The sequence below is a fragment of the Chionomys nivalis genome, chromosome 3, assembly GCF_950005125.1.
Source record: "Chionomys nivalis chromosome 3, mChiNiv1.1, whole genome shotgun sequence".
Lineage (NCBI taxonomy): Eukaryota > Metazoa > Chordata > Mammalia > Rodentia > Cricetidae > Chionomys > Chionomys nivalis.
In genome coordinates this window covers 11048750-11109697 of record NC_080088.1, presented here as the reverse complement: position 1 = coordinate 11109697, position 60948 = coordinate 11048750, and the positions used below count along the sequence as shown (strand labels likewise).

The 60948-nt window shown below is 41.2% G+C and overlaps 2 protein-coding genes across 9 annotated transcripts; one reads left to right on the top strand and one right to left on the bottom strand.

The window, feature by feature from the left end:
• The first annotated feature begins 3238 nt into the window (after positions 1-3238).
• Positions 3239-40773, top strand: Usp16 (ubiquitin specific peptidase 16). 8 transcript variants are annotated; one of them, XM_057766122.1, is made up of 18 exons: positions 3239-3370; positions 14114-14237; positions 16945-17120; positions 19683-19786; positions 21587-21690; positions 24321-24505; positions 24996-25091; positions 26393-26523; positions 26973-27060; positions 27964-28042; positions 29574-29665; positions 30175-30231; positions 31856-32029; positions 33848-34526; positions 35897-35991; positions 36858-36944; positions 40134-40290; positions 40394-40773. In XM_057766122.1, exons 2-18 carry the CDS (start codon positions 14177-14179, stop codon positions 40516-40518), a joined length of 2490 nt encoding a protein of 829 aa, XP_057622105.1. In that variant the 5' UTR covers positions 3239-3370; positions 14114-14176; the 3' UTR covers positions 40519-40773. The 8 variants fall into 8 exon arrangements, with proteins under 8 accessions (XP_057622105.1, XP_057622103.1, XP_057622104.1 ...); XM_057766120.1 differs by having other exon boundaries at positions 35879-35991; XM_057766121.1 differs by having other exon boundaries at positions 24318-24505.
• Positions 40774-41278: 505 nt separating this feature from the next.
• Cct8 (chaperonin containing TCP1 subunit 8) lies at positions 41279-52007 on the bottom strand. The gene is made up of 15 exons (XM_057766126.1): positions 51870-52007; positions 50063-50153; positions 49456-49535; positions 48020-48169; positions 47151-47331; positions 46987-47048; positions 45670-45807; positions 44587-44765; positions 43577-43643; positions 43402-43489; positions 43204-43319; positions 42798-42869; positions 42394-42558; positions 42002-42121; positions 41279-41489 (listed from the first exon to the last, which is right to left on the bottom strand). The coding sequence occupies exons 1-15, from the start codon at positions 51927-51929 to the stop codon at positions 41412-41414; spliced, it is 1647 nt and encodes a 548-aa protein (XP_057622109.1). The 5' UTR covers positions 51930-52007; the 3' UTR covers positions 41279-41411.
• Between the last annotated feature and the right edge of the window lie 8941 nt (positions 52008-60948).

Genomic DNA, 60948 nt, shown 5'->3' with positions numbered 1-60948 from the left:
TATTTATATTTCTACTTTCACTTCTGTTTCTTCAGTTTTATGTAGTAGGGAGCTGCGGGCCTGCTTTTCGTCCTGCCCGGCTCCTGCACGGCTAGCTTTACACCAGAAATAACAACACACAGATTGTATTCATTTAAACACTGCTTGGCCCATTTCTGTTCATGTATGTAGCACCCCAAGGTGCGCTTACCGGGAAGATTCTAGCCTACGTCCATCCTGGGTCAGAGCTTCATCGTGTCTACTCTGGAGAGGAGAGCATGGCGTCTGTCTCTCAGAGGAGCTGCCTTGCATCTGAGCTCACTTCCTCTTCCTCCCAGCATTCTATTCTGTTTACTCCACCCACCTAAGGGGTAGCCTATCAAATGGGCCAAGGCAGTTTGTTTATTGACAAATGACCTTCCTGCATCAGTTTTATGTTTTAATTTTATTTATTTTTTGATTGTGTACTTGGATGGCATGGATGTGTACCATGGCTCGAGTTTGGAAGTCAGAATACAAATTGAAGGAGTTGGTTCTTTCCTGAATTTTAGACTCAGGTCATCAGGCTTAGCAAGAAGTTCTATAACCCTCTGAGCCATCTTGGAGCCCCAGCATAATACTGTAAAGATTTGTCAGTGTTGTGTGCTTTTTTTTTTCTATTTTTGTTTTTAAATGGTGCTATAGATCCAATTCAGGACCTTGTACACGCTGAACAAATGCTCTCCCACCTAGCCACAATTCCATTCGTTTTCTATTTTATTTTATTTATTTATTTATTTTTTTGTGGTTTTCGAGACAGGGTTTCTCTGTGGTTTTGGAGCCTGTCCTGGAACTAGCTCTTGTAGACCAGGCTGGTCTCGAACTCACAGAGATCCGCCTGCCTCTGCCTCCCGAGTGCTGGGATTAAAGGCGTGCGCCACCACCGCCCGGCTTTTTTGTTTGTTTTTGAGACAAGGTTTCTCTGTGTAGCTTTGGAGCCTATCCCAGAACTCTCTGTAGACCAGGCTGACTTCGAACTTACAGAGATCTGCCTGCTTTTGTCTCCCGAGTGCTCATATTAAAGCATGCTCCACCACCACCCAGTTTATGTGAATATTCTTATACAGCATTTTGTTGAAATGTATAATAAATATGTTTCCTCAATATTTAAGAAACACTTAATATGTTAAATACTTCTAGATACTAGAATTATAAACAAATATGTATATCCTTCCCCATATCCCATATGTATGTGTACGTATATACATACACTTCATCTGTATATATCCTCCATTTATACATGGAAACATACAAACAAATGGGTCGAAATGAAGGTTAATTGGCAGAGATAGAAAATAAGATATGAGGGGCTAGAGAGATGGCTCAGACGTTAAGAGCACTGACTGCTCTACCAAAGGTCCTGAGTTCAGTTCCCAGCAACCACATGGTGGCTCACAGCCATCTGTAATGGGGTCTGGTGCAGATTAAGGCTTCTGCTTGTAGTTGAAGAATAAGTTCCACGAAAACAGAAACAAAGGGCCGGGCGGTGGGGGCACAAGGGAGGCAGAGGCAGGATACCCCATTCCGTCTGAGGATTTATGGAGACAGGATCTTGCCCACTTTGGTCCGAGTATTCAGTAGAGTTAAAAAAAAGTCTCTCTAGTGGCTGGCTGCTCTGCTTCTCTGATCTTTCAGCTTTTACCTCTTAATATCTGACTCTGGGTTTTTATTATTAAGATCAATTAGAATTCACGCTACAGATGACTAATGTTTAAATATTTCACTTATAATCTGTTAGGTCTCAAGAAGTTCATATATCCAGAAATGAGTTACAGATGAACTATAGAAGAATTTCTGATAGATAAAAGCCAGCAGCATCCTTTGGAAATGTAAGGTTTTTCCCTCCCCAAAAGGATTCATTTCCCTTACCTCTGGCCGAAGGGACATATGATTCTCTATTACCACTCACTTTTCGGTTGCAAGCATATCAAAGTACATGTTAACCTCCAGGTGCTCCCTCAACCCCCACTGATAAGTAGCTATTATACATTTCAAAGCCCCCACACCAGCCTCCTGTCCCTTCTCACCTCAGACTCCCGACTCTTGGCTCCGGTACCCCTGCCCCTGCCTACTCTGGCTACGTTTTATCTTGCTATCCCCACTATTCTCTCCTACCCTCCTGCTTCTCCGGTCCTGCCCAGGTCCAGCCTACTTCTTTTTAATCTCTGCTCTAGAATCTTCAGATTTTCTCCCTTTTATTCCCAATAAAACCTCCCCCTAATGGATCAGCGGTTTCCTTACCTGCCCTTGCATACACAATCAACTGTTCTTTTCTCGGGTTCTGCTACCGACACCGCATGTAATAGCCCCACTGGTTATAGTCTATTGAGGTCTGTTTAATTCGTGTTATAGAAGGCGTGGCACAAAGTGCACATTTACTATTTCTCATCAACGAACAGTAAGTATTCCAAGAGTTTATTTACATCCCGACATTCCCTCCAATTCCTTTCAGTTTTGGTTTATGATACAAGGTGAAGGCTGAGTTCAGAAAGGTCATTAAGTTTGAGGACTGTCCTGGCTTCTTAGAAATGTCTTGTATCAAATAATAATAACAATAAAGATGGTGGTGATGATAATAATCACTCTTAAACCTCAGGAGATGGCTTAGTGGGGAAAAGGTATTTGCCACCATACCTGAGGTCACCCTGGAAGTTACACAGTAGCGCAGAACCAACTCCAGAAAGTTGTCCTTTGACCGGCAGGCAGGCACTCATACTCAAAAGAAATACAATTTTTTTATTTGCTAATTTTTACTTTTTTGTGTTTTCAAGGCAGGGTTTTTCTGTGTCCTTTTTCTCTGTGGATCAGGTGGCCTGTAGCTCAGAGATCGTCTCTGCCTTTGTCTCCTGAGTTCTGGGGTTAGAGCTGTGTGCCACAACGCCGGGCAAATACATACAGTCTTAAAAAAGATTCACTATTGCTGATCACCTTTTTAATTTGTTCAGCCTGCGGAAAGGCTATTTCAAGGCAATTTACGAGCTCAATTTTAGAAGCGCATAGGACAGAATTAAGGGAAATGAGGCTTCTGCATGTTGCTCTCAGCCACTCTGCAGAAGCAACGCATTTAAGAGAAGAAACCATGCACCTGACACCGCCCTCTAAGAGGATTTAAACCACCCCTCAGTCGATCAACCTCAGCCTCGACGGGCAGTCCGCGCAGGCTCGGAGCCGGGGCGTCGGAAACGCTCCCCCAGGCCGAGCCATTTCCCACAAGGCCGCGTTCCGGAAGCCGCCGGTCCTGTAGCGTGACTGGCTCGGTGGGGTAGCTCCCTCTTCGTCACCAGGAGGAAGCGGAGCTGGCAGCCGGCTCCCGGCCCGTCGCCGAAGGCAGTTATGGGCGCCGTGCTCCCGGGTGAGTACCGGCGGCCGCCGCTCGCCCGGCCTGCCCGCCCCGCCGCCCTCCGCTCCAGTCGGCCGACGCCGCGGCGCCTTGGGCTGCGGGTGCTGTCAGTCCCCGGGGGCGGCGGGGGACTCGCGGGGCCCGCGTCCCCGGCCTGTGCGGCCAGCCTGCCCCGTGGTCACCGAGCAGTTGGAGGGGCCGGCGGGCGCCGGGAAGGGGGCTGGCTGGGCGGCTGGCGTGCGAGCTCCGGCCAGCGCCCGGTGACAGCATGCGGATTGGAAGCGCACCCGGCTCTGTCACCTGTGGGTGACAGCCGACGTCCAAACGCGAGAGCCACGTTTCGGGGAGACCTGCTGACAAGGTTCTCCACACGCCTTTGCCGCGGCGCCGCACAGGCAGAGGAAGACCGGGAGGGCAGGGGAGGAGAGCAGCCGGCTTAACAGAGGGGACAGGAGGAGTTTTGATTTCAGCGTGGCATGGAGTCGCGAGCGAGTAAATGGGTCCAAGAGGCCCATTCTTATCTGAAAACTCATCCGACAGAACATTCATGTCTTATAGCACCCCTTCCCACGACCCTTCAGTTGCCCTCATAGCTGTCAGAATTTTACTGTGTGCCCTTCAGTAGCATCGACTGACTCCTCGGGTGTGGCGGAGCAAATGAATGTAGACAGATTATAGAGATATATACAGCTTTAATAAGGAAATAGACTTACAGGACCACAGGTTCCCGCGGCGGAGCAAAAGACAAAAAGGGCTGCTGGGCTCACGCCCGGCAGATTTATCCGTAAACATTAGCCCGAGGCGAACACGCCCCCAATGGGTGGGGCTATGTCCCTACATCTCCCCCTTTTGTCTAAATAAGATAGAACCAAACCAAATACAACTATATACAATAATAACAAATAATAAATATAACAAACAATATTGAGAACAAAACTTTTGCTAAACATTCTATCTCAAGGAGTCTAAATAACATAGAGAGTAACTACAATTATATAATCTTCAACTCCGTCAAAGATCTGAGAAGGGAATAAAGATTACTTAACAATCGAGAGATATCCAAAATGTGCAACAATTGACAGAGACAACTGACTACCTGGGCAATCACCCAAAGTCTCGTTTGCAATGTTGAGTCAACCAACTTTGGCTAAGGCCTAACATAACTGGCATACCATTATTAAAGGCAAGGAACTTTCTTAGGACTATCCTACCCTGTCTTGGCAAGATAAGACAATCCTGTTTCATCCACTTAGGGATATTCTGTATCTTTGTCAGAAGTTGAGGTATGGGCTTTTCTTAACCCAAAGGCCAGTTCTGCCAAGAAGACAAACTCCCAGTGGAGTGTCTTTGGTGCTCAACGTTCTCTCGGGAGTAGAGTGGTGTTGCCAGGAGTAATTGTGTCTCTTTGGCATAGAAATTTTAGGTTAGATTAAAGGCCATTTTCTACAGCTCTTCGAAGAGGCTGAAGATCATACTATCTATACTAAATATAATCTCTATGTAACTAAAAGACCTGATAAACTTAAAAATAAATATGACAAACATATAATTCTCAATACCTATCTAACTTTGAAGACTAAAAGAATAAACAACTGTGCAATATATGAAGACAATGATCTTCAACTGTAAACAATGTCATAGTATCAGAGGTAGAAATGTACAATGTAATATGGTAGAAGTATCAATACAATATAGACAAAGTTATAAGCATACTCATACAAAAATAGAGGTAGGAACACTCACATTCAATATTCAACATATCAGTATACAAGAAACAGTACCAGTACAATTTTCTATAAACAGTAATTCACAAATACCAATCATCCCAAAAAACCAGTTAATCCCCCTTCTTCTTCCTCTTCTCTCTTTTTTTTTTTTTTTTTTTTTTTCAAAAAATTATCACCCCATCCCCTCAACCCTAAACCAACCACTAAAAGATGTCCCCAACCCTGAGGGCAAACTCTGTTGGGAGAGGGGACGTCGTCCTCTAAGATTGCTTCTAGCTGACATGGGGGCGACGTTCTTCTTAGGGGGTCCTGTGAAAGCAAATGATGGTAAAATTCCCAAATTAACCTTTGACCTAAGAAAATTGTAACTAGTCTCAGAGCATTTTGAGAAGGTCCGACCAGAGTGTTGTCAAAAATGTGCACCATTCGAAATTGTCTCTTGTAGTTGGTACCAAAAAACAGGTCTAATATTAGCGCTTTTTTTAAAAAAAAAATCATGACGTCATAAAAACCAGATGGAGTTGATGTTGTGGGGCCCCATCTTCATCCTGGAAACTTCAAAGATTACTGTAGGAAAATTTGTTGCTTGTTATGGGAAATTTAAACATTAACAACAAGGACATATACTGACATATAAAGAAAGACACAGATATGAGGAAAAGCAAAGAAAGTTTAAGACATATATATATATATATATAAATTAATACTTACAGAACAAGTCCCTCCATCAGTAATTAAATATTAGGGGTACCTTAAATTCTTTGAAGATGGGTATTTTCCTGTGGAGATAAGAAGAGAACCCTGCCCCCAACCTATTTGTATTACTTACCATCAGTATGATTGCCATCCATGTGATTGAATTGTTATTTATCTTTCCCAACTGGCTTCTCTTCATCAAAACGAACCTTTATCAATTTTGTTGGAATCCACAATTTTTCCTCACCTGTGGAGACAAGAGCAAATCCCCTTCCCCAACGCAGCACATCTCCTGGCTTCCATTGTGAGGTCAGCACATCCTTGAAATAAACTGGTTGATTTAGTTCAGTAGACTTTTCCATTATCCAATGTCTTTCTGCAGCCGATGTTCCCTTCTCATTAGCGTTGAGGAAATTCAAGGTTAACAAAGCATTATGTAACCTATTTCTGGGGGTGTTTTCCACCTCTTTCTGTTTGTTCAACATATCCTTTATAGTTCGATTTGATCTTTCTATGACTGCTTGACCTGTAGGATTGTATGGTATACCTGTAACATGCTTGATATTGTAATAATCAAAAAACCGTTTCATTTTTCTAGAGACATAAGCAGGACCATTATCTGTCTTTATTTGTGTAGGTATACCCATAATAGCCATGACTTCTAATAAATGAGTGATAACTGAATCAGCTTTTTCTGAACTTAAAGCCGTTGCCCACTGAAAGCCTGAATACGTGTCAATGGTGTGATGAACATATTTTAATTTGCCAAATTCTGCAAAGTGGAACACATCCATCTGCCAGATTTCATTCCTTTGGGTGCCCTTTGGATTAGCCCCTGCAGGCAGTGGCGTTTGGTTATAGAAAGAGCAAGTAGGGCATTTCTTTACAATCTCCCTAGCTTGTTGCCATGTAATAGAAAACTCTTTCTTCAAACCTTTGCTATTAACATGATGTTTTTTATGAAATTCAGAGGCTTGTAGCACACTACCAATCAATAATTGATCAATTTCTGCATTACCTTGTGCTAGAGGACCTGGCAGACCCGTATGGGATCGGATGTGTGTTATGTACATAGGGCAAAGCCTGTTCCTAATCAAATCTTGCACCTGGATAAACAAAGAGGTTAGTTCTGTATCATCAGGTATAAATTCAGCAGTTTCAATATGTAAAATAACTCTTTCTGCATATTGTGAATCAGTAACTATATTAATAGGTTCTTTAAAATCCCTTAGCACCATAAGAATGGCATATAATTCTGCCTTCTGGACAGAATCATAAGGACTTTGTTCCACCTTACCCAAGTCTTCTGATTTGTAACCTGCCTTCCCTGATTTATTGGCATCAGTATAGAACGTACGGGCTCCAGTTATTGGAGTATCACGGACGATTCGAGGAAGAATCCAAGAAGTTCTCTTTATGAAGTTAAGCCTCTTGCTTTTTGGATAGTTGTTATTAATGTCTCCCAAGAAATTAGCACAAGCTCTTTGCCATGGTTCATTATCTTCCCATAATTTCTTTAGTTCATCAGCAGTGAAAGGCACTATAATTTCTGCTGGGTCTATGCCTGCTAGTTGACGAAGTCTCAACTTGCCTTTTATAATTAACTCAGAGACTTTTTCTACATAAGTTTTCAGTTTCTTACTTGGTTTATGTGGTAAAAAGATCCATTCCAAGATAATATCATCTCTCTGCATTAAAATTCCTGTAGGGGAAATTTTTGATGGTAGTATGACGAGAATACAGTCGAGCTCTGGATTTACCCTGTCCACATGCGCCTGTTGTAATTTTTCCTCAATCATTGTCAGTTCCTTTTCTGCTTCAGCTGTTAATTCTCTGGGACTGTTTAAATCTTTGTCACCATCCAAGGTTTTGTTCAAATGAATTATTAGATCAGGTGTTATCCCAATAGCTGGCCGTAGACTGGAAATGTCCCCTAATAGTCTTTGAAAGTCATTAAGAGTCCGTAGGCGATCTCTCCGAATTTGTGCCTTTTGTGTCTTAATTTTTTGTAAACCTATTTTATAACCTAAATAATTAACAGAATCTCCCTTCTGAATCTTTTCAGGAGCAATTTGCAATCCCCATTTTGGTAAAAGTATTTTTATTTCTTCAAACAGTCTGTTCAAGGTATCCATGTTTGAATCGGATAACAAAATGTCGTCCATGTAGTGATATACTATCGATTTGGGAAATTTCTTGCGTATTATTTGCAATGGTTGATTCACAAAATATTGGCACAGGGAGGGGCTATTTAACATACCCTGGGGGAGGACGGTCCAGTGGTACCTCCTCGAAGGTTGAGAATTATTATAAGTAGGCACTGTGAAGGCAAATTTTTCTCTATCTTCTTTTTGTAAAGGTATAGTGAAAAAACAATCCTTTAAATCAATAACTATGAGAGGCCATCCTTTTGGCAATAAAGAGGGCAAAGGAATTCCAGATTGCAGAGGGCCCATAGGTTGAATAACCTTGTTGATGGCCCTGAGATCTGTCACCATTCTCCATTTACCTGATTTTTTCTTAACCACAAATACAGGAGAATTCCAAGGGCTGGTAGATTCTTCTATATGTCCAGCATCTAATTGCTCTTGTACCAACTGTTCTAAAGCCTGTAACTTTTCCTCAGCTAAAGGCCATTGCTTTGTCCATATTGGTTTCTCAGTCAACCATTTTAAAGGCAAGGCTGTTGGTATCTCTGAAGGGACATCAATTGCTTGTTCTTGTACAGCCCGAATGGCCGGTTTTCTCCGTTTGTAATATCTTTTAATATTATCCCCAGAAATATAGGCTCTAGAAGTAGCAGGAATGTTAATTTGGGTATTCCATTGTTGTAATAGGTCACGACCCCATAAATTCATTGCAATATTGGCTACATATGGCCTTAATTTTCCTATTTGTCCCTCTGGACCTATACATTCAACCCATCTCGTGCTCTGCCTTACTCGAGATAGGGTTCCAATTCCCAGGAGCTGAACATTTACATTCTGAAGAGGCCAATATGGATGCCAAGATTCTGGGGTAATGATACTTACATCCGCACCTGTGTCCAGCAGGCCAGTAATAAAAATGCCATTTACACACACTCTCAGCTTTGGTCTTTGGTCATTTATAGAAGTTTGCCAAAACACACGGAACTCATCTTTCTGATCATTATTTCTTGTAACAGTAGGCATGGGGCTTTCTAATTGTCCTGACGAGTCACGTTCTCTGTAGTAACTGGAAATGACTGAACCATGTTTGCCATGGGGGCCTGTGAGGCCCCCCCTCTCACGTTTCCCGTCTGTATCAGGTTGCCTTGTCTATCTCTTGTAGACCTGCACTCGTTCGTCCAGTGTCTGCCCTTTCCACATCTTCTACATAAACCTGAAGGCTGAGTCCTCCTATTTCTGTTATTTCTAGAAGATGCATTATTATTATTCCTGAAAATCCGTTGTCTACAATTCCTTTTCATATGACCCATTTTGCCACAATTAAAACATTTGGTATTCTGATGTCTCCTTTTACCATTGGAAATTGCTTCTTCTACCCATGCTTCAGTGCCATAGTCAAATGTATCAACATCTAGTGTATGCAAGACCCATTCTTCTAATGGCGCTGATCTGAGCTTTAAAGGTCCCAAAATCCTTTTGCATTCCACATTTGCATTTTCATAAGCCAAAGTCTCGATCATTATACGTCTTGCTTCTGGGTCAGATATCCCTATTTGTACAGCTTTAGTTATTCTTTGTAAAAAGTCAGTAAAAGGTTCTCTCTGACCCTGTTTAACTCTGACAAATGATTCCATCCTCTGTCCTGGGTCTTGCACCCTGTCCCAAGCCCTTAAGGCTGCTGTAGTACACACGGAGAGTATGTTTTCATCCAAATTAGCTTGTTCCTGAGGCTCAGAAAATAGCCCCTCTCCCAAAATTTGATCTATGGAAATCTCAGTTCCCTTTGCTCTTTCTTGCTGTTCTAAAAGTCTAGCCTCTTGCCTGAATAAGCATTTCCATTTTAATTGCGTTCCACTCTCAAGGACAGCAGAGCTCAGCTGAAACCAGTCAGAGGGCGTGACCTTATTCGTGGTGGCCCAAGACCTTAGCATCTCTTTAACAAAAGAGGCATTCATTCCAAAAGTCATTATAGCCTGTTTAATTTCTTTGAGATCATTCATACGGACAGGTTCCCATGTATCTTCCTTGATGAACCTAGGGTTTCTGGAACCAACTACTTTCTCAGTTGTTACAACTGGAAAGGCAGGTAGAACTGTAGGTAGAGCTTTGTGGGAATTGTCCCGGAGGGATTTACCCACAGATTTAGTTAAAATATGCTTTTCTACCTCTTGCTCTTCTTCCTCAGAATTTAGAAATTCCTCAATCATTTCAATTCTATTCACCATTGCCTTCTTTAATGTCTGAATCTCCTGTCCAGAATTATGTTCTAAAGCCTTCATTGAGGATTCTAAAGTATGAAGTTTGTCCATTAGAGATAATGTCTCATCTTTGGACATAAGTTTTATAGCATATACCGTGCCTTCTTGTACAGATAATCTTTCTGTCAATCTGTCATAAGCTTTAGACAAAATCCGATTGTCACATTCAGCAGTTTTGATTCTCTCAGTTAATGTTTCTGTTCCTACTGAAAGGGACTGTAGCTTACGATCCAAATCAGCTGTTCCTTCTTCCATAGTAATGAATTTCTCCTTAATATCAGCCGTTAATATTTCAGTTCCTACTGAAAGGGACTGAAGCTTACAACTCAAATCAGCTGTTCCCTCTTCCATAGTAATGAATTTCTCCTTAACATCAGCCTGTACCTCTTCTAAATTTTTTTCAGTTTGTCGAGTTGTGTTAAACAAAGATCTGTTCTCTGCCTGGAGAACTTCAAACTGATTTTTGAGAAGATTGTTGTCATTCTCAATTGTTTTTAAGCGTTTTTCAGTTTGTCGAGTTGTGTTAAACAAAGATCTGTTCTCTGTCTGGAGAACTTCAAACTGATTTTTGAGAAGATTGTTGTCATTCTCAATTATTTTTAAGCGTTCAACCTCATCTCGTAAAGACTTTATCATATTTCTATTATCAAACCATACAGTACCAAGGAAAACTACGAATCCCAGAAAGATCCATATCTGTGGGCTGACAGACGCTTCTTGTAAAATCTCCCACATGGTACAACTGAAAAGGCTGTTAAAGTCTTGAATGGTAATGTTTTCAGACATTTTTCTTATTTATAAAAGAAAATTATGTACCTGTAATGAAGTATTCCTGCCAGTGGTGGCTAAAGAAATGCACCTGAGTCCACGTGGTCTAAGCCAGAGCCGGTCTGAAACAATTAACTCAAAACAAAAATTATTGTATTGCCTGTTAAGGGAAGGGGTTGGCGGCTTTTTTTTTTTTTTTTTTTCAAAAGCGCAGGTGCTTCCCTTAAATCAGGCAGTGAGGGTTTGGAAGAAGCAGGGAGCTATTAACTGCTCTGTGGGGGTTGCTGCTCTGCGACCGTAGTGGCCTGGAGTGGGGGAAGGGAAAGCGAGCAGGGAGCACGCTGTAAATCGCCTTCCTGAGCTCAGGCAACTAGCCGGGAAAGGTGGAGCTTGCGCCCCCCCTGTGCCGGGTCGGGGGCAAGATAGCCCGACGTTGGGACGCCAAATGTGGCGGAGCAAATGAATGTAGACAGATTATAGAGATATATACAGCTTTAATAAGGAAATAGACTTACAGGACCACAGGTTCCCGCGGCGGAGCAAAAGACAAAAAGGGCTGCTGGGCTCACGCCCGGCAGATTTATCCGTAAACATTAGCCCGAGGCGAACACGCCCCCAATGGGTGGGGCTATGTCCCTACACTCGGGTCCACTCCTTGCCCTAATTAAAATTTGCCTTTCAGGTTTTCCCTTTGCTGACTCAAAGGAAAGGCAGGCAGTCCTTCAACCAGATTTTCTGGTGCGGTTTTCACAACTGTAGGCTTTTGACTTAATTGTCTACCTGCGTCCTTCCCACCTGCAGTTGTGCCTTCTCTTTTCAAGCGCTCTTCGTGTTTGGTCGTATGTGTGCCTGTTTTTTGAGACAGCCTCACTCGGTGTGTAACTCTGGCTGCCCTGGAACTTTCTAACCGCCAGCTTTGCCGTAGCAGTGCTGGGTTTAGAGGAGTGTGCCGTCGTGCCCAGGCTCCGGTGCTGTGATGTATTAACGCAGGAAGTTTTTCTTGAGGACCCACTATGTACTGACAGTCTGTCGCAGGCATAGAAATACTGCCCAGAATCAGTTCTTTCTCCTAAAGTTCCAGATTGCAAAGAGAAAAACAGCATGTTTAGATTGTAGATTTGAAGATTTGAAAAGCCATTTACTGCAGTAGAGAAACAGGTAAAGGAACAAAGGATAATGCATTTTTTGAAGATGAATCCTTATCTAATGTAGTACAGATTAGAGGGGGGTTAGATTGGAGGTGAGAACTTGGATACTATTTATTTTTCTAAAATAGGATTGTACTTTTACAGCCCTACATGCTTTTTGCTCCTTTATTATGTGTTTATATTTATGGCAGAGTCTCATCAATCCCAGCGTGGCGTCAGACTCAGTATGTACTAATTGAGGATGACTCTGAATTCTTGACACCCCTGTCTGCACCTTCTGAATACCGGGATCACTGGTGCCCCACTCTGCCTGGCTTGTGTGGTGCTGCAGCCTGAGCCAGAGCCCTGTTTGGCAGGCGAGCATCCTGCGTGGTGCTGGAGCTGAGACAGCGGTGTGTGGCAAGTGTGCATTCGGCACTGAGCTACATCTTTAGCTCCCATCCCCCCCAATTTTTTTTTAAATTTATTTTATTTTACATTTTAGGTGATCCTTGGTAAAGGGAGGGTACCAGCTTAGACCAGTGGCTGCCTACCATTTGCCCAGCATGCACAAGGCTTAGATTTATAGCCAGCACTGGGAAGGACAGAAAACTAGGTGAGGATTTCCCTTGGACAGGATGGTTGTTTCACTTAGCTGTTGCTCTTTTTTATATCCAGGTGTCTTGAATGTCTTTAATCACACTATCTCCTCAAGGACTGAAGGATGGTGATGAAAGTTAAGGTTACAATGAACTGAAAGTAGGCCCAAGTTGTAGTTTGTGGTAGAACACCTATAAAAAAGAACTAAGAGGAAGCATTTTCTACAGACAGTACTTACCGTTTGTGCAGTCAAACTTTTAGTAAACGTTTCAGGTTAAAACAGCTGTTTAGGGGCTGGAGAGATGGCTCAGAGGTTAAGGTTAACTTCAGAGGTCCTGAGTTCAATTCCCAGCAACCACATGGTGGCTCACAACCATCTATGAGATCTGGTGCCCTCTTCTGGCGGGCAGGCATACATGCAGACAGAACATTGTATACATAATAAATAAATAAATTTTAAAAAATTTTAAAAAAGCTGTTTACAGTGCTCATTGAGTTTTTAACCATAATAAATGACTCTGAAGCATATAAAACACAGCTCAAAATCAGTATATCAAGATAGACTTGTAAGTTCTTTTAACACTCTTGATATTTTCTAATTTTGAGATTTTAGCTAAAAGGGCAAAGGTTTAATATGTGGTTGGATTAGCCATAGACTTCCAAACTGGGCTTGTCAGTGACATGATTTCAATAGGCAGTCAATTCTCATCCATACCCAGAAGACAGGCTAGTAAAGAGAATTTTGTTTGTTTTTAAGTTACCTTGCAAAACTTCAAACTCAGTGGATAATTTTCAGAACAATATTTATGTAATGAGGAGTTGAATACCTTTTAATGTTAGGCATTGAAGCATTTTAAGATAGGTCTAAGAAGATTGGGACCTTTGACCTTAATATTTTTTTGTTAAAAAAAATCCCTTAGTCACTTCTCCATGGTCTGAACAACAGGATGATACTGTATATTCTATGCACTTAAGAGTTATTATTAGCTTAGCTAGGTGGTGGTGGTACATGCCTTTAATTCCAGGAGGCAGAGTCAGGTAGATCTCTCGAGTTTGAGGACAGCCTGGTCTATAGAGCAAGTTCCAGGACAGCCAGGGCTACACACAGAAACCCTGTCACACAAAACAAAAACAAAAACAAAATTATTAAAAGTTTGATGGTAGTGCCTTACCCTCTCTGAGGAGTGAATGGGGGTTGGAGTGGGGGATTAGGTGGAAGGGATGGGAGGAGGGGAGGGAGTGGGAACTGGGATTGGTATGTAAAATGAAAAATGATAGTTTTTTTGAATATATATATATATATATATATATATATATATATATGTTTGATGGCGTATCCATGGTGTTCCTGACTTGTAAGATGCGATAGGCGTGCAAAGCATTGAATGTGGCTTCTAACCATAGAAATCTTTCTTTTGTTTTTGTCAAGCCGGGCTTATCTTGTTCTCTAGATTGTAATTTTGTGTCAGTGAGCCATCCATGAAGTGCCAACATGGGAAAGAAACGAACAAAAGGGAAAAATGTTCCAGCTAAGTCTTGCTCAGAATCTGCAGGTATATTTTACCTTTTGTTGTTAAAGCCTGTTACTATACCTAAATGAATTTTCTGTTAGATTTATTTTTATGTATACTGTGTAGGCAGAGTTTCTCTGTGTCTCTGTAGCTCTCCCAAATAATCATTCAGAGACTTATTAAATATAAATGCTCGGCCAATAACTCAGACTTCTTACTAACTAACTAATTAACTAAAAACCCATATTTCTTATCTGCATTGTGCCACATTGCTCAATACCTTTTCTCAGTATGACAAATTCTTCTCCTCCTCTCCTCGTCTTCTCCCGACTCTGAGAGACTCCTCTCCTTCGCTCCTGCAAATCTTGCCTAACCTCTACCTGTCCAGCTATTGGCCAGTCAACTTTTCCTTAACCCAGTTACAGTAACACATATTCACACAGTGCAAAGGAATATTCCACAGTACTGGGTGCTTTTCCTTGAATGGATATCTGCACTGTGTGCATGCAGTGCTCTCAGAGGCCAGAAGAGGGCATCATATTCCCTCAAACCCAGGCCTCTTAGAAGGAGTAGCCATTGCTCTTCTGATCATCTCTCCAGCCCCCTAGGTGATTTGTTAGGTGATGTATATATTATTATGTAATCAGGGTTTTGCTCTTTATTTTAAATTTTTACTTTTGTTATATGTACTGCCTGCTTGTAGTCTGTGCATCATGTGTGTACAGTGCTTGAAAAGGCCAGAAGAGGGTGTCAGAGCCTCTGGAATTGGAGATAGTGGATGTCATGTTTGTAAAGGCCAGAAGAGGGTGTCAGAGCCTCTGGAATTGGAGATAGTGGATGCCATGTTTGGTGCTGGGATTGGAACCAGAGGCCTTTGGAAGGGCAACATGTATTCTGAACCACTGACCCGTCTTTCCAACCCTATTTACTTCTTTTAAGAAAATTTTAATTTTATGTGTATGGGTCTTTTTACTGTGTGTATGCTTTATGCATCATATCTGGGGAGTGCCTGTGGAGGGCAAAAGAGAGCACTGGATGCTGGGAAGCTGGAGTTAGACATGTTTATGAGGCATCATGTGACTGCTGGGGTTGGAAACACAGGTCCTCTAGACAGGGTTTCTCTGTGTAACAGTCCTGGCTGTCCTGGAACTTGCTTCGTAGACCAGGCTGGCCTCAAACTCACTGAGGTCTGCCTGCCTCTGCCTCCCAAGTGCTGGGATTAAAGGAGCATGCCACCACTGCCCAGCTTGCTTGATTAGTTTCTAAGACTCTAGTTTCCATCAAACAATGCAAACCCTTCATCCTGAAGCCCTTCATTGACTTGTCCTAACTTGATTTCCATTCATAAGCCGGCTGTCAGTTTTGTATTGTGTATGACTTCACCATTTAGGGAGATAGCATACATTTTTTTTTTACATACTTTTATATGGGAATTAGTCTTTTTCAGTTTGCCTTATTTATTCATTTACTTGAGATGGGGTCTTTTTATATAGTTTTTGCTGGCCTAGAATTCTACGTATAGACTAGACTGGTCTAAACTTACCAGAACTCTACTTGACTCTGTCTCTTCAGTGCTGGAGTTAAAAGGTGTGCACCCCCAGCCTGGTTGCTTTTCACTATTTGAGGACATAGTTTTCAGTGTGGGGTATGAGGTGAAAAGACCTGACTCCAGATTCTGGCATAGTCATTCAGTAGTTACTTGCTCTTACATACTTAATTTTCTCATTTGTCATTAGTGTCTTCCTTCTAGGTAATTATGAGGATTAAATGAGATGAGTATATGTAAAACAGTTTATAGGATATATTTAACCAGTGTCAGAGACTTTGATTACCGTAACATCCTTTAGTACTTGACCTTATCTACCTCTTTGAATTTTTGTGTCATTAGACTTTCCTTTTGTGTCAGATAGTCAGTTTGGGAAATTGTAATGCTTGCCTTATGTTTCTGCTCCTGATGGAATGAGCTGCCCCAGAAGGAAGAGGCATGACTTGGTTACTTTTAGGTTCTCAGAGAACTAGGCTACTGTCTGGTCTGTAATGGGATGTTACAGTATGAGTGAAGAACCTCTTTTCTTGTCCTTCAAAATTTAAAACAAAAATATGAAAATAACCAGATAAATGGAAATGAATTTACAGATGTGATTATATTTAGGGCATCACAGCAAAATTTCTGTCCTTGAGCGATGGCTCAATTGGTTCAGAGTGCCTGCTGTTCAGTCATAAGGACTGGAGTTTGGATTGCAGCACCTACAGAACAAACCAGGGCTCCCACAGATGCTCCAAGAGATCAGCACTCCCCTGGCCTCTGGGCTCGCTCTGCATGCACACCCTCCTGTGCACAGTCACACACATACACAGAAATAAAAATAAGTCCCAGAAAATCCATTTCAAATTTGTTAAAACTTTTTCTCAGGAGACTTTGGGTGTAGCTCAGGGGTAGTGTCTGTCCACTGTGTGAGGCCCCAGCCCTTCCCGTGTATCACAAAGGAGAAAGGAGATAGGAAAGTGCCGCTCATCCTTGTCATAGTGGTTCCCTTGGGAACATAGAGCTCAGCTGATAGCGCCCCCCTGACTTAGCGCCACTGCCACTACTCACCGTCCTGTAATAGTCAAATGTCAGGGCGGTGAGTGCTCTGAGAGTCTGAAGCTCAGCTGTAGAGTAAATTTAATGTTGAAATTTGTATACATTCAGTATTAACAAGAAGGCTAGTTTGATCTTATGTATTGCTCTCCCCCGCTTTTTCCATAGAAACAATGTGCAGACACCTTAGAAAAGGGTTGGAACAAGGTAATTTGAAGAAAGCTTTAGTGAATGTGGAGTGGAATATCTGCCAAGACTGTAAGACTGACAATAAAGTGAAAGATAAGCCCGAGGAAGAAGCGGAAGACCCTTCAGTTTGGCTGTGTCTTAAATGTGGCCACCAGGTACGCTTGAATTCTAATAAACGTGAGACTGTAGGAAGCACTGAGTTTGCTTTAGTAGGGCTTATGTAAAGACAGTCTGGTGGGCTGATGGCAGGCAGTGGGCACAGGTTGTGATCTCAGGCCAGCTGAATCTGAGACTAAACTTTTTCCTATGTTGGTATTTTGGGAGGGTTCTTTCAGGTACCGTGGTTGTAACAGTGAGGGAGCATAGGCAGAGAGGGATTAAGAAACAGTCGCAGGAGGGCATTTGCACGTTGCAGAGAGACTGACTGTTGGGATGTGTCCTTGTAGAGGAGAGGGGCTAGGCCTTTGTGCCCATGCAGAACGGGCCCTGGTCCTGGAGAGAAATCATAGTCTTCATCGCAGCAGCTCTTTGGACCTTCTCTTCAGGAACACCAGCTCTCCAGTAACAACAAGGAGACTGCCGGGCGACGGTGGCGCACGCCTTTAATCCCAGCACTCGGGAGGCAGCGGCAGGCGGATCTCTGTGAGTTCGAGACCAGCCTGGTCTACAGAGCTAGTTCCAGGACAGGCTCCAAAGCCACAGAGAAACCCTGTCTCGAAAAAAAAAAAAAAAAACCCCCCCAAAAAAAACAAAACGAAAAACAAGGAGACTTATTAATTATAAAAGCTCGACCACAGCTTAGGCTTGTTACTAACTAGCTCTTACAACTTAAATTAACCCATTTCTATTAATCTACATATTGTCATATGGCTCATGGCTTTCCCTGTCCTCCAGCTTGCTCCCTCTGCATCTCGGGGTGACCTCTACCTTTCTTCTTCCCAGCGTCCTCTCTGCCCTGAAAATCCTGCCTAGTTATTGACCATTTAGCTTTTTATCTGATCTCTCAGAATTACATTTCTTCACAGTGTACAAAAAGATTATTCCACAACACAGCTCCCTTCCTTCCATTGAGGATAACTCTGGGGTGGGTGGGTTGGGTTGCTACCATCATCAAACTACATTTCAGGCTTCTAGAGAATGAGTACCTTGGTCTTATGGCCTGATCAGGAATTTGGTAGGTACTTCTCTGTAAACAGACTGTTACTTTTGTTTCCTGGCTGCCCAGACCCAAATTATCACACAGAAACTATATTAATTACAGCACTGTTTGGTTGATGGCTCAGACATATTTCTAGCTAGCTCCTACATCTTAAATTAACCCATTTCTATTAGTCTATGTATTGCCACGTGGCCGTGGTGTTACCTCATTTTCTACATGTCTTGTTTCTTCAGTGACTGGCTGGCACCTGACTTGACATTGCCTTCTTTTTCTGTGTCTCTGCTTGGATTTTCCACCCAACTTTACTGCTTAGTCATTGGCCAAAACAACTATATTCATTAGCCAGTAAAAGCAACACATATACAGAAGGACACCCCACATCACGTCTCGGTGTCTACTATGTATCATCCTGAATTATAGATAGTGGGTGATACGGTCATGTATTAAAGTTCAGACCCTTGGTTATCTGAGACAGGGACTTGATATGTAGCTCTGGCTAGCCTGGAACTCACTTTCCTGGAAATTACTATGCAGGCCAGACTTGCCTTGAACTCACAGATCCACCAGCCTTGGCCTCTTCAGTGCTAAGGTAAAAGGCCACGCTCAACTGATGGCAAGTCTATGTTAGGAAACTGGACTCCTGGTCAGTCATACCATGAAAACTACAAGATGAGACAGACAACCAATTATTTTAATTTTTGTTTGTTTGTTTTTGTTTTTTCAAGACAAGGTTTCTCTGTGTAGCCCTGGCTATCCTGGGACTTGAACTGTATAGATAACTTGCCTTTGCCTCCCAAGTGCTGGTATCAAAGATGTGCACCTGACTTTTGCTCCATTTTTTAAAATAAAAATATTTTTAAAATAAGAAATTAAGATTTTATTTATTTGTTTATTTATTTGTGTATGTTTTTCGGGACAAGGTTTCTCTGTGTAGCTTTGGAGCTTGTTCTGACACTCGCTCTGTAGACCAGGCTAGCCACAAACTCACAGAGATCTACCAGCCTCTGCCTCCCAAGTGCTGGGATTAAAGGCATGCACCACCACGCCTGGTATATTTTATTTTTTAAAACATTTATTTATTGCATATACAGTGTTCTAGAAGCCTGCATGTATGCTTGCAGGCCAGATGTGGGCACCAGATCTCATTATAGATGATTGTAAGCTACCGTGCCATTGTTGGGAATTGAACTCAGGACCTCTGGAAGAGCAGCCAGTGCTCTTAACCACTGAACCATCTCTCCAGCCCTACTTTTTTTTTAAACATATTTATTTATTTTGTGTGCATGTGTGTGTGGGTGAGTGACGGGTAGATCATGCCCTGGTGTGCCAGTGGAGGTCTGAAGACAGCTGAAAGGATTACTTCTTCCCTCAGGTCCTGAGGAATCAAATCCGGGTCTTGCCCATTGAGCTGTCTTCACTAGCCTCTAACACTTTATTAAGATCATGAGAATGACAAAAGTTCTTGAAGTGCTTCTTACTTTGTAACTGTAATCCCCGTGGGCTATATGTCAGTTTGGTGAGCTCTGTGGCTTTGAGTTTTATGATCGTTACTCCCTAGGGCTGTGGCAGAGATTCTCAGGAGCAGCATGCCTTGAAGCACTACTCGACACCAAGATCTGAGCCTCACTATCTGGTGCTTAGTTTGGACAACTGGAGTGTCTGGTGAGCTTCAACCCCTGTGCTGATTGACTAAAGATTATTCAAAATACTGGAGAATGGAACTTTGGGAAATATTAAAAGCAGAAAAAAGTAAACTGGTATTCATTTGTCTCTTAGTACTGCACAGACACAAAAATAAGTGCATAGAAGACACAGGGATTATTACCCCTTTAAAGATAGGGACAGCAAGAACAAATTTCAAATAAATGAGAATATAGTAAAACGATAATTTCCACAAATCCATTGTCAGACCATTGTGTTGTATTTCCAAAATTGTAATATTATTAAAACATTTTTATTTCATTGAAAACTATCTTTACAGCATGTATTCACTGAATCTCATTTGTCACTTGTAAAATGCATTAATTTTGTTGTCATAAGTCTGTAGTTTAAATAATCCATACAAGTGACTGTGTGTAAGTCACTTATGTCAAGGTCAAATAGCATCTTTGTTGCTCACCACTTACAGCATTGAGACAGTCTCTCTCACTGAAGGGGAAGGTTGTTGGTTGGTTGGTTGGTTCATTGGTTGGTTTGACTGGCTAGCTAGGGACAATCCTGGAGTTACAGGCTGGTACAGGCATACAGGGAATCAAAGCCAGATCCTCAGGCTGTGTAGCAAGTGCCCTTATTACACTGAGCCATCTCCCCAGACCAGAAAAGATTTAATGGACCGAGAGTGCAGCTCAGCTGCAGGGCACTTACCCAGCATGCATGAGATCTTGTGTTCCATTCCTAGAACCTCATATGGAGAGAATAAAAACAAAAAACACCTTTCAATTTTAATGATGTGCCCTGAATTTTGAATTTCCATGATACTGATGTGTAGTGCCATTGTAGTAAATTTAATTACTAAATCAGTCTTAAAATATACCTAGTTGTATTAAAGAGAGCATGTTTTTCTTTTTAACTATGTCTGTGTAGATTTGGCTCATAAGTGCAGGTACCTGCAGAGTTTAGAAGTTAAAGGCTTCCCAGAGCTGGAATTGTAGGTGGTTGTGAGCTGGCCAGCAAGGGTGCTGGGAACCAAACTCAGCTCTTCTGGAAAAGCAGTGCATACTCATAACTATTGAGCTGTTTCTCCAGCTCTCAGTCTTGTATCTTCAGTTTCTCGCTCTAATTCTTAGGTTATCATGTTCATGATGTGTTTGTGTCATGTGTGTGTACATATGTGAGCACTCTTGTGCAGGCTCAGGCTTGCCACAGTGCATGTGTCAAGAATCAGTTCTCGCATCCATTGGGTTCTGGGGATTGAGTTCTGTTGTGGAAAGAGCGGCGGGGCTGTGTCCCGCCACCTGGCTAGCTTTACCCGAAATAATTACACGGAAACTGTATTCTTTTAAACACTGCTTGATCCATTAGTTTTAACCTCTTATTGGCTAATTCTCACATATTGATCTAACCCATTTCTAATATTCTGTGTAGCACCACGAGCTGGCTTACCAGGGAAGATCTTAACCTGCGTCTGTCTGGAGTGGGAGAATCATGGCGACTGCCTGACTCTGCTTCTTTCTCCCAGCATTCTGTTCTGTCTACTCCGCCCACCTAAGGGTTGGCCTATCAAATGGGCCAAAGCAGTTTCTTTATTAATTAACCAAGCAACAGATTAGAAAGAGATCACTCCCACATCAAGAGTTCAAGTTTTCAGGATTTTGAGGCAAGCCCTTTTATCCACTGAGCCATTGCCAGCCCTACTTTCATTATTTTTAGTAGAATAGTTAAACATCTTTGGTTCTCCTGAGTAAATCATTTGTCTCTTCCTCTTATAGTTGTCCATTTGTCAATTTTCTTCTCTGGTTGTAGGTGCTACAAGTGTGACGAGGAAGTCAAATACTGTAGTTCAAACCGGCTGGGCCAAGTGGTCGATTTTGTTAGAAAACAAGCTGGCACTACAACTCGAAAACAAGGTGAAAGTCTGTTTCCTAATGCATACGGTGATGGTGATTTGTGTAGCTGCTTTTATTTACTCATTTGTTCCTTTATTTTTTATTTATTATTATTATTATTATTTTTGAGACAGGGTTTCTCTTTGTAGTCCTGGCTGTCCTGGAACTTGCAATGTAGACCAGGCTGGCCTTGATTCTTTTGTCTCTGCCTTTCAAGTACTGGGATTAAAGATGCACCCCAGTGCAGCCAGCCATTCATTTACTTTTTGAGATCACATCTTTCTGTAGATAAAGCTGTCCTTGAGTTTGTGAGGCACCTGCCTCAGCCTTCTGTTTACTGGGGTTTCTGGGATTACTGCTGCATGGCTCCACACCGGTTAATTTGTTACCTTATTGCACATAGCAGATAATATTAACTATGATGTGTTTTAAACTGAAAAGCTATTTTGTTATAATTAAATAGGATGTAAAAATGATCTATTCATAAGTGATTAAAAGGCCGGACTAAGGTCCTCCAAGGTCAAAGGAAGTAGACACTGCTCTCAAACTCTGACCCAGAACTTACTACAGACTGTGTGTGTGTGTGTGTGTATAAAGGAATCATAATTTTTTTTCTAGTTTTCTTCTACTGAAAGTTTTTTTATTCAATATATTCTGATTACCATTTTCCCTCTCCCAATCCCTAACCCATCTCAGATTCTCTTCACATTTCCTCCCATCCAAATCTACATCCTTTCTCTCTCCTTAGAAAACAAACAGGAATGTAGATGATGATGATAAAATAATAAGGTAAAACACAAACAAGTTGGAAAAGGACAAAACAAACATAAGGAAAACATACAAAGGAAAATCATAAGAACACATATAGATGCAGAAACACATACGTTCACAGAAATCTCATAGAAACACAAAACTAGAAATCATAATAGATACTCAAGGGACTGTAATGGGAAAAACAAGCCTTGATAATAGCATTAGGAAACAGAGAACCTTCCAATGATGCCACTGAATTCATTGTGTTGGTTAGGTACTGCTGGCATGCTAGAGAGGTGGTTCAGCGGTTAAGAGCATTGACTGTTCTTCTAGAGGTCCTGAGTTCAATTTCCATGGTAGCTGACCACCACCTGTAATGAGATCTGGTGCCCTCTTCTGGTCTGCAGGGATACATACAGGCAGAACACTGTATATATAATAAATAAATGAATCTTAAAAAAAAAATGGTTTCCGGGTAAGGCTTGATTTTTCATTTTTTGAGTGGTTATCAATTAGTGACAGCTTCTGGGTTAGGGATGGGGTCATGTCTACTTCCACTCTCAGTACTGGGACCCCATCTGGTAAAGACCCCTGCAGGCCCCGTGTTCTGGAATCTCAGGAGATTGTGGTGGCTTCTGAGACCCTATGAGGTTGGCCACTTTGGATCCCTGGATCCCAGGTAGAAAGTGTTTCTAGGTATTTGGAGTGGGCTGGAAGGGGATGGTGCTCAGAGGGTCCACAGGAGGAAGGAAAGCTGAGTAGTCCTCTGGGAATGGGCACAGAGGAAGGAGAGGCCAGAGCAGATGGTCTGCTACAAAGCTGGGGGTAAAGACTGGGAAACTGGAGTTGGAAGACAGGAAGGAGAGTAGATCACCTACCCGATCCCCTGGCTGTCTACAGACAGGCCTTTGGCTTTCCAGGAAGGGCCTCCTGCTGTAAATCAGACTGAGACAAAGGGATGGTTTGAGGGAGGGGGCTGTCGGAGATCTACCCAGACCCCTGGGAATGGGCCCAGAGATGGTCTGCTACAAAACTGGGGATAAGATTTGGGGATTGGAATTGGAGGGTAGGAAGGAGAGTGAAGATTGCCTACCTCATTTCTTGGCCGGTGTGGGAAGCAGGTTTCCAGGGAATGCTATAGACTTAATTTTACTGTATTTAGTGATACGTTTTGTAATAGAAGATTTTCAGTCTATCAGTAAATAACATGAACACACACATACATTGGTTTTTAGGCAGAGGTTGTGTTTTGTATTGGGGAATGGTCTCTTGTACACTAACTAGCCTGAACTTACCTAGGTCTACCTGCCTCTGCCTCCCAAGTGCTGGGATTGAAGGCATGTGCCACCATGTCGGGCTAGAGGTAACTGACCTTACATGTATTCAAGAATGACACTGTGCTTTTCACTTGGCAGCAGCTTCCCTTCTAATTGACGTCCCTAGCTCTCTGTGGCATTTTCTAAAGTCAGCTTCTTAGATATTTCTGAGAAGTAAATGAATTGGCATGGTGTACAGCATTTGCTTTAAGTTTATTTTTTAGATACTTGTGTTGACAAATATCTTTTTTAAGCCAGAGTTGTTTATTCATGTCAGAATTTAATTTTGGTTAGTAGAATTCATTTAAACATATTGTGTTTGCATTCTTGTTTTATGTATAAAGAATATTTATGTAATAAGGGATGATTTTATACCAAAACATGTGCCACTCTTACACTTGTCAAACCAGCTTCTATCCACAGATCTGCTCGTTTATCACTTCTGTGAGTTTACCACTACTTACTAAATATCAGTCAAATCGGTGCCAATAATCGATACTAGCTAAAATAAAAAATTCTAGTACAATGGCATGTGCATATTCTATACTTTGCCATGTCTTCTTTTTCTCCCCCTTAAAGCAGAGAAAGATAATGGACACATTGAACTTGAAAATAAAAAGTTGGAAAAAGAGAGTAAAAATGAACAAGAGCGAGAGAAATCGGAAAACATGGTTAAAGAAAATGTTCCAGTGGACTCTGCTTCCCAGATAACCATGAAAGGACTCAGTAATTTGGGAAATACTTGTTTCTTCAATGCTGTTATGCAGGTGACAGAGTTCTTTCTCTTCTTCCCTCAGGCTCTGAAACTTAAGAGTTGAGTTGTATTCCCCTCCCCCCCCATTAATTCTGCATATTCAAAGTAACACGTGTTTATTGCATGTAATAAACTCTGGTAGCACTGGTGATAGAATGGCATTTTAAGCAGTCGTGGCCCCTGCTTTCATGAGTCATGAGTTTGGATCAGGAAAACACAGGGCAGCCTGGTACAGAAAGAAATATATTGTCAGAATGGTAGTGAGTGGTGACGAGACCGTTGGGATGTGGGGCAGGTATCTTCGTCTCAGTCTTAGCAGGAGATCGAGTCTGTGAACTGTGGAGAGCGGGCAGAAGAGCCTGTTGTAGTGGCTCCTTGCCTAGGTAGAGAGATAATAAAGAGTCAGTGTTGGTTGTGTTCTGTTTTGGTAGAACAAACTCTTCAATGTTTGAATGACTTGATTATATAATCAATCGCCCTTTTATTTCTACCCTGCACTGTAGAATTTGTCCCAAACACCAGTGCTTAGAGAACTACTAAAAGAAGTGAAAATGTCTGGAACAATTGTGAAAATAGAGCCACCCGACCTGGCACTTACGGTACGTATTTGATTCAATGGAACTTTATAACTTTTATTTTTGAGACAAGATCTCACTTTGTAGCTCTGTCTTGGAATTTGTTCTGTAGACCAAGCTGGCCTTGAACTCAGAGAGATCCATCTGCCTCTGCTTCTGAGTGCTGGGATTAAAGGCTGCACGACCACCAGCCATTTCTAACTCATTTTAAGAAAAGTTCTTGCTACTGGCCTGACAGTCCCTTTGTATCTGACCTAAAATCTTTGTATCTGACCTAAAATCTGACCTGAAGTCTTGGCAGGCCTTCTGTCTTAGCCTTCCATGTTATGGGGTTGGAGGTGTGTGTATACCATCATGCTAAGCCAGATTTTTTACAATAATTGATCTGGGATGATGTCTCTGTGACAGGCTTCCTGCCAAGCCTGAGGACCTGAGTCCAGTCATTGGGACTGAGAATTCACTCCCCAGATGTTTTTTTCTGACTTCCACACTTGTCACAGCACAGCATGTGTGTGTACTTCTATGCATGAAATAAATACATGTCAATAAATAAATAAAATTGTTTTATCTTCTTTGTAAATGTCCATATTCCAAGTTGTTTTGAGGAATTGAAACTCATTCTGCCTTTTCTCCTTGGTTTTATTTCAATCTAAGATAAACAATTTAGAACTAATAGCTGTTACAAGGATCTTATGTTTGCTTGTTGTGAGCTTACCATGTTTCTTTTGTTTTGTGCGTGTGTGTGTTTTCTACTCTGTTTTGGGAATGTTGATAATTGTGAAGCCCAGGCCTGTACTGGGTTGCTTTTTGTTTGTTTGTTTTTGTTTTTGTTTTTTGACATTTTCAATGAGACCTAAGTGCTATGTAGTCAAATAAATTTTACCTTCTTCATTGTTGTTAGATGCATTTTGCCTTTGCTTTCTTAATTAATAGGTATTAAGTTCCTATCCACTTAAAACTAAGATAAAGCTCAATTTTCCTTTAAAATTTTTTTATTATCATTTGTGTGAGGTGCATGTGTGTGTGTGTGGTATGCCATGGTGGGTGTGTGGAGTCAGAGACTTCATGGAGTGGATTCCTAACCTTCCATCTTCGTGCACGTTCTGGGGATTGAACTCAGGGTGTTAGGCATGCCCAATAAGTACTTTAATCACTGAGCCTTTTTGTTTGCTCAGAGCTGAATTTTTGAACAGGAAGTTTATCTCTTGGTTTATATTTTGGATGTTTACATTGGGCAGCTCCATCAATATTAATTGGCTTGATACATTTTGGGAAAGCAAATGATCGTAATGTTTGAGTGAAATAATTTTTATTCCTACTTTTAGGAACCTTTAGAAGTAAACCTCGAGCCTCCAGGACCTCTTACTTTAGCTATGAGCCAGTTTCTTAATGAGATGCAAGAGAACAAAAAGCGAATTGTAACGCCTAAAGAGCTCTTTTCTCAGGTCTGTAAAAAGTGAGTATCTACTTGGCTGTGCTTTCAGTGAATCAATAAGATGCTGAGAAAACAGTTTCAGAACCAAGTGAGCAAACACATATTTCATTCCAAGTTAAAGAAGCATGCTTCATGTGGTAATTAAATCTGCCTTGGGTGTTCTTATAGTAGACATGTTTTTTTTTAATATGATTTATTTAACTTTATTTCATGTGCGTTGGTGTGAAGGTGTCAGATCCCCTGGGACTGGAGTTACAGACAGTTTTGAGTTGCCATGTGGGTGTTGGAATTGAACCCGGATCCTCTGAAAGAGGAGCCAGTGCTCTTAACCTCTGAGCCATCTCTCCAGCCCCAGTAGACACAAATTTTGAGAAAACTCTAAGACACTTTTACTTGGGATGAAACTTTAAAATGAGCTTTGTAAAGTAGTAGAGTCATCAGTGCTTTTCTTTCTTCTGTTTTGTCTTCAGAGCAACACGTTTTACAGGGTGCCAGCAACAAGACAGCCAGGAGCTACTTCGCTACTTACTGGATGGCATGAGAGCGGAAGAACACCAAGTTAGCATACTCTGAGAATCCTGTGTTGTAATTTCATGGGCTCACCTGCCATTTCCTGCCAGTCACAGAGGCCACTGTGCTTTTAAATAAACACTTACCTACCAGGTTTTCCAGCCAATATGCTTCTTCATTAGAATAAGTGAAGAGGATTAAAATGGTTCTCTTAATGGAGATGTTTTCGTTTACTCGGTGCTTGCAGCGATGCGGTCTTTAAAGGCTCGCTCGTTACACTAAACCCCACCTGGAGAGACGCAGAACACTCGGAAGTCCTTGTTGCAGCACATTCTCACTTTGCTAAGAGTCTGGGGACAGTTTTTATAACTGAAAACTTTTGTTAATTACCAGTATATGTAATGCATTTTGGAAGTATGAATTTAATTAATTGCACTAGTAACAGTAATAATTCTTTAATTCTGTACTTATTCCCAGGCACCGCTCTGTTTCATATGAATTATCTTACTGAGTTCTTGAGCCAGCCTATGAGGTAGATTATTTTCTTACCCCATAGGCTGGTGGAGAGATGTTTCATCTTAGTTCAAATCACTCGGTAATGACAGAGCAGGACGGTGTGTTAGAGCTGGTTCTTGTAGCTGTGGTGTGGCCTCACTAGAACTGTCAGTGTCTTCCTGAGGTGGTGGCATGTTTCATAAAGCAGTGTTGAGTAGGTTGAAGGTCTCAAAATGCTGACACCATACCTGTATTCAAAAGTTTGCTTTATAGGCTTAATAGGCATAATTTTTCTTAGCTCCTTGAATTAATTTTGATTTATTTGAATTAATTTGTGATTATCTTAGTAAATTTGGGGAGCTACATCTCGGTCCTTTCTTGAATTTATTACATATTTTCTAAGAAAAATAACTTTAAAATTTAATAGTATATATATATTCATTTTGTTACTTTTAGAGAGTGAGTAAAGGAATTCTTAAAGCATTTGGTAATTCTACTGAAAAATTGGATGAAGAAGTAAAAAATAAAGTTAAAGGTAATGTCTGACTTTTTGAACTAAAACACTATAGTTGAATTCTTCTGTACCATAGGACAAGATTACTGGCACATATGTTTGAAACCCTGAATTATTTTAAACAGTTTATCCATGTCACTATGAGTTTTAAAAATTAATTGGTTGCCGGGCGGTGGTGGCGCACGCCTTTAATCCCAGCACTTGGGAGGCAGAGGCAGGCGGATCTCTGTGAGTTCGAGACCAGCCTGGTCTACAAGAGCTAGTTCCAGGACAGGCTCCAAAACCACAGAGAAACCCTGTCTCGAAAAACCAAAAAAAAAAAAAAAAAAAAAAAAAAAAAAAAAAAAAAAAAAAAAATTTAATTGGTCCTCCCAGTGGTCAATATTTTGGAGAAGTTTAACTTGTGAAATATTCTTTTTATGCATTAATATACTGAGACCTATAAAGATAGAATTAAGATAACATCACAATTTTTCAAAATTGAATTATGACTAACCATAGCTCAGACAGTCCTAGAATTCACAGCTCTTTCTGCCTTAACCACTTGAGTGCTGGAATTATGGGCGTGAGCCAACACAATTGGCTTTGTCCGTAGGACTCTGTGATGATGGGGTTCTCCTGCAGAGACAGAACTACCTACATGTAGCTACCGAGCATTGGACACAGGACTGATGAAACACAAGAACTACATTTTGATTTTCATTTAATCTTTGTCAAATGACCATGGTGACTAACGGATACCTCCTTGGCATCCTGTAGAGCCTGGCCAGTAACCAAATAGTGTCCATTGGACTGTCTGTTGTAATGCCACTTGAATAGTGCTTATGCGCTTCATCAATTTTGAAAACTAAGTGATGAGATATTAAACTACTCTGACTTTAAACATGTCAAGTATTGCCAGTACTGGAGAAAATCAAAGGGAACATTCTTCCTGATAGTTTGCAGAGTTTGTTTTGTTTTTAATTACAAAAAACTTCAGTTTTAGAGCTCATAAACCAAGTTACGCATTTTCTTTTTCTAAACTGCAGTCTCTTATCTGTTGTATTCAAGTGTTCATGCTGGATGGAACAAGGCAGTGGTCCTAGCAGCTAGCAGAGTCCGAGCCTGTCATTTTAGACACGATAATAGAAAGTCTTACTGAGTTGTAGCTTGTTCCTTACTAATAAATAGACTTTAAATAACAAGGTTGGGCTGGAGAGATGGCTCCATGGTTAAGAGCACTGGCTGCTCTTTCAGAGGTCCTGAGTTCAATTCCCAGCAACCACATGATGGCTCACAACCATCTGTGATGAGATCTGGCGCCCTCCTCTGGCATGCGGGCATACATGGAGGCAGAATGTTGTTACATAAAACAACAACAACAACAAAAAAACCAAGATGATTGTGTTAATTGTTTGCTCAGTGGTAGAATATAAAGGCTAATTTCCACAGCTTGCAAATGCAACACATACTTATGAATAGTGGAAAGAATGTTTAGGGACAGGACATTAAAATTTAGATAAGTAATTTAAACTCTTCTCAACTTTAAGAAATTGTAATTTTGTTGTTGCAGACTATGAAAAGAAAAAGACAATCCCAAGTTTTGTGGACCGCATCTTTGGTGGCGAACTGACGAGTACAATCATGTGTGACGAATGCAGGACTGTAAGTGGGTGTCATGTGCAGTGGGCTTAGGCATTAACACTCGCTGAGTCAGTTAATCTAGAACAGATGCATCTGATTAAATATGGGGTTGTTGGTTTGTTTTTAGATGAGGTGTTGCTGAGTATCCCACATTGGCCAGGAACACACTCACCACAGACTGCCTCAGCTTTCTGAGTGCTGGGATTATAAGTGTGTACCTCCATGCCCAGCCCTTATAGGGTATTCTTTATTGATATTTATGATTCTTCACTGGAAATATAGCACCCCTAAAATCTTTGGTAAATTACAGTAGTTATAATTTTTTTCCCCAGTTCAAGGTCCTCAACATTCTGTAATTTTTTTTAATTTCAAATTTTCTTAGTCATTTACTTATTAAATCCCACCTTCTACCCATCATCCTAATAGGTAATGTTTAATGTGAGTGTCTTTCTCTCCAGGATGGGAATAATCTAATAGTAAGATTTAACATGATTTTTTCCTTTTCCTTCCATTGCCATTGGTTGGTTAAGGTCTCCTTGGTGCATGAATCTTTCCTTGATTTGTCTCTCCCAGTTTTAGATGATCAGGTAAGACTATCTTATTTTATCAAACAAAGTTTATTTACTTATGTGTTTATTTTGTCTTCCTTAGCTTTTATGAGGAACACCCCCACACTTTGTAAGGGTATCTGTATTACCAGTAGCACATGAAGAAAATTTCCAGGGTCTGTTAGAGATGGAATAATTTTTAGGATTTGAAAAAAAAATGGACTGTATTCTTTTTGGATTTTCAAGACAGGGTCTCTCTGTAGCTTTGGAGCCTGTCCTAGAACTCCCTCTGTAGACCAGGCTGGCCTTGAACTCAGAGATTCTCCTGCCTCTGCCTCCTGAGTGCTGGGATTAGAGGTATAAGGCACCACTGCCTAGTAGACTATATTCTTTATTAGAAAGCTGTGTTTACAATTCTTTATAGGTATTAAATTGATTGTATTATACAAAGGATTTTTTTCTGTTTTCATTATTTAAGGCTGATCACAAGTTCCTTGTAGTCTTAATTACATAAAGAATAAATAGAAATTATTATCTTAGTTTTATACTGCATTAATTTGGTTCCTTTTAAGTGGTTATAAGATAACAAAAGAGCATTGCCTGGTATGGTTTCCCATGCCTTTCCTTTAATCTCAGGTCTGGGGAGTCAGAGACTAGCATATCTCTGAACTCAAGGCTGGCCTTTTCTATATAGGGAGTTCTAATAAATAAATGAGTATTGAATAAATTATTCAAGTCAATGTAAATTAGGAACCCTTTGCTCTGTTACTTAAATAATTAAAGTCTTACCAAACTAACTTTACTTACTTCCTCTAAGACTATCATTCACGTGCAGAAAAACTAAACAAAAACAAAAACAACAAAGGAATTCTATGGTGTGATGCAGAAACCACTAAAGTACATTTACAAAAGGACATCTATACAACATTCTATGACTTGTATCCAATACAATTCATCACACTCATTTCTAATATACTTACACATGACACTTCTTTTTTTTTTTTTTTTTTTTTTTGGTTTTTCGAGACAGGGTTTCTCTGTGGCTTTGGAGCCTGTCCTGGAACTAGCTCTTGTAGACCAGGCTGGTCTCGAACTCACAGAGATCCGCCTGCCTCTGCCTCCCAAGTGCTGGGATTCACATGACACTTCTTGCTTGAGATATGTATATATGTGTTTATCTTCGGGTGTATGTGCCCTGACTGCAGGTGCTTTTGAAACGCTGGAGCTGGAGATCTGGGTGGTTTGAGTCACCTGACATGAGTGCTGCTCCTAACTACTGAGCATCTCTTCAGCCCCTGATAGTGCCTTTTACTGTTGTGTTTCATATTTTCTCAGCATGTGATGATTGCTGTCTTTATATAAATTTTCATGTATCAAGAAAATTAAAAAGGGTAAGAGGGTCTGGAGTGATGGGTCAGCAGTTAAGAGCACTGGCAGCTCTTCCAAAGGACCTGGTTTAGTTCCTGTCATCCACACGGCAGTGCGCAACTGTAACTCCAGTTCCAGGGGATCTGGGACTCTTAAGTAGACATATATGCAGGCAAAACACCAGTGAACATAAAAAATAAATCTTAAACAAATGATAAGGGAGTAAAATATTAAGCTACATGAGTTTTCTTTCACCATAATAGTGGTAATATTTTGGTTTTCTTCATATTTTAAGAGTGGTAAGAAAAACACAAATGATAAAGATGTGAAAAAGACGATGGAGGAAGAAGATAAAGATAGTGAGGAAGAGAAAGATGACAGCTACATGAAAACGAGAAGTGATACGCCTTCAGGAACCAGCAAGCACATACAGAAAAAAGCAAAGAAGCAAGCTAAAAAGCAAGCCAAGGTGGGTAACTACAAGGGAGGTTATGCTTTTTGTTTATTGTGTATTTACTTACTTGTTAGTTTTTTTTTTTTAATATTTATTTATTTATTATGTATACAATATTCTGTCTGTGTGTATGCCTGCAGGCCAGAAGAGGGCACCAGACCCCATTACAGATGGTTGTGAGCCATCATGTGGTTGCTGGGAATTGAACTCAGGACCTTTGGAAGAGCAGGCAATGCTCTTAACCTCTGAGCCATCTCTCCAGCCCCCACTTGTTAGTTTTAATTACAAAGATTTAGTTAACATGCAGAATGGTGGCTGTTAGCACTGTATTTTTTGTTTTGTTGAAATTTTATTTATATTATGTGAATTGGTGTTTGATTTACATGTCTGTGTACCACATGTATGCCTGGTGCCCATACAGGCCAGAAGAGGGCATCAGATTCCCTGGACTGGAGTTATAGATGGTTGGTTGTGAGCTGCCCTGAGGATCCTAGGTCTCGAGAAGAGCAGCCTGTGCTGTCAACCACTGGGCCATTTCCTTAGTCCCTATGTAAACTTCATTCTTACTTGCCCCTTTCTTCTCCACCTCTCCCCCTATGCAGACAAAAAGGTAAATTCAGGAGGGAAATTTTACTGGCCTTGTGCATATGGCTTTTTTGTGTCTTTTTTTCCTTCAAGAATTTTCATGTATCCTGTATCCAAAACAAGTTTTTAGTTTGTTGTCTTTTTAGTGAGACTAATTGGTAATTACAACTCATAGATACGTATTCCTGCAGAGTTGCCATACTTTCTTTCCTATTGCTCCAACAATATGCCATGAGCAAGGCAACTTAAAGTGTTGAAGTTGGCTTACAGTTTCAGAGGATTAGAGTCCAGATGGCAGAGGAACAGCTCAGAGTTCACATCTTTTGTTTCTTTTCTTTCTTTCTTTTTTTTTTTTTTGTTTTTTTTTTTTGTTTTTCGAGACAGTGTTTCTCTGTGGTTTTGGAGCCTGTCCTGGAACTAGCTCTTGTAGACCAGGCTGGCCTCGAACTCACGGAGATCCGCCTGCCTCTGACTCCCGAGTGCTGGGATTAATGGCGTGCGCCACCACCGCCCGGCAACATCTTTTGTTTCTTGAGACAGGGTTTCTCTGTGTAACAGCCCTGGCTGTCCTGGAGTTCACTCTGTAGACCAAGCTGGCCTTGAACTCATGGAGACATCTTCATACCTCTGCCTCCTGAATGCTGGGATTAGAGGTGTGGACCACCATCGCCTAGCCCAGAGCTCACATCTTGATCTTACAACCATGAAGCAGAGAAAAAGCAGTGGGAATGGTGTTGGCTTTTGAAACCTCATTGCCTGCCCTCAGTAACACACCTCCCCCCACAAGGCCACACCTCCTAATCCTTCCTTTCTACATGGTTCCACCAACTGGGGATCAAATACCGAAACATGTACTGTGAAGGCCATTTTCATTCAAACCACAAGAGTGTTGAGAACCACCACTCTGTCTAATTCTTGACTCCTCAGTTCTAAGTCACAGAACTCATAGCTCACTTCTCAACAGTATGCAATATCTCCTGTATTGTTACCTCCACAATAGCCCGGTGTTTGGTGAATAGTGATTATTATTGATTTCATTTAAAGAACTTCTTGTTATAATTTATTTGAACTCTGATAGTAAAGGAATTTTTAAAATTAGAATTTGAGAGTGAACATTTCTTATGAAATGATATTTTTGAAAAGCAACAAAACCTGATGTGGTATCTACTTTCTCTACCTTTCTCTCCTTCCTTCCCTCCCTCTCCTCTCTCACTTTATATATATATATATATTATACTTTTTACACAGAACCAACGAAGGCAACAAAAAATTCAAGAAAAAGTTCTTCACTTAAATGATATCTGTACCACTGACCATACTGAAGACAATGAACACGAAGCCGAAATGTCAGTTTCGGGAGAAGTGGAAGTGGATATTGAGTCCAACCATGGTTCTCAAGAGGAGGTTTTACATACAGAACTTTATGTTAATGAGAAAGATTTCAATGGCCAAGAGAAAATGATAGAAAGTACAACTGACAGTGCAACTGACAGTCAGCAATGTCCGGAGGCACTAGGTCTGAAAAGTGTCAACACTGAGTGTGATCTGGGGATTTCGACATCTGCTCCTGAATGTACTAGGGTTTTAAATGATGCCTTTCTAGAGGAAAGGACCAATGGAGAACTTGACATTACCAGTGGTTTAAAAAACCTTAATTTGAATGCTGCTATTCATCCTGATGAAATAAATATAGAGATTCTGAATGACAGTCATTCTTCTGTGACAAAGATGTATGAGGTCATGAATGAGGACCCAGAAACTGCCTTCTGCACCCTTGCCAACCGGGAAGCTTTCAATGCTGATGAGTGTTCAATCCAGCATTGCTTGTATCAGTTCACCCGTAATGAGAAGCTTCAAGATGCAAATAAACTGCTTTGTGAAGTATGCACAAGACGGCAGGGTCGTGGACCAAAGACAAATATAAAAGGTATTTAGAGTTTTTCTTGCTCTAAAAATTGATATTAAAGTGCATATTCTGCAGGGAGAATACTTATAAATTATGGTCACATCAGGATTTGGAGAGTTACTAGTGCCCTCTTGCATATAAATGTCCTAACAGAAGGAAAAACTTTATTGGCATGGCTAGCACACTGGCACCTAGCAGCTATATAGTGGACCAGCTTTTCCCAGTCTCTTCTGTGGGTACACTTCCCACCGGAATGCCGTCATAACAGTGACTGATTCTCTGCATCCTCGTTTCCTTGTTGGCTCTAGTGATGGCCTTCATCTCTCCTACCCCCAGGAAGTCAGACTTGAAGTTTCAGTGTGCTTATGTGGCACATTCAGAATAAAGGGATCAGGCTTTCTTATCTCCCATAAACGTGGAACTGATAATATCCTCTTGCCTTGCCCAAAAGGGGCAGGGTGTCACAGATTGTTAAAGATCTTTACTAAAGTTGAAATATTTTAAAGTCATTTATTTACATGTAGATACAAAGAATAAGGAATGTTGCTTTTAGAGACTTTTAGAGCAGACAATGTCAAGCAAGCCAAAGTCTATAGACCTCTTATACTCTGCTTTTGATAGTTTCTAAATTAAAATGTTTTTTCCTTAGTCATTTTTTATGGAGGGAGATATGCCATACCTCCACCTCCAGACATCTTACTGATGTTCCAGTTCTTAAAGATTTTAGTTTTTGACTAATAATGAATTTAGCACCTTGTACATTTTACTAGTGAGTTGTACTTTAAGCCTTTAAAAAAAAAATTTTTTTGAGACACCGTCTTCTTTGGTAACTCCTGCCTGTCTTCAAATTTGCCATCCTCCTGCCTCTACCTCCCAAGTACTGGCATGTGCCATCATGTTTTTCCACCCCTCAAAAACGTTTTTTTAGTGGTGGTATTTATAAATGATTTGATGATATGGAACACTTACTTCCATCCCCAATTAAATGTTTGGCTTTACTACATGACATTCTTCTGATGCGGTGCATTCAGAGCCAATTACTGTTTTTGTTTGATTTTGGTTTTTAGAGACAGGGTTTCTCTGTAGCTTTGGAGTTTCTCCTGGAACTAGCTCTCGAAGACCAGGTTGGCCTCAAACTCACAGAGATCCGTCTGCCTCTGCCTTCCGAGTGCTGGGATTAAAGGCTACACGATTACTGCCTGCCGCTCACAGTCAATTACTGCTTCTAAGTTTATATTTATGCCAAGAAAATATCCTTGATTTTGCCTCTTGTTTAATAGAAGCACAAATATTACCACATTCTTTGTAGAAGTTTGTTCATCCTGTCTTAGAATTTGAGATGATCTTATAGCAAACTGATTGTTTGTTGCTAGCATCTCTCGTTTCTGTAGGTGAGAGGAAACATGTTTACACCAATGCGAAGAAGCAGATGCTGGTTTCCCTTGCTCCTCCAGTCCTCACTCTCCATTTGAAGAGATTTCAGCAGGTACCCATGCAACGCCTACTTTATCTTTCTGTATTTGCTTCTGCTTTTTCTTAATTTTAACTTCAAAAAGAGTGGGAAAATCAGAAGAGAAATATATGTAGGTTTGTCAAAGTAAGAAATTTAGATAGTCATAGGTTTCCAGAACTCATTGAGATTTATAGTATCTTACTCTAAGCTTAACTTCAGATTAGAAAAACACAGGTTTACTGTCTAAATGTTTTTCTGTTTTGTGTATTATATCTACTTTTATTGATTTGATAAAAAGACATTCATTGGATTTTCATAATTTTTATGGCCATATCTTTCCTGAAATGTTTGGTATAATACAACTTTCAAATCCTCCAGGATTTTATAGGTGCTTACCCTCTTACTGGTCAAGCATTGTCTTGACTTACTGGTTGTATCTTACGAGGAATTGTGTAAACATGGTAAGAACATGAGCTGAAAAGTATTTCACAGGGAAATAGTCTGCTATTGCCGAATTTTAGGAACACATTGGAGGTGACTAAGGCAGAATCAGGGAAATCTCATCAGAGTAGTTTCGGTAGTACGTGGTACTTGAAGAAAAACCTAGGCCAGGCGGTGGTGGCACTCGCCTTTAATCCCAGCACTCGGGAGACAGAGGCAGGTGGATCTCTGTGAGTTCAAATCCAGCCTTATCTACAAGAGCTAGTTCCAGGACAGGCTCCAAAATTACAGAAAAACCCTGTCTCGAAAACACACACACACACACACACAAAAAAAAGTCTCCTTAGAAAGGTGACTAGGGCTGGGTGTTGGGAGTTCTTTGGGCTTTAGAGGGGATAATTACTTAATCTGTACAGCTTTTCCAGAAAAGAACTTAATCTGTAATTCTCCTCCTTTAGGCTGGTTTTAACCTACGCAAAGTTAACAAACACATAAAGTTCCCGGAAATCTTAGATTTGGCTCCTTTTTGTACTCTTAAATGTAAGGTATGTAAAAATGGTTTTTAAAGAAAATTGTTGAGAAATCATAACCCACTAAATATGTATTTCATATTAAATGTAAAGCTGATGCCAGTTTTGAAGAAAGGTTGGGTGATTGCTTAGGATTATTTTAGAGTGGTACTTTGATCATTATACCTTTATAATTTTTTTTTCTTTTGGTTTTTTGAGACAGGGTTTCTCTGTGGTTTTGGAGTCTGTCCTGGAACTAGCTCTGTAGACCAGGCTGGTCTCGAACTCACAGAGATCCGCCTGTCTCTGCCTCCCGAGTGCTGGGATTAAAGGCGTGCGCCACCACCGCCCGGCCATACCTTTATAATTTTAAGATCTGTGACGGATCATTTTGAAGATTATTTTAGATTGTCTTAGTGTCTTTTCTATTGATATGATAAGGCACCATGATCAAGTCCATGTATAAAAGAAAGTGTTTTTTGGGGGCTTACAGTTTGAGGTTAGAGTCTAGGATTGCCATGGTCAGGAACATTGACAGCAGACAAGGCTGAGAGATATCTCACACCTTGAGATAACCATGAGGCAGAGAGAACTAACTGGGAATGAAGTGGGCTTTTGAAACCTCAGAGCCACCCTCAATGACAAACCTCTCACAAGGCCACACATTCTAATCCCTCCCAAACAGTTCCACCAACTGGGAACCAAATACTCAAACACATGAGCCTATGGGGGCCATTCTTATTCAAACCACCATGGACATAAAATGATTTTGACTTATTTTTATGGCAGACATTATCCTGATAGTTGAGAGTGCATGCACACATCTCGGTTTAATATAAATGTTGATACAGTATGCAAAGCACATGTTGGTGTCTCGGAGACCATATAAAGCAGAGCTTGCTTAAGCTGATACTTAAAAGAGTAAAACTTTGTATGATGAATTAAGTTTTCAGACAAAAACAAAAGCAGGTACAAGAATATAACAGTATGAAATAGGGTGGTACCTGCCAAAGACCAGCAGAAATTTTACAGCTCACAGAATAAAGCATAAGGATTCAGAAGGCAAAGATGGAATAAGGACTTTAATGCCAAGGAACTCAGCCTTATTAGGTGTGCAACTGGAAGCGACAGAAGAATGGGGAAGCAATTTGGTGACCAATTCCCACCTGAGTGTTACCTAGATTGTTTGCTTTGTGTGGAAGCTGGATCTGAGAACTGAAAAGGCATCGAGTTAGGAGGGACTGAATAATTCAGTTAGTAGGCAGGCAGGATAGGGAAGGGGGAGAAATGTTTTAGGAGGTAAAATTAAAGACTTGTTTGGTGTCAGAAGGGAGGCAGAGTCCTTTAAATAGATATTGAGAGTGGTACAGCGCAGAGGATCTCTAGATCCAGGTTTGAGTGACTGGACACATGGAGTGCCATAAAGATAGAGGCAGGCAGCCATGGCATGTGCAGTCAGGAGGCAGTGGCACGAGGATCTCGAGTTCAAAGCCAGGCCAGGGCTGCACAGAGAAACCCTGTCTCTCCCCACCCCACCCCACCCCCCAAAAAAACCCAAAAATTTGAGTGAGAGGGGGCCACGGGTTGTGATAGTTTGAAAAAGAGTGACCCTCAAGTGGAGCGGCACTATTAGGAGCTGTGGTCTTGTTGGAGGAAGTGTGACTTTGAGGTCTCATATATGCTCAAGCCATAGCCTAGGACAGGCTTTTGAGTCAATATGTAAAAATTCTCAGCACTGTCTCCGGCACAATGTCTCCCAGCACACTGCCATACTCCTAGCCCCCTGCCATAATGGACTGAAACTCTGAACTGTGAGCCATCGGCTCAATTTTCCTTTGAGTTGCCATGGTTGTGTCTCTTCATAGCAATAAACCCAAACTTAAGATAACAGGGAACAGGTTGAAGGATTGAGGTCAGCATTGGATACATTGAATTTAGGTATCTGTGATACCCAAGCACTATGTCTTGGAAGTATTTCCAATGTACATGTCTTTACACCCAAGAGGTTTGAGATACAGATTGGAAATCAGTGTGTAGATGGTAACTCAGAATGAGCTGTCATTTATGTTGAGCCTGGCAGATACCACATAGCCAAGAACAAGACTCAGAAGCATTTGAATAGAGATGCAGAGGTAGAAGGGGAAGGCACCATGACTTGTCTTTTAGAAAAGGATTTCATGATTAGAGAAGCTATGCTGCTGTGTTTGCACTATGTTAATGTAAGCACATGAACCCCTGATGTGTAAAAACTGAAGTGCTGAATGCCTTCTCATTCTGGAACGATTTCAGAGTTGAGGTGTAGTGAATTGTCATTTTTACTACTAGGTGCTGCGGTTGCTGCTTCATAGGCTACTTCAGACTATACAGCAGACAATCAAGACTCAAGGATACTTGAGGTTAAAGAGCACAGAAGAGTTGAAGTGAGAGTTGAAGGAGTAGACCATTACAAAGAGACTGGGCTGGATCTCTGGACTAAGAGTTCAAAATCCAGGGGCTGGAGAGATGGCTCAGAGGTTAAGAGCACTGCCTGTTCTTCCAAAGGTTCTGAGTTCAATTCCCAGCAACCACATGATGGCTCACAACCATCTGTAATGGGGTCTGGTGCCCTCTTCTGGCCTTCGGGCATACACGCAGACAGAATATTGTATACACAATAAATAAATAAATAAATAAATATTAAAAAAAAAAAAAAAAAAGAGTTCAAAATCCAGTCCGTTATGGCACTGAAAAGGCCATGCGTGTCACCACGGCATGTACCTCTGGGGAAATGCAGGAGGTACAGAATGCACTGTTAAAGAAGTGACTTTCAACAAGGGCACAAAGGAAAACAGCCCCTGCCTGAGGGAATTTGCATTTGTCAAGGCCTGTGGTACCTAGGGCCTTAATAAGCAGCCTCCACTCTGGGTGGGAAAGTAAAGTCCAAGTAATTTTCTTTTAGCATAATCTAAATGTTAGCCTTCTACAAGGTTTATATTGGTGGAGAACCAGGATTATGGCCAGGGGTATTAAGGAATTCTAAGGCATTAAGCAATTCTTTAACTGGTAAATTGAGCTCAGTATCTAGTTTTTGTACTATGGGACCAACAACTGCAACGTCTGACAAAGGTGGAAGCATCTGTGGGCTGAGAACAGAAAGGTGTTGTGTAAGACACTGTGAATGTGTCTTGCCAAAGCATCTGTATAAATGGGGTAAGAGTAACACTGGGTTATTATCATTTTTTAAAGAATGTTGCTGAAGAAAGTACAAGAGTACTGTATTCCTTATATGGAGTTGTTGAACACAGTGGTACTATGAGGTCAGGGCATTACACTGCCTACACCAAGGCAAGAACTGCAAGTAGTCGTCTTTCTAATCTTGTTCTTCATGGTGACATTCCACAAGGTAAGATAATTCCACAAGTTATCTTGGATAGCAGAAACGTTTTGTAGATTATGCCAAAACCAAAATGACTAGCCTCAACCTTTCCTTTTGTGTTTCCTAACAGACTGTGAAATGGAATCAACTAAAGGGCAGTGGTTTCACATCAGCGACACATTTGTGCAAGCTGTGCCTGTAGCCAAAGTACTAAACTCACAAGCGTATCTCCTATTTTATGAGAGAATACTGTAATAACAAAAGTGCTTTCTCCGAAATACATCTATGGCTTTTATATTGGCTACATAACAAAGATAACAATAAAAAGTTAAACTATAAATTATGTTCACATAAGTAAACGACAGTTTATTTAAATACCTATTCATAAGTTTTTGTATTGTCATACTGATTTTTATTGTCTTATCAAAGGAAATTTGAAATACTAAAATCCTGTTTTTAATCTGATTGGGTGGTAGTTTTCGACACATCAATAAAATGATTTTTAAGTTATATATTAATAACTTAATTTTTAAGTTATATATTACTGTACTCCTACTTGCAACAAAATGTTTCATTTTTCTAGTGTTGGGGTTGCAGTAGTGACTGGAAACAATGTGAAATCCTGTTGTCAGCGTGCACTAACTGTAGCATGGTTCAGATGACCTGGGCAGATAAGCAGTTATCTCACAGCTATGCTGTGGACTAAGTGCTGCCTCCATATGCCAGCAAAATCTTGTTAAGTATGTGGTGGGAAAGCTTTCAAAGCTGTGGGTTTGAGGGAATAACTTTGGAAATTTAGTCTATAGTCTAGAGGTTAACACATTTTTAAAAAAATATTTTCCAGTCTGTTTTGGTGTCTGGTAACAACCATTTAATCTGCCATCCCCTTGTAGAAAGCAACTGCCATACATGGTATGGTTATAGCAACTTATTTTTAGAAGCAGACCAGGTAAACAAAGTGAACAGTCATGTAAGCAACTTGCCTTGACATAAACAGTAATTGATCAGACAGGTATAACAGTAACCCATTTATTTTACCATTCAGGAAGAATACAAACACAAATACTTCTTAATTTAGGGAGACTAAGAAAAGATTAGGGAAGTTTCCGCTCCACAAATAAACTGCTTCACCTACAACAAAAAGCCCCTCAGTCATTTTGGTCATCATCCCAGTCTTTCTTCCCACCTGGAGGTTTGGGCCCACCAGCCGGTTTTGCCATGATGATCTGAAAAACAAAAATCCAAGTTAAGTCCAATAAACTCAAGATTTGTAGCGAAGACAATTTTTTGTCAGCAATGTTAGAATTACCATTCGGTATCAACACTCTTCATCTCTATAACCACAATCAGAAGTGCTGTATCTATTATTAAGTTTCACAAAAATTTCCCCGATGCCCTGCTGCCTGTCACTGTCCATCCAACTTTTTGTTGAACCTCTAGTTTCCTGTCTAGTCACTGCTGAGTCTCCCTGGGATGTGCCTGTTTCTGACCCTTCCAGGCCAATTAGTGAGGTTATAGATGTACAACTGTGCTCAACTTTAACTTTTTTACTTAGGTCTTCATGCTTTCCATCTGAGCCATTTTCCCTAACCCAAAAACCTATTAAGTTTAAGACAAGGTTTTGCTTTGTAGAGCCGGCTGGCTTGGAACTCAAAGATCTGCCTGCCTTTGCCCGAGTGCTGGAATTAAAGGGGTGTTACACCACTTCTGAAAGATTCAGTTTTCATTTCTCACTCACCTGATCCACTCTAAGTACAGTGACAGCAGCATTAGTGGCCAATTTAATAGCCCAGTATTTTCCCAAGTAAGTATCTAAAATACTGGCTTCTAGCATATCCTTTACAGCCGGAATTTCAGCCTGTCAAAACAAAACTATGTTTAATTTTTTATATGTGAAAATGTTTATGCCCAACATGAAAAAACTACAAGGCTCCTAAAATATATCTTAACTAAGTATTTTATACAGCCCCACCCCAAAGCTGTCAATAAAACTAAACTTTCCTATTAGATAAACTTAAAAACCAATTAAGAAAATTACTTGTAGAATCAGATGGCTAAGTTACAATTCCCCCTTTACACATGCTATTATGTCTGAACTGTGTATGCACAGAAATTAAATTTAATAACTACCTCAATATCCAATCCCACATTTTTGTTTCCTTCTTGGTGCACTGCATAAAGTTTAGAGATAACTTCGTTGGCCTTCACGCCAGAATTTTCTGCCAATGCACGTGGAATAGCTTCGAATGCTTCAGCAAACTTCTTAATAGCATACTGTTCAAGTCCGGGACATGTCTGAAACAAAATGTATCAACGCATTGTATTAGAAAAGAGTTGGGCAGTAGTGGCTCACACCTTTAATCCCAGCACGCGGGAGTCAGAGGCAGGCAGATCCCTGAGTTCGAGGCCAGCCTCGTCTACAAGAGCTAGTTCCAGGACAGGCTCCTGAACTCCTTGAACAGGCTCAAGACAGAGAAACCCTGTCTTGAAAAACAAACAGAAATGGACAGAAAGTGAATTTATTAAAGCGATACCTCTCCATATGATGTAATTTGTTTGGCCAGTTCAATTTCTGTTGCTCCACCTCCAGGCACAAGACGCTTATCCTATAAAAATGTAAAACACTAACATGAATTATTTCTTCAGACCATAGTTTTTAGAGCACCGTTGCTCAAAACTTGAGTATACATTTAGGGAAATCAAGTGACTCTGTCAAACTTTGAAGGCTAGCAATCCATAAATACAGCACTGATAGTGAGTGCTTCAGCAGTGGGAGGCAGCCCACACTCAGGAATAGCTTTGCCTGCTACTTTCTAGTTTGTACAATTAGTTTTTGAAGGTAATATATTCATTAGTAACTGATGTGTTAAGCCACATACGTCTGAGTCTGCCAACTGTGTTTTCAAAAAATCAAAAATTTCTGAAATTGCGAATACTGACCCTCGTGAGAACTTTGAAAGTATTAACTCCATCGTCTACTGCCCTTTCTATATCATCCATCAGATTATCTGTAGAACCTCGAAGAACTATAGTAGAAATGGCACCATCTTCTTTTTCTGTCAATAAATAATTTTTAGATTAAATGAAAGAAAGCATACCTCATAATTGTACAAAACACATCTTACCATTATGACATACCATGCTTAAAAACAACCACCTGTGTGTCTCCAACTTCTGAGAGGTAAACACTGTCACAATGTCCCATTTCCTCAAGGACTGGAGGAGTCTATAAGAAAATGATCCTTGCAGTAAAACTTCAAATGTGTTAGTAAAAATTCAAATGTATTCACTTATCTTTTTAAAAAATACATACCAATCTAGGAAGAGCTGTAGCACCAACTGTTTTACACAGTCTTCTGAGATCCCACTTTGAGTTCAGCCTTCAAAAGGAAAAAAGTTAGTAGAAACTTTAATTCAATCACATAAAATGCAGAACATTTTATGGACAAGGTGGTACATGCAGATTTTGTTTTTGTTTTTTCTAATAGCACCGGCTGTCCTGGAACTCAGAGATACACCTGCCTCTGCTTCCTGAGTGTTAGGATTAAAGGCATGCGCCCCCACGGATCCAGCAAGATCTCTTTGACTTCAAGGTCAGCTAGAGCTGTATCAAAACAACATCGCTTTATTCTAACTAAACACATCCACACTGGACTGAGTTAGGAAGCCAAGATGGAATGTAACAAACTAGCCAGCAATGCCACATCTGAAGTATATAACAGTTAAAGATATAAAAGCTGGGGCCAGTTTAACAGTGCACACCTTTGATCTCAGCACTTGGAAGGAGAGACAGGTGCAACAGTCTACATAGAGTTCTAGGCTAACCAGGGCTACATAGTAAGAACCTGTTTCAGGTAAATACATTTACAGCATTATTTTAGGAATTAGTAGGGTATTGTAGTCTCATAGACTTCTAACCAGGGGCCATGTGTGTATGTATAAATAAAAATCCCCTTTAATACGTGTAATTGTGCAATCTGTAAGAAAGAGCACAGATTTTACTGTGTCTGGTTTGGTGCTAGATAGTAAAAAGATTTTGCATGTGCTCAATGAAAAGGCATTTTTCCTGACTCTCACCCTCGCTGATAAACAATTCAGTAAGCTGGTACCTTAACCCTTAAGCTGTTCCTTTTGCCTGAAATGCTTTTTTCTCCCCGTTGGTTCTTGGACCCCCACAGCTTAATTGTATGCTCTGCCTGCCCCTCCTTGATAAATCCTTTCTGCTTGATCTAAGACCTTCATTTTCCATCTATTAACTATCAATTCAATTTATAGAATTTGCTTAGCATTTCCCCAAGAATTTTTAGTATCAGAGACTCTTACCTCACCAACATGATATTGTACTTGTTAGCATAATGAAGAGCCATGTCTGCCACTTTGCCACCGGTTACTATGACATTTGCACCAGTGCTGGCAATAGCTTTCACCTGTGCATCCATAAGATTTTCTTCTCCCTTGCTAAAGTTCATCAGTTCTTCAGCAGTCTTTATCAGCACTGTTCCCTGGAAAACAATCAAGCTCTCTAAATCCATTTGATTTTGGTGTTCACAATTCTAAGGTGGTTTACTTAATAACTTAAAGACTTGAGAGAAAATAAATGCTTTATTATGAAGCAAAACACTTAACGTATAAATTTAGGTCCTTGGAGCTTGTTCCTATACTTCCTTATGCCAAAGTCAATGCATGTGCACTGTGATAATGCACACTTATGCAGTTAAAGAAACACTCCTCTTCAGAAATGTCAGCCAGATAGTTATCTTTTTTCAAATACTAGTTAGTATCACCAAAACAATTAGTCCTCAAATTTTCCTTGAAACCCAGACTATACAACCATTCTCCCCTCAATCCTATAAAATCAACTTCAATCTGCTAAGAATGTTTGGCACAAATCCAACTACTTAGGAATCCAAAACATGTAGTTCATTTTCAAATTAATATTTTAACAAAAAACACTTATGAATGTCAACACTCATAAAAAGTGATTTCACCAAGGGTTTATAAGATGCTCATAGTATGAGCTGCTTGAATATGAAGAGCTGTACATAAGAATACAAATACTGGGGGCTGGAGAGATGGCTCAGAGGTTAAGAGCATTGCCTGCTCTTCCAAAGGTCCTGAGTTCAATTCCCAGCAACCACATGGTGGCTCACAACCATCTGTAATGGGGTCTGGTGCCCTCTTCTGGTAACACAGACAGAATATTGTATACATAATGAATAAATAAATATTAAAAAAAAAAAAGAATACAAATACTGCTATCACACAATGTTTCTAGTTTAGTATTTGGTAGCTGAAGCAAATATTCATACTTAAAAAAAAAAACTACAATTTCCAGTTTATTATGAAATACACACTGGCTGAAGAGCTAATCCCACTTCAACCCAAACTTACTTTTCAATCTCATACCTTAGTCTCTGTAATCATGCCATCAAAGGGACAAGAGTACACCGCTATTTTTGCATCTTTGACAGATGTTACATCACCTTCGGTTTCCTTCTTAAAAACCATGCCATGCAATACTGAAGATGAATAGATACCAGAGCCCTAAGGAGTCAAAACACCAAAACTGTCACTGAAGTTAAGTTTTAAACTAAAGAAGTATGCTAAGGCTAACAGGATCAGACACTGGGCATAAACAAACCATTCTTCTCAAGGTTACACAATAAGCCACTACTATGGAGGGAAGGCACTTCAGTGTGTTGGGAAAACTATCACCAAGCATTTTGCACTAATGTACCAGGTAGAATTGTTACGACAGACAGAATAGAAAATCAAAGACAACCATCTCTGCAGTCCCATTCTATTACAGTATTCTAATCCCTAAATATCAGGGGGGAAATGATACTTCACAAGAAAATGCACTCTAATAGCTAGCAAGATCATAACTGATTAACACCAAATGTTATAAAATGATGCCATAAAACAGTGGCTCTCAGCCTGTGAGTCAGAACCCTTGGAGAGTGGCACATCCTCCATATCAGATATTTACAATTCACAACAGTAGCAAAATTAAACCTATGAAGTAGCAACAAAAATAATGCTACGGCTGGGGGTCCCCACAACATAAACTATATTAAATGGCTGTGGCATTAGGAAGGTTGAGAACCACTGCTTTAAAAAGATAGTTAAGTGTCGGGCGGTGGTGGCGCACCCCTCGAATCCCAGCACTCGGGAGGCAGAGGCAGGCGGATCTCTGAGTTCAAGGCCAGCCTGGTCTACAAGAGCTAGTTCCAGGACAGTTAGAGCTATACACAGAGAAACCTTGTCTCGAACTAAAACCAAAAGACTGTTAAATACTAAGTCTAAAACAGGGTAAAACTTAGGGGCAGAGAAATGGCTCAGTGGTTAAGAATACTGGTTGTTCTTCCAGAGGACCCAGATCTGATTCCTGATCCCCAAAGAGTAGCTCAAAACCATCTCTAACTCCAGTCCCAAGAGATCTGATGCCTTCTTCTGGCATCCACGGAAACTGCAAAGTATACAGACATAAATAGCTGGCAAAACTCACATAAACAAGTCTTAAAAAAAAAAAAAAAAAAAAGAGCAAAACAATTTTGGAGCAAGGAAATAGGCAAAATAATCAATCTTGTATTGAGAATGTAGCTCCATGGTAGAGTTCTTCCCTAACACACCCAAAGCTCTGGGTTCAAGTTCCAGTACTGAAAAAACAACACCCCCCTCCAAGACCTATTTGGATAATGGCAATGCATTTTTGAAACTTACCAGAATCTTACATACTCTGATGTTATCAACATTGAAATTGCCAGAATCAGGAAAAATAGATACTGTCAAGAAGATGAAACATATTTTTTAGACAACAAAGATATCTCAGTCATAATTAAAGGGAATGTATTTTGGATTTTTTTTCTTTTACTGGTATAACTTACCACATGCCTGAGCAATAAGTTTGGCCAGAAATGCTTCATTCCCGTACTGCTTACTCATTACAGAGGTTCGAAGCAGAGATGACACTTCATCAACATCTCGAAGGTTTTTTGCAGAACAACATACCAAATCAGGAAGAATCTCATGAGCTTTTTTACAAGCTATTTCATAGCCTGATATTACCTAAACCATGAAGAAAAATACTTACTTTAATAGACATAATTTTGACATGATATACTCTGATGTTTGTAGAGGACACATGGTAGAGCCAACAGTATGGACTACAATAGATTTGACAACAACACAAAGTTCAATTCTGATTCTATCACTTAAGTGTTATAGGGTCCTGAGCAAGATTTCTCTATCTCAAATCTCTCTTCTTATGAAATAGATTGAGTTTAAGAAGGTTTAGCAATAGGATTCTTCTGAGGACAAAATCTGTACCACACGTGAAGCGTATGGTCATTGCCTAGCACAGTGTAAGCTACTCAATGTTAGCTACTACTAGTAGACTTGAAGTTTATTTTAAACTTATTCATTTGTATATGGTAAATATGGGAGAAGTGTGAAGTATGTGTACAGTGTACGCCTCTATGAATATTCAGGTGTAGCATGATGGCTGGAAGGAGATTTCAGGTGTCCTGCTCTATCTCTGACATACTCCCTTTACACAGACTCTCAATCTGAAGCTAAGTGGCTGATCAGCAAGTTCCAGTGCCTCCCACAGTGTTGTAAATACAGGCATACCTGAGCAATACATGGGTGCTAGGAATTTGAACTCAGATCCTTGTGCTTGACCTTGAGTTATCTCCCTAGTCCTGAACCTTCAACTTTAAGCGACAAGTAAACAACTAAAGTACAGAATACTTGCCTCTGATACTGACAGACCAATCCTCAGAAGTTCTTCAGCTAGTTCCAACAGAGCTCCAGCAAATACCAGTACAAAGTTTGTGCCATCCCCGACCTCTTGTTCTTGCATATGAGAGGCCATCACGATCATTTTTGCAGCAGGATGTTGTACCTGATATAAAAAGATTATCAAGTGAAACTTTGGGGGGGAGGGGTGTTTCAAGACAGGGTTTCTTTGTTACCGCTCTAGCTGTCCTGGAACTTGCTTTGTAGACCAGACTGTCCTCAAATTCACTGAGATCCACCTGCCTCTTCTGAATGCTGGTATTAAAGGCAGACTTTGAACTTTTGATCCTTTTGCCTCTGCATCCTGAGTGCTAAGATTAAAAATGTGTGCCACTACGCTCAATTTATACAGCGTAGGAAATTAAACCCTAGGCAGACACCCTACAAACTAAAATGCACCCCCAAATCTGAAAGCAAATTTTAAAAAATGAAAATTCCTGAGTTCTTACGAGTTAATTTTAGATACTCTTTAATTTAATGGGGACTGAAGCCAGGTTTTGTGTTTGCTAGGCAAGTGTTGTTATCACGGAACTATATCCCTAGACTACTTTTAGATTCTTCCAAACCAAGGAAGACAAACTCTAAGCCAACACTGCAGTTCTATTACTTGGACATTACCCCCATTTCTGAAAGTACCTGGAGACCACAAGAGCATGTTAGACCCCTCAGAGCTGGGGTTACATGTGGCTGTGAGCTGCCTGATGTGGGTGTTGGCAACCGAGCAGTAAGCGCTCTTGATCATCATGTCATCTCTCCAGTCCTACTCAGTACTTTTTTAATTCCCGAGAATGTTAACATGGTGTAAGATAAACATTTACTACAAAAATTCTTCCACAAATAAATATTCTGAAGCTAATTTGTCCTTAGCATATCATTTTTTTAAGATGTTAAAGGAATGTTACTTTTTTTTTCATTTTCTTTAAAGCAGATTTAAGTTTTCATCTAGTACTTTTAAGGCAATGCTTTGGAAAATTCTCCAAAGCTGAGCAAGTACACATAAAACTACAGTTTAATAGAATGAGAAATAGGTGTCAAACATTCTTCTTATCCCTGCTTTAAGTATCTGTTCTGCAGATTCTTTGACATCAAAACTGCAGCAAAAAAGTTCCAACTGGTTCTTTAAAAAAAAGCATCAATATTTACCATCTAGTTTTATATCATGAGAAAATTAGTATCAATCAGAGTAACAAGTTTGCTAGTCACAGCAACACTCCACGACCCGCCATAAACAAGTAACCGAAGACTGTATGTGAGCAGCCGACAGCCAACTGTTGGTCACTTACAAATCTTCAGATCAGCTTGAGGAAGAAGCAGCCCTTTACCATCTAACTGAATAAGACTACACCAGTGTCAGAATTGGGTCTCTTTTTTGATGGCTTTGGAAAAACTTACTTCTAGCTCTCTTAAAATAGTCGCTGCATCATTTGTCACGAATAACTTCTCCAGGCGATTGATGACCATTTTATTCATTCCTCAAAAAAGAGTTGCAAAGAGAAATAATCCATTATTATTCAAACATTCTCCTCCATAACCCAGAAAGAATATGGTCCAGAAGCTGTACTGATTTTCACCCTCCACGCGCACACATGCTCTGCATTTTCAGATCTACCAAGAGCCCGTGGGCTTTTGCTGACTGAACATCCACAGTTAGCATGTAGAAAGCAATCAACAAATAGAAGTTAACACAAAATTAACATACTCAGAAACGCACTTGTCTTATGCTTAATTCTCTAGTCTAGCTTTAGTTCAACTAAGAGTTTGCTTAAACTATGTCAAATTTTGAAACTGCTCAGCCTTTTCCATTATAAAGAGTGCTGTAATTTTCCTATCACCTAACAGTACCATTTTTAAAAATTTTTCTAGAAAGCTAAAAGCACACTAGTGCCATCAAAACAACTAGCAAAAACTGCCCTATAATTTAGCACCCTGAGGACAAACACGAGACAGAAGCTAACACACAATCACACCAAGTCTTTTACAGCCTGAATTTGGCCATTACCATTTGGTCCATATGCTGTACGGGTGGTCTGAGCAAGCTCCTTGCAGGCTTGTATATTTCTATACACAGCCTCTTCTAATCCTGAAAAATGCTGCAAAAGAAAACATCTGCTTAAATAGGGTCATGAAGAACTCCCAAACACAGAGGATCTGCTCATCATGTTTCTAATAAAGCTCTGGGATCACATAAGCACTTAACACGGAGTCTGGAGTCAAACAGTCTTTGATCCCCACCCCCCCACTAACTTAGTACAGGGTCCAGGCAATTTTTTCTGTATGTAAATCAATAAAATAACTAACATTCCCTCCTTGACAAATTGTTTAGAAACACCTACCTGTAGTGACTATTTCATTTGTATTTTAATAAATAAAGCTTGCCTGAAGATCAGAGAGTAAAACAGCCCCACTGGTCAGCATTATTAAGACCAGGCAGTGGTGACACACACCTTTAATCCTAGTAGCAACACTAGCTTGCCACAGAAACTGGGCAGTAGTGGTGCACGCCTTTAATCCCAGCCCTAGAGAGGATTATAAAACAGGAGGAAACAGCTCTCACACAGTCTCATTCTGAGATTCCTGGAGGTTAGAATCACCATTTCCAACTGAGGTAGTAGTTAAGAGCCAGTGACTGGCTGTTTTGCTTCAGATTTAACTGCAGTATCTGTTTCTGGGTTTTTACTAATCATCCTACACACACCCACTGAAGAACTATCCTTGCCTCTCACCTCTACCCAGGAACTCAATTTACCATTAAGCTACGATCCCAGTCAATTAGTACTAGCTTTTTATTTGAAATTCTTCTGGGGACTTGGGTTGTCTTCAGCACCGATTTACACGCATCTCACTTAAGTACTAGTCTCTGAGTGAGACAAATGCTTTTAAATGTATCATTTTCTCAATCTAAGTGAGGGAGGTAAACCTAAGCTGGAAGCCATGACATCCACTCCACATCACCACAAAGGAAATTGCCAATATCATTACATTAAATACTGACAACTACTTAGTATGCACAAACTATCAGCAAAATGCTCTCTTAAACTGTTAAGGGTCCTCTATTTCCCCAAGACCTTAAATTCAATTCATCTATTTAGTACTACGGGAAACAAAAAAATTATCTGGCAGCTTGAACATCTCTTGGCAAATGGCTCCATATACAGTGTGATACTTTACAAAAAAAAATCACTTTCCTGAAATTATATCCAAGAGAGAACACTATTTTATCTGGGTCGGGGCTTCACTTGTCCTGTGGACTACAACGTTGGATAGTCAGAATTCAAAGATGTTACTATCTTTTGGCCCAGTCTTCTCAATTTAGAGAAGATAAAGAAAACATGATCTCGAGAGGTAGGTTTTCAGTAAAATTGAGTTGGGGATCAGGTATTTACGGAGGATCATTTGGAAGCCACCACGAGCAGGTCCAATGGTTGCTATACCATGCCGGGCTCTGTCCCTTCCATCTTACAACCCCTGAGCCGTGCACCAACTGGCTCACCAGTTCCGCCCAAATCCATCAACTGCACCGCCAGCTCCCGTTAAGGGCGGGGCCCTGGGCGCCATCCCACAGAGAGGAATGCAGAGCTGGGGTGCGAACCCGCCGCCTTGCCCCGTCCGCTCGGGCCAACCCTGATCGTGGAGTGAGAGGCTTGCCCGCTAGAAAGGGAGGCGTGCTGGGCGTCAGCGGCCAGGCATGCAGAGCACGCCTCCCTTTCTGGAACCTTCCCTCTCCCAGTCTCACGCCCGCAGGCCTTTCGCGGTTGCCGCAAGAGCGGGCCCGCTCTCCCACCGCCTTCACTCTCGACGTCACCTACTTTTGCTCCATCCTTGAGCATCTGGGCAAAGCCCGGGGCCTTGGGGACGTGGAGCGCCATGGCGAGCCCGCAATCAACCGCTCACGCGCTCGGAGGAAGCGAGGTGCGCGCACAGCCTGCTGGGAACGCCGCTTTGCGTCCCCCCCCCACGCTTGTCTACGCCGGCCGCCCCGCCCCTTCCCCCGCCCGCTCCCCTGAAGGATCGCGAGAACGAGCGTGGCGGAGCGCTAGAGCGGCTGCCAGACCCAATCTGCAGATCCCCGATCAGGTCGAACGATTAGGCCGAGCACCGAGCGCGCGCTCTCGGCGTCTGCGCCACCGCGGCAGACCGCGATTCCTCGCTCGCGCTTGTTCTAAGTAAACTATGGTCTGGATGTTTGGCTTGTGACGGGCATTGCACTTCTTAACCCTGTAGATCCAGTTTGCCTTTTCCTCTCGCGCCGAACCTGCCCTTCGTCCCTGCAAACTCCCACTGGCCGTCCTCTGTGTGCTGGCCACTGTAGGAAGCACCGAAGGCGGGAAGGTGATGATTAAAATGGTAGCAGTGATTGCAACCTGTGGAGTGCCCACGTGTGGGCATTTCTGTGTGGTTTGCCTAAGTGTAGTTATCTTTGTTATTGGTCAAACTTACACATGAATATTATCTCCGTTTTATAGGAGGGAAATTGACGTTCACTATGTTAGTAATAAGCCAGAGGTTGCCAAGCCAGTAAATATTAAGGCGAGGATTCCTACCCCAGACTGGCTGATTGCAAAGTGTGCACAGTTAAGCACTTTGCTTTCTTCCCCCAGACGGTGGTGGTTCAGGCCTTTAATCCCAGCACTAGGGAGGCAAAGGCAGACAAATCTGTGAGTTCAAGCCAGCCTGGTCTACAGAGTGAGTTCCAGGATAGCCAGGGTTGTTACACAGAGAAACCCTGTCTCAAAAAACCAAAGACCAAACAAACAAATTTGGAAAGAACTGTGAATGCCACTCTTTAAAAAAGTTATTTTCAATAGTCTTATGTTAGCCTGCGGTGATCACTGTTACATTTTTAATGTTTAGTCGTTTGTCTGATTTATTATATTAACAACTATTGCTAACTAAAATACACATGAACAAAAGATTATTGACGGGCTCTATATTTTAAAGCACATATAAACGTTCTATAACTGTGGAGTAGATGAGACCTGGTTAAGGAGGACAGTCCAAGACTTTCTCAAGGATTAGCTAAGAAAATTAAAGCTCCTGTCTCAGAAGAACATCATTTATGAGCATAGCTGGCACCAAAGCAGAAGGGGATTTAAAATGATAACCTGATTCGTTAAAAGTGACTACGAGGAATTAAATCTTGGAAAATGTAATGATTAGATCATGAAAATCAAACCTGAGTTCAAGACAACTGATGAATTTTCACTAAAAGTTTACAAAAGACTTTGCCTTAGTTGTAATAAACAGTAAACAGGAAGAATTAAAATCACTTTAAATCTTGTATATGTTACTTTGTCAAGGAATTAGATTTTAATTGCCAATAATTTTTTTTTAAATGAAGATTTGTTAATTCCGTGTAATTTGGGTTAAACTGTATTTATAATTGTAGAGTCGTGATAGCAAGGGGGAAATTTCTACTGGGCTTAAGCAGAATACATGTCACCCAGAAAAGAAAGCGAACACAAATCCTTAGTGTGACTCCAGTCAGGTCTAGCCCAGGCTGTCACACTAGTGTCTCTGCCTGCTTGGTTCTACTCTGGGTCTTCTCGCCTTGGTGGCCAAACAGCTCACCCTGGTTTCTTCCCTTCATGTTTCATTCGCTCAGCAGGGCTCTCTGGAGGCCTCCAGGGTCTGTGATATGACAGTGGCTTTAATGTGCAGCCTGAGAGGCCAGTTGTCCCTGATGCCCACTGTGCCTAGCAAACCTTCCATCTCCTGCAGCTCAGTTAACTCCATCCACATAAGTAAGCCTAGCATTTTCCTTGACAAGCCTGGTTATCATTCTGATGGTTTCTGCCCTTCTCTGTCACATGTCACTCGGTTGCAATGACAAAAATCTTTCTCAACCAGAGGGTAAGCGCTGCATGAACTGCACTTCCAATTGGATATTGAGTGGAATAAGAGCTCCATATCTAATTCCCAGGTGGACTGCTGCCCAACAAATGAGAATCGAAATGTTAGTATCCTAAAATTCACAGGCTGAATTCCTCCCCATCAACAGGGTGAGACATTTGGGTAGGTAATTGCTTCATAAACACTATGGAGTGGATAGCAGCCTTATAAAATATATTTAAGGCAACTTCTTGCTCTTCCACCATATGATGGCACCTAAGGCTTTCACTGTACCTATCCACACTTTGATCTTGAATTTCTCAGCCCCCAAGACTGAGGGATGAAATTCTGTTATTTGTGAGCCACTCAGGGTGGTGTTTTGTTAGCAGTCTAGTACGGGGAAGGTGTGGTCTCTGTCTTCTCGTCTATTTATCATACAGTCAGACAGACAACAGAACACAGCAGAAAACATGACCCATATATATTTTATGACCCATTTATAAAAGATCAAGGATTCAAGATCTGTGATATTTAAATTCAAGAGTGCATGCTGTTAGCACAGTGGTTCTCAACCTGTGGGCCCCCACCCCTTTGAGGTCTCATTAGATTTTTACAATACGATTCATGACAGTGGCAAAATTACAGTGGAAATAGGAAAAAAATAGTTTTGTGGTTGGGAATCACCACAACATGAAGAACTCCATTAAAGGGTCGCAGCCTTAGGGAGATTGCAAACCACTGTATTAACAACATGAAATAATAGCCTCCAGCCTTCAGGAACCAACTAAAGATCTTGGAAATCAGAGCTGCTGGCTCCTTCTGCTCCCCATTCAGGAAGAATACAACTATGGACTCGGGGAAGCATAAGCCAACTCAAGATCAGTAAGACTGAGCTCACTGTTTACTTTCTCATTGCTTTCTTTTTCTTTGTTCGCTTTGATTATTATTTTTATTTCTGTAAGCGACAGGGTCTGGGCTGGAGAGATGGCTCAGTGGTTAAGAGTGACTCTTGCTGAGGACCTGAATTCAGTTCCCAGCACCCAAGGGAGCCTCACAGTCACCTGTAACTCCAGCTCCAGGGGGATCTGGTGTCCTCTTCTGACTTCTGTGGTCTCTACACTCGCATAAACACACACACACACACACACACACACAACACACACACACACACACACACACACACACACAATCTTCAAAAAGCCAAACCAGTGATTGAGTTAAGCAGCCAGAATCACTGGAGAATACAGCAGATGTGTTTGTGAGTAATTGTTACTTGTCAGCTCATTAGAGTGGAGGAGCAGAATAGACAGGCGAGGGGGTCACATGTCAGTCACCCCAGCTGAATAACTCCCTCTAGGAGGCTTACAGGGAGGCATAGGACTAAGAGCTCCCCTCAAAATGTAACTACTTTATTTATTTATTAATATTATCAATTAATTTATTTGGGTTTTTCAAGACAGGATTTCTCTGTGTAACAGCCCTGGCTGTTCTGCAACTCACTCTGTAGACCAGGGTGACCCTGAACTCATAGAGATCTGCCTACCTCTGCTCCCAAGTGCTGGGATTAAAGGAGTGCACCACCGTGCCCAGCTTACTTTTATTTCTTAATATACCTGCATTCCTCCCTATCTTTGCCTAGTCTCTGTTGCTTGGGAATGAGGTTGGGAGGACAGCGGGTTACAGACTAACATGTCTATTCTTTGTCAGTGACTATCTTCTGGGCCAAGCTATTGCTATCAGTTGTGTCCCAAGCAGGGATGGTCTGACCCTTTACACACCCGAGAGTAGAGACCTGGAGTATAGCATGAGACTCTCTGTGTATCCAACTGCTCCCTACCACCTGGCAATGCTGCACATGGCCTGGATGAGGCAAGGAAAGAATAGAAAAAGGGCTCCATCTGTGCCCTCTTCCCTGCGGGGCAAGGCTTTCCAGGTGACTGGTTGGGGAAGGAGTGTCCGCATCCCTCTATAAGGAAGCCTAAGAAACTCATTGGTTCCTCAGAGTGAACTTTGGTGGAATCTTGCCCCTGTTTGTCACTGGGACCTTGGGAGGAGGGCAGAGATGTTTCTTTATGTCTTCCAAAGGGAAGAAATGTTAGTTAGCACTGCCATCTCATAGATTCCCTTAGTTTCTGTAAAGCACACAGGTTATAAGGCCACTTCAAAGTCAAGTCTCAAAGGGCTATGCTGGTGAAAGATAAAACACTTGGTTGTTGATATATATATATATATATATATATATATATATATATATATATATTTTTTTTTTTTTTTGAGACAGGGTTTCTCCGTAACTTGTTTTGGTTCCTGTCCTGGAACTAGCTCTTGTAGACCAGGCTGGCCTCAAACTCACAGAGATCTGCCTGCCTCTGCCTCCCGAGTCCTGGAATCCAAGGCGTGCACCACCACCACTTCTACCTGGCTTTGTTTCCCAACTCTTAAGAAATGCTGGCTGCTAAGACGACCAAGGAGCAAGGAAATGTGTTAGATCAGACAAAGCTGAGTGTGTTTCTACTGCAGCCATTGAGAATCCATCATCGTAGATGTTCTATGATAAAATGCATGAGATCATCAGCTTAAACAGAAGAAAGGCTCCTGGTTTCTAGAAATTTCAGCCCATGATTAGCTGGTTCCATTGTCTTGGGGTCTGTGTGAGGACATCACGGTCGGGCAGTTTTGTTGATAAAGCAGGGCTCTGCTGGGTAGTGAAGGGATCTGCAGTCAGCTGGCTCGCGGTCTGGCTGGAGATGACAAGCGAGGGGTCGCCGCTGGGATCACTCAGCTCTGCCTCGCAGTGGCTTATGCCTAAGCAGGCTTCCGGGGCTTGTTCTCAAGGAGATCTAGGGTTCCAAGGGAGGGGGGACATGTGCAGATCCCTTGTCAGATTTGCTGCCATCTCCTTGATCAAAGTAGGTCACCTGACCAGCCCCTGACTTCCTGTAAGATGGGAGAATCAAAGAGTATAGATGGAAGGAAATAGGAATATTGAGGACAGTAATGCCGTCAGTTACCACAGCTACATAACCTAATGAGCTAAGAAACTTCAAGCATTTTTTTTTTTTTACTTTATCTTCAATAATTTCAATTCAGCAAGCCTTCACAGGAAACACTGTAAGTCATTTGACCTTGCAGGATTTTCTATAAATCAGCAAATAAATGTGTTCTTTTGGTGTTTTACTAAACTTTTTTTTTCAGTTATAGTGGGCGATGACTATATCGAAAAAATACTCCCCCAAATTGAAAATGGTCACTGTTTTTAAAAAAAGGAATTTTAAAAATTATTGTATTGTTTTGTGTTGCTTGTGCGTGCAGTGTCCAGAAGAGGGCATCAGACGCCTGTAACTGGAGTTACAGATAGCTGTGAGCTGCCACAAGGGTCCTCTGAAAGAGCTGCAGTGTTCTCAACCCTAGGTCATCTCTCCAGACCCTAGTATAGCCCTTTTTACAGGACTGTACATGTGTGTTATCAGGCGTATGTGTAGGTGGGTATCTGTGCCTGGTACCCATGCTCTCTCTTATTCCTCTGAGGCAGAGTTCTCCCTGAACCTGGACTTGCATTCTGTAAACTGACATGGCCATCAGGAACCCTCTTGTGTCTATCCCTCTCAGGGAAGGGTTACAGATGTGGATCCAGCTTGATGCTTGGTGCTGGGCTTGCATCTTTCTAGCCCAGTGCGGTCACTGTTGGTGGGCTGAAGTGTCTTCCTTTTCTACCTTTATGTTCTGAGATGATTCAGAGCATTTTGGAGGGTATCCTATCAGCCATTCCTGAAGGCACTAGCTTGTTTGCCTTTGTTCCTGTCTTAGTTTTCTCTGCCCTAGTTTATTGCATAGAATAGCCATACTATTCTGATACTCTATTCAAATACTCTGGATTTGAACTTGGTAACATTTTTTTAAAGCATTCCTCTCCAATCCATGTTAGAAGTCTGAAGTCTGTGTTAAGAGTAAAATTCTCTGGATGCCATGTGCTGACTTCTTATTCAGTAATAAATTAGTAATTTTGCCTTTGGATCAAGCCAGGCATCAAGGGTCTTCTTCTTTGGAGAATTAAATTTGATAAATTTTCCTTTAAAAACGTAATTTATTTTTATGTGTATGGGCATTTTGCTGGCATTTTTGTCTATGTACTACATATTTGCAGTGCTCGTGGAGGCTAGAACAGGACATTTGATCCTCTGGAACTGGAGTTACAGATGGTTGTTAGTGGGCATATGGGCACTACAAAGTGAACCGAGCAACAGATGCTCTAACTGCTGAACCATCTCTCCAGGTCACAAACTGCCTTTTTTCTATCATATCTTTTTTCTTTTCTTTTTCTGTTTGTTTGCTTGGTTTTTGATTTTTCAAGACAGGATTTCTCTGTTTGTGTAGCTTTGGCTGTACTGGAACTTGCTCTGTAGACCAGGCTGGCTACTAACACAAGAGATCCGCCTGCCTCTGCATCCCGAGTGCCGGGATGAAAGGTGTGTGCCACCACTGTCCGGTTTACATAATTTTTTTTGAACGTTTATTCTCCTTAATTTCTTGCTTTTCCATCTCTTTTTGCCTTAACTATCTCAGTTTAAGAACGGTTGTGCCAGGCACAGTGATCCGCGCTTATATTAGCAGCAGTGGAAGGCTGTGACCAGAGGAGGTCAAGGCCAGCCTAGGCTACAGGGTGAGTTCCAGAATAAGGCAGCAGAGTAAAACTCCTACCTGGAGTTTTCTTTCTTTCTTTCTTTCTTTCTTTCTTTCTTTCTTTCTTTCTTTCTTTCTTTCTTTCTTTCTTTCTTTCTTTCTTAAGATTTCTGCCTCTTCCCCGCCACCGCCTCCCATTTCCCTCCCCCTCCCCCAATCAAGTCTTCCTCCCTCCTCAGCCCAAAGAGCAATCAGGGTTCCCTGCCCTGTGGGAGGTTCAAGGACCACCCGCCTCCATCCAGGTCTAGTAAGGTGAGCATCCAAACTGCCTAGGCTCCCACAAAGCCAGTACGTGCAATAGGATCAAAAACCCATTGCCATTGTTCTTCAGTTCTCAGTAGTCCTCATTGTCCGCTATGTTCAGCGAGTCCGGTTTTGTCCTATGCTTTTTCAGACCCCGGCCAGCTGGCCTTGGTAAATTCCCGATAGAACATCCCCATTGTCTCAGTGTCCCTCTAGGTCCTGAGTTCCTTGCTGGTGCTCCCTCTCCTTCTGCTCCTCCTTTGGATCGTGAGACTTCAGTTCGGTGCTCCAATGTGGGTCTCTGTCTCTGTCTTCTTTCATCGCCTGATGAAGGTTAATATTCAGGAGGATGCTTATATGTTTTTCTTTGGGTTCACCTTCTTATTTAGCTTCTCTAGGATCACGAATTATAGTCTCAATGTCCTTTATTTATGGCTAGAAACCAAATATGAGTGAGTACATCCCATGTTCCTCTTTTTGGGTCTGGCTTAACTCACTCAGGATAGTGTTTTCAATTTCCGTCCATTTGTATGCAAAATTCAAGAAGTCATTGTTTTTTACTGCTGAGTAGTACTCTAATATGTATATATTCCATACTTTCTTCATCCATTCTTCCATTGAAGGGCATCTAGGTTGTTTCCAGGTTCTGGCTATTACAAACAATGCTGCTATGAACATAGTAGAGCATATATTTTTGTTGTATGGTAGGGCATCTCTTGGGTATATTCCCAAGAGTCTACCTGGAGTTTTAAATGCTAATGGTTCCCATAGGCTTGGGAAGGGTTAGGAGGCCTGGCCTTGGAGGAGGTGTGTCACTGGGGATGGGCTTCACGGTTGTAAAATACTCATGCCTTTACAGTATGCTCTCTTTCTGCCTCCTACTGGTGGAGCAAGTGAGCTCTTAGCTATGCTTGCCACCATATTCCTGCTCTCAGCTTTGCCCTGCCACCATGAACTCTAATCCTCTGAAACTGTAATGCTTTTGTAAATTGCCTTGACCATGTTTTGTCACAGCTATAGAAGAGTAACGAAGACACCCTTTCTCAGAAAGAACAACCACCAAACATCTTGACTGATTTTGTTTTCTATGAGCTAGATCAAATCCTTGATGGATTTCAGTGGGATATTCATTTCTCATAGTTACTAGTATCTGGGTTTACAGATTTTTTTTCTTTTTTTTTTAAATCTTTTTTTATTAATTAATTAATTTATTTAATTATTAAAGATTTCTGCCTCTTCCCCGCCACCACCTCCCATTCCCCCCCCTCCCCGAATCAAGTCTTCCTCCCTCCTCAGCCCAAAGAGCAAGCAGGTTTCCCTGCCCTGTGGGAGGTCCAAGGACCACCCACCTCCATCCAGGTCTAGTAAGGTGAGCATCCAAACTACCTAGGCTCCCACAAAGCCATTACGTGCAATAGGATCAAGAACCCATTGCCATTGTTCTTCAGTTCTCAGTAGTCCTCATTGTCCGTTATGTTCAGCGATACCGGTTTTGTCCCATGCTTTTTCAGACCTCGGCCAGCTGGCCTTGGTGAGTTCCCGATAGAACATCCCCATTGCCTCAGTGTGTGGGTGCACCCCTCGCGGTCCTGAGTTCCTTGCTCGTGCTCTCTCTCCTTCTGCTCCTTTGGATCGTGAGACTTCAGTCCAGTGCTCCAATGTTGGTCTCTGTCTCTGTCTTCTTTCATCGCCTGATGAAGGCTAATATTCAGGAGGATGCTTATATATTTTTCTTTGGGTTCACCTTCTTATTTAGCTTCTCTAGAATCACGAATTATAGTCTCAATGTCCTATATTTATGGCTAGAAACCAAATATGAGTGAGTACATCCCATGTTCCTCTTTTTGGGTCTGGCTTAACTCACTCAGGATAGTGTTTTCAATTTCCGACCATTTGTATGCAAAATTCAAGAAGTCATTGTTTTTTACTGCTGAGTAGTACTCTAATATGTATATATTCCATACTTTCTTCATCCATTCTTTTTTTTTTAAAGACTTTATTTATTTAGTATACATACATGCCAGAAGAGGGCACCAAATCTCATTATAGATGGTTGTGAGCCACCATGTGGTTGCTGGGAATTGAACTCAGGACCTTTGGAAGAGCAGGCAATGCTCTTAACCTCTGAGCCAT

Excerpts from the sequence above, each read along its gene's own strand:
- Cct8 (XM_057766126.1), bottom strand. The coding sequence starts at position 51,929 with ATGGCGCTCCACGTCCCCAAGGCCCCGGGCTTTGCCCAGATGCTCAAG. Across the intron at positions 44,766-45,669 it reads GCATGATTACAGAGACTAAG|GGAACAGTGCTGATAAAGAC; the intron begins GTATGAGATTGA and ends ATTGTTTTCCAG. Across the intron at positions 43,644-44,586 it reads TACAATATCATGTTGGTGAG|GCTGAACTCAAAGTGGGATC; the intron begins GTAAGAGTCTCT and ends TTCCTTTTGAAG.
- Usp16 (XM_057766118.1), top strand. The coding sequence starts at position 14,177 with ATGGGAAAGAAACGAACAAAAGGGAAAAATGTTCCAGCTAAGTCTTGC. Across the intron at positions 26,524-26,972 it reads TTTTCTCAGGTCTGTAAAAA|AGCAACACGTTTTACAGGGT; the intron begins GTGAGTATCTAC and ends TTTTGTCTTCAG. Across the intron at positions 30,232-31,855 it reads TCCCAGTTTTAGATGATCAG|AGTGGTAAGAAAAACACAAA; the intron begins GTAAGACTATCT and ends TCATATTTTAAG.